This window comes from Nomascus leucogenys, chromosome 20, assembly GCF_006542625.1.
Source record: "Nomascus leucogenys isolate Asia chromosome 20, Asia_NLE_v1, whole genome shotgun sequence".
In the NCBI taxonomy this organism is placed as follows: domain Eukaryota; kingdom Metazoa; phylum Chordata; class Mammalia; order Primates; family Hylobatidae; genus Nomascus; species Nomascus leucogenys.
This window is the reverse complement of record NC_044400.1, coordinates 35019567-35091655: the sequence shown is the minus strand read 5'-3', so window position 1 is coordinate 35091655 and position 72089 is coordinate 35019567.

The window sequence follows — 72089 nt, the reverse complement described above, 5'->3', positions numbered from 1 at the left end:
AAGTGCTGGGATTATAGGCATGAGCCACCGTGCCTGGCCTTCTATTTGTATGATTTTAATTGTTGAGTTGTTTGATTCTTTTATTTTATTTTGTTTATTTATTTATTTTTGAATATTTCTGATCTGTGTCTGGTTGAATTTGTGGATGCAGAACTCTGGGATCCAGAGGGCCAACTGCACACTTCTAGATAGATGGGTAGTTCCCACTGGAACCAAAACATCATTGAGAGAAAGTTTTGAAAGTTGAAAATGTCCCCAAAAAATCACTTGAAGGGACTGGAGAGTGAGAAAAGCAGACTGGTTGTAGAAGAAAGCTGTCGGATGGAAAAACGGAACCACATGGAGCAATTAATTATACTCTTTTCATAGCCTTTAGTCCAAAAGTAAATTGAAATCAATACCATGTTTGGCAGCTAAATCTTTGATTAAAAACAAACAAAACACAAAATTGCCACGGGAAAGAGAAGACAGAGGTCACAACAACCATAATTGCTGGAAAGTGAGGCAGAAACAGAAAAAGAGAGCAAGAGTGAAGGAGACTCAAATTCTGTGCATAAACTCCACCAAATCTCTAGCTCACTCCTGGCTTGTACAGGCACGAGGCAGACAACAACTAAGGATAAAAGAACACCAGTGAAATTTCAGCTACTTTCCAGGAGAAAGCTTGAAGTTCAGGTCAAAACAAGTTAGTTGCCTTAAAAAAAAGAATCCACAATGTATTATTGAAAAAAGTAAATATCAATACTTTCCAAAGCTATTTATAAAAGATGCTTAATAGGGTGCCATCTGGATTTTTTTTTTTTTTAACAAAAACTGACTGTTTCTAATACCGATATAGACTTGAAAAGACACCAGAATAGTCAAACCAATACTGAAAAAATAAAAACAAACTGGGGAAAATTCGCACTTCGCAATTTCAAAACTTACTCTAAAGCCACGGTAATACAGTGTGGTGCTGGCAAAGAAGGAACATGTAGATTGGTACAGGTGCTGGAGAGGGTGTGGAGAAATAGGAACACTTTTACATTGTTGGTGGGACTGTAAACTAGTTCAACCATTGTGGAAGTCAGTGTGGCGATTCCTCAGGGATCTAGAACTAGAAATACCATTTGACCCAGCCATCCCATTACTGGGTATATACCCAAAGGACTATAAATCATGCTGCTATAAAGACACATGCACACGTATGTTTATTGTGGCACTATTCACAATAGCAAAGAGTTGGAACCAACCCAAATGTCCAACAACGATAGACTGGATTAAGAAAATGTGGCACATATACACCATGGAATACTATGCAGCCATAAAAAATGATGAGTTCGTGTCCTTTGTAGGGACATGGATGAAACTGGAAAACATCATTCTCAGTAAACTATCACAAGGACAAAAAACCAAACACCGCATGTTCTCACTCACAGGTGGGAATTGAACAATGAGACCTCATGGACACAGGAAGGGGAATAAAGAGTGTGGAAATAAACTCTTCGTTTATAGTCAATTTTTTAAATAAACGTGCCAACGCAGTTCAATGGGAAAAAATGGTCCGTTCAATAAGTGATGCTCATGTGGTATTGTTTATAAATAAACAGTAAAGAATATTTATTTATTTTTCTTTTCTTTTCTTTTCTTTTTTTTGAGATGGAGTTTTGCTCTTATTGCCCAGGCTGGAGTGCAATGGTGCGATCTCAGCTCACTGCAATCTACGCCTCCCAGGTTCAAGCAATTCTCCTGCCTCAGCCTCCCGAGTAGCTGGGATTACAGGAGTGCGCCACCACACCCAACTAATTTTTTGTATTTTTAGTAGAGACGGGATTTCACCATGTTGGCCAGGCTGGTCTCGAAGTCTTGGCCTGAAGTGATCCACCCGCATTAGACTCTCAAAGTGCTGGGATTACAGGCATGTGCCACCACGCCTGGCCTCAATAAATGATATTTATAATAAACAAATACTGTTTATAAGCAACACAACAATCATAAATAATACAAACAGAAAAACAATACAGTGTAACAACTATTTACACAGCATTTACATTGTATTAGGTATTACAAGTAATCTAGAGATGATTGAAAGTCTACTTGTAGATATATTGCCTAATATCTACATGCAAGATAATTAATTTGTGCCCCTTCCTGATAGCATAAAAAAAAATTAACTCAAAATGGATCATAGACCTAAAGGTGAAAACTAAAGCTATAAATCTCTTAGGAAAAAACATAAGAGTAAGTATTCATGATCTTGAATTAGGCAAAGGAATCCTGGAAGTGACCAAATAAAATAAAATAAAAAAGATAAATTTGAACTTCATAAAAAAACTACACTACAAACGACATCACAAAAAGAGTATAAAGATAGTTCACAGGATGGTAGAATATTTGTAAATGACATATTTGATAAGGGGCTTGTACCCAGAATATATAAATAATTTTTAGAAGTCAGTAAGAAAAATATCTTAAAAAAATTGAAAACCAAAACAGGGTAGTATTTACCTAAGGATAGAGGCAGAGATAAAAGGATTAAACTGAAAGTCTAGAAATAAACTCACAGATACATGGGCAACTGATTTTTGGTGAAGGTACCAAGGCAATTCAAAAGGATAGTCTTTTCAATAAGTGGGGCTGGTCATCTATAAGATTAAACAAACCAGCCAACCCACTGTGACCCTTACCTTACATCATACACAAACAATAACTTGAAATGAATCATGAACCTAAGTGTAAATCCCAAAAACAAAATATTTCTAAAAGAAAGCATAGGAACATATCCCTAGCATTGGTTTGGGCAAATTACTTAATTGCACAAACACATGAACAATAACAAAATTTGGGTGCTATTTGTGTCCCCGTAAAGTTTGCACATTGAAACCTAATTCCCAATGTGATAGTGTTAGTAGGAGAAACCTTTGGGAGGTGATGAAATCCTGTGGGTGAGCCCTCGAGAATGGCACTGCTCTTATGAAAGAGGTCCCAGGAGCCATCTTGCCTCGGGCCACCCTGGGAGGACGCAATGGGAAGGTGCCATCTATGAACCTGAGAGCCCTCACCAGACACCGAATCTGCCGGTGCCTTGGTGTTGGACTGCCCAGCTCTGCAGTTGTGAGCAATACATTTATGTTGTTTATAAGCCATCCTATTTATGGTATTTTTGTTGTAATACTCTAAACAGAACAAGACAATTGCCTTTCACCAAATTAAAAGCTTATTTGAAGGACATATTTTTTTGTTTTTTCTTGTATGCATTTAAGGTATACAAAATAATGTTTTGATATATGTATATATAGTGAAATTATTACTATAGTCAAACAAATTAACACATCCATGATGCTACACAGTTTCTTTTTCGTTTGTATGTGTGGGTAAAGTATGTCAAATGTACTCTCTTAGTAAATTTCTAGTATATAATACAATATTATTAATGATAGTCCCCATGCTGTACATTATTTTTATTATTTTGTTTTATTTTATTTTTTTTTTAGACTGAGTTTCACTCTGTTGCCCTGGCTGGAGTGCAGTGGTGCAATCTTGGCTCAGTACAACCTCCGCCTCGTGGGTTCAAGCGATTCTCCTGCCTCAGCCTCCTGAGTATCTGGGATTACAGGCATGTGCTACCATATCCGGATAATTATCATGCTGTATACTCGATCTCTAGATTTATTTATCATAAGAAACTGAAATTTTGTACGCTTTGACCTCCATCTGCCATGACCTCCCACCTTGACCCCAGATAACCACAGTTTTGCTCTGTTGCTATGTATTTGAGTTTTTCTTTTCTTTTTTTTTTTTTCCTCTCTTTTAGATTTTACGTGTAAGTGAAATCATGCAGTATTTTTCTGTGTCTGGCTTATTTCACCTAGCATAATGTGAAAGGCACTGTTAAGAACATTGAAGATAAGTTAGTTTTATAGAAAATATTTGCAAAAACACATAGCTGATAAAGATTCATGTTCAGAATATATAAAGAACTCTTACAATTCAGGTAAGAAAATCACAATTGTTCAATAAAAATGTTAGCAAAGATTTGAATAGACAGTTAAGGAAAAGATATATAAATAGCAAATAATAACATGAAATGAGTCTCAAAGTTACTATTTGTCAGGGAAATGTAAATTAAAATAGCATATAACACAACATACCACTACACGCCTCCTAGATGACTAAATTTTAAAAGATGTACAATATCAAATGTTACTGAGGATTCATGGAAACTGTAATTCTTATATGTTGCTGATGAGAGTGCAAACAGTATAACTATTTGGAAAACAAATTAGCTTTTTTCTTTCTTTCTTTCTTTTTTTTTTTTCTTTGAGTTCGAGTTTTTGCTCTTGTCCAGGGTGGAGTGCAGTGGTGCCATCTCGGCTCACTGCAACCTCTGCCTCCCGGGTTCAAGCGATTCTCCTGCCTCAGCCTCCCAAAGTGGCTGGGATTACAGGCACATGCCACCACACCCGGCTAATTTTTTTGCATTTTTAGTAGAGATGAGGTTTCGCCATGTTGGTCAGGTTAGTAGTATTGAACTCCTGACTTCAGGTGATCTGCTTGCCTTGGCCTCCCAAAGACCCAAAGATCTGGGATTACAGGCGTGAGCCATCGTGCCTGGGCAAATTTTTTAAAATAAAGTTAAAACTTACACTTATCTATGTTCAAAATATCTCCCTCCCAGATATTTAACCTGGAGACCAAAAAACATGTGTCGATTAAAGACCTCTATGCAAACATTTACTAAGAAGTTTATTCATGGCTGGGTGCAATGGCTCATGCCTGTAATCCCAGCTCTTTGGGAGGCCGAGGCTGGCAGATCATGAGGTCAGGAGATCCAGACCATCCCGGCTAACACGGTGAAACCCCGTCTCTACTAAAAATACAACAAAATTAGCCGGGCGTGGTGGTGCGTGCCGGTGCATGCCTGTAGTTCCAGCTACTCGGGAAGCTGAGGCAGGAGAATGGCATGAACCTGGGAGGTGGAGCTTGCAGTGAGCCGAGATCATGCCACTGCACTCCAGCCTGGGTGACAGAGCAAGACTCCATCTCAAAAAAAAAAAGAAGTTTATTCATAATACCCCAACAGTACAGGTACAGTGAAAACACCATGAATGTACTTCACTTCCTGAATATAGAAACAAATTGTAGTATGTCTATTCATACAATGGAATACCATTCATCAATTAAAAGTACAAACTATTGATATCTGTAACAACATAGATGAATTGCAAGAGTATCCTATTGAGTGCAGGAAGACAGAAAGGAAAGATCACATTCTCTTTGAACACATTTGTCTAAAGTTAAAAAAAAGGCAGAACCATCTTTGGAAACAGAAACCAGACTGGTAGTTGCCTTATAGGAGGTGACTGAGATAGAATGGTAATGGGGTACCATGAGGGAATGTTCTGTGTAATTAAAATAAACTTTTTAAATTACTATTACTATTTTTTTTTTTTTTGAGACGGAGTCTCGCTCTGTCGCCCAGGCTGGAGTACAGTGGTGCAATCTTGGCTCACTGCAAGCTCCGCTTCCTGGGTTCATGCCATTCTCCTGTCTCAGCCTCCCGAGTAGCTGGGACTACAGGCACCCACCACCACACCGGCCTAATTTTTTTGTATTTTTGGTAGAGACGGACTTTCACCATGTTAGCCAGGATGGTCTTGAACTCCTGACCTCGTGATCTGCCCGCCTCGGCCTCCCAAAGTGCTGGGATTACAGGCATCAGTCACAGACCACCGCGCCCAGCCAAACTTTTTAATTATAATAGCTTCATAACAGGTTGTGGATTATAGAGGTATATGCATTTGTCAAAATACATAAAACTATGCACTTTAAATGCTAACGTCTCTCTGTAGCACATAGGCATACCCTATTTTATTATGTTTCACAGACATCATGCTTTTCAAATTAAAGATGTGCAGCAACTTAGCAGAGCAAGGCTGTGGGCACCATTTTTCCAATACCACGAGCTCACTTAGTGTCTCTCAGTGTCACATTTTGGTAATTCTACCAATATTTCTAACATTTTCATTATTATTATATCTGTTATGGTGATCTGTGATCAGTGATCTCTGATGTTACTGCTGTCATTCTTTTGGGGAGCCACAAATCATGCCCATATAAGGTGGTAAACTTAGTTGGTGACTACTTCACCAACCATCCGATCCTCTGTTCCTTTCTCTCTTCTAGGGCTTTCCTATTCCCTGAAGCACAGCCATGTGGCAATTAGGCTTATTAACCTATAACCCTACAATGGCCTCTACATGTTCAAGGCGAAGGAAGTCGCAGGTCTCTCATTTTAAATCAAAAGCTAGAAGTGATTTAGCTCAGTGAGCAGATTGTGTCAAAAGCCGAGATAGACTGAAAGAGAGGCCTCTTATGCCAAAGTTAGCCAAGTTATGAATGTAAAGGAAAAGTTATTGAAGGAAATTAATAGTGCTATTCCAGTGAACACAAGAATGATAAGGAAGTGAAACAACCCTATTGCTGAGAAGAAGAAAGTTTGAGTGGCCTGGATAGAGGACTGACCCAGCCACAACATTCCCTTAAGCCAGAGTCTAATCCACAGCAAGGCCCTCAACATCAAGACATTTTTGAGCAATAAAATACCTTTAGTCAAGCTAGGTGCATTGGTATTTTAGGTATAAGGCTACTGCACATTTAATAGACTACAGCATAGTGTAAATAAAACTTTTATATGCACTAGGAAGCCAATAACTTTATGTGACTTGCTTTAATGTGATATTGGCTTTATTGTGTTGGTCTGGAACACCTGCAATAGCTCCAAGTTAGGCCTGTACCTCCACAAAAAGGAAAATATTCCAAAAAAGAAGACTGATTTTTATCACTCTGTAATTACAAATAAACTTGCATATACTTTAAATAGCACTACATGCTTAGTCTTAAGAAACAATTTTTTTAAGCTAAAAATAAAATCACAGCAGAGTTCGTCCTGGCATTGAACACATTATTTCTTCACAAGTACAAATACTAGATTGCTTGAAGTGCCATTTTGTCTTGCTGGACCACTGGGCCTCCAGCCTGTGTGCGGAGCCTGCTAGAGCTGGTGAACACCCGCGCTGTGGCCTAGCTCCCACTCCCTGGATGAGATGGCTGCATGAGGCAGGACACCTCGAAAGGCCTCCAGAGTGACTCCTTTGGGATGCTAACTGGTGGGAACACCTCGAGGAATTGTTTCACCCCCGCTCGTCTTTCAGACATGCCTGGAGAAAATGATAAAGATCTTTCTGAGGGCCCTAGGAGCCCATAGCTATCTTGGAGGAGCACAGAAGGAAGGGAAGAAAGAATTTCTCAGTTTTCCAGGGAGAACCTTATGTGGGCAGCCGTTGTTAATACAGTGAATTACAAGATATGGAAATGAATTCTCCAGCTAAGGGAGGTGGGAGAGAAGGTCCTTCGGGGAATCCTAACCCTGCACCTGTGGAAGCAGGGACCATGGCTTTTTCATCTGTGTGATGCAAATTGGCCTCCTAAGCAGCAGTGATGGATTGCCTGTAGTGCCTTCAGAGCGGCAGAGAATCAGAGGCCTTTTAATGAATACTCAGAACAGTACCTGACCTGAGGAGTGGCTCAAATCTTGTTTGTGACATGGTGGAAAATGAACAAATAAGTGACTGAACTAATGCACGGCCACCAAAACAAAGCAAAGAAGTTGGTCTGAGCTGACTTCCTGTCTCCTTTCATAGTTATTATTCCGTATTTCAGCCCAGGTGTCACATCCAGCCACCGTTCCATAAACAAGCCATTCATGTCTCTTTGCCCTTGCCCACCCAGTCTTCCACCACCTGTAAAATGGAGCCGCACTTCACCTGGGTTCAGACACATTAAAGATGCTCCTCATGACAGTCACTGAGTTCAGCCGGGTGAAATGGTCAATATCCTACTATTACTGACTTAGAACAATTATGTTGTAGTATTTCACATAATACAATTAGTGTCATGATCATTTTCTACCATGCTTTGCGGGCCTGTGGTTAACAGGAGGCACAGGTAAAGCCCTCAGTCAATGAGGCAGGGATTGTGGTCTGTTTTGCTCACTGATGTAGTTCCAGTGCTGGGCATGCTTAGTAAATAGCAGCTTAGTACAGGAGTGCCCCCTCATCTGCAGGAGATACCTTTCAAGACCCTTGGTGGATGCCAGAAACTACAGATGCTGCTAAATCCTGTATATATATATATATATATATACGTATATATATACACATGTGTATATATATACACACATATATACACATGTGTATATATATACACACATATATACACATGTGTATATATACACACACATATATACACATATATACACATATGTATATATATACACATATATACACATATGTATATATATATACACATATATATACATATGTGTATATATATACACATATATATACATGTATATATATATATACACATATATATACATGTGTATATATATATATATTTTTTTGAGACAGAGTCTCACTGTCACCCAGGCTGGAGTGTGGTGGCGCGATCTCAGCTCACTGCAGGCTCCGCCCCCCGGGGTTCACGCCATTCTCCTGCCTCAGCCTCCCGAGTAGCTGGGACTACAGGCGCCCACCACCACACTGGGCTAATTTTTTGTATTTTTAGTAGAGACGGGGTTTCACCGTGTTAGCCAGGATGGTCTCAATCTCCTGACCTCGTGATCCGCCTGCCTCGGCCTCCCAAAGTGCTGGGATTACAGGCGTGAGCCACCGCGCCCGGCCATATTTTTTCTTTTATAAACATACTTATGATAAAGTTGAATTTATAAATTGGGCATGATAAGAGATTAACAGTAGCTAATGATAAAATAGAACAATTATAACCACATGCCAACATCACTAATTTTGCACATTGGGGCCACTATTAAGTAAAATAAGTGTGACTTGAACACAAGCACCACAGTACCACAATAGTGGATCTGATAACAAAAAGTGCTACTTGGTGGATGACAGGTGGGCAGTGTCTACAGCACAGATAGCCTGACAAAGGGATGAGTCACATTTTGGGCGAATGGAGGGGAACTATTTGATATGTAATTACACTAATCAGAATGGTACACGATTTAAAAATTATGAATTGTTTATTTTTGAAATTTTCCATTGAATATTTTCAGATCATGGTGAACTATGGGTTAACTGAAACCATGGGAAGCAAAACTGCAGAAACCACAGATAAGGGGGATTTATGGCGTCGGTTTTCCCCCCCAAAGCCCCTCAAATCTATTCACAAATTGTTTTAAAAGCTACTTTTAGCCTGACCAACATGGTGAAACCCCATCTCTACTAAAAATACAAAAATTAGCCGGGCGTGGTGGCGCACCTGTAATCCCAGCTACCCAGGAGGCTGAGCCAGGAGAATCGCTTGAACTCAGGAGGTGGAGGTTGCAGTGAGCCGAGATCGTGCCACTGCATTCCAGCCTGGGTGACAGGAGCGAAACTCTGTCAGGAAAAAAAAAAACAAAACCTACTTTTGACAAGTATTAGTTGTTACAGTTTTGTGAAGACCTTGGAGTTATTAACATAAAAACGCAAAAATTCAGACACATTTCCTCTCCCTGAGTAAAGTCTGAGGTCAAATCAAAAATTTCTTTTAAAAAATAATGCCATAAAATAGGATATGAAGTGAATGCAAACCACTAATGGCACCAGATAGCTGATGTGTTTCCCAGGGACATATTGCGGCATAGAGGAGCCTGAGAGCTGTGGCTCATGACTGGTGGAGGCATTCCTAGGTGTGTGCAGGGACCTCATCTCAGAATTTTCTCCTCAAGGTTCTCCTGACAGTAAAGGAAGTGGCAGTTTTATCCTTTTAAAAAGCTACTTATCTGAATTGTGCATTTCACTCCAGTATATATCTCAGATGGTCTTCATATAAAAATAATGCATTTCTCACATTTCTTTGAGTAAGACAGACTCATGAGAGATGAGCATCACACCTCACCTGTGGCTCTGCACCTGTGGGGCACCTCACCTCTCATCTGTGGGAAAGCACAGGCCTAGGGACTAAAGGAGAAGCAATTTTCTTCTCCTCACAATTTTTCTCTTTCTTTCTTTCTTTCTTTCTTTCTTTCTTTCTTTCTTTCTTTCTTTCTTTCTTTCTTTCTTTCTTCTTTCTTTCTTTCTTTCTTTTCTTTCTTTCTTCTTTCTTTCTTTCTTTCTTTCTTCTTTCTTTCTTTCTTCTTTGTTTCTTTCTTTCTTTCTCTTTCTTTCTTTCTTCTTTCTCTCTTTCTTTCTCTTTCTTTTTCTTTCTTTCTCTTCTTCTTCTTTCTTCTTTCTTCTTCTTCTTCCTCTTCCTCTTCTTCTTCCTCTTCTTCTTCTTTTCTTTTCTTCTTCTTCTTTTTTTTTGAGATGGAGTCTCCCTCTGTTGCCCAAGCTGGAGTGCAGTGGTGCAATCTCAGCTCACTGCAACCTCCACCTCTCGGCTTAAAGCGATTCTCCTGCCTCAGCCTCCCAAGTTGCTGCAGTTACAGGCATCATCCACCATGCCCAGCTAATTTTTGTATTTTTAGTAGAGACCAGGTTTCACCATGTTACCCAGGCTAGTCTCGACCTCCTGACTTCAGGTGATCCGCCCACCTTGGCCTCCTGAAGTGCTGAGATTACAGGCATGAGCCACCGCACCCAGCCTCCTCACAGTTTTCAATCAGTCAATCTGATGTCTGGGAATATGCTCCTTCCTCCTTTAACCATGTGTGAAGTGTCTGTTCTGCGTCTGCCGTTCAATTCTGTCGTCTGGGTTGTATGAAGCCAGCACATGCTCCTGCACTTAATGAATCTTACTGCCTTGGTAGGAAGACACAATATAAATATGTAGAGGAAACAGAGAAATCATTTAGTGACAGTAAAATCCAACACAAAGCAAATCTGTCAAATAAATGGGATATATAAATGCTTGAAGGATTTCAGATTAAAAATAGGATGATTGCCTGGTTAGAGAGTACTTGGAAGTAGCTGGATGACAGATTGAAGACTCTCGAAGAAGGCAGGTTGGCAAGGGAAAGGAGAAAGAAGAAGATGGGCTGAAGGAACCACGCCCCACCCGGGGTGGCACAGCCAGGGGAGGGCTCATGGCAGTGGCTTCATTCATCCCCTTCACTCCTGTCTGGTCCCCACAATTCACCATGTGACCAGAGATGGAGACAGTGTCACTGCCCTGAACCCTCATGGCACACAGGACAACTGCTCACACTCCTGAGCCCAGGTATTCCAGTAGCAAACCGAGCCTACACCCCACTCAGCTGCCCTGTGATTTGACAAGGCAGTGTCACTGATCTCACCACAGCTGCCTGTCAGCCAACCGTTAACAAGCCACTCATGTCAACTCCAACCTCCCAGACAGACAGCACAAGTTAGGGATCACAGTCATTCCTGACCTCACGTCTGCATTAGGCACACACCAGACCTTCCTTCTGAAAACTCTCTACCTCTTCATTGTTTAGGAAGTCATGGATCTTTCTAGATTCTGCCCTTGGGCTGAGCAAGGTGCAGGTCACCCTGTGCTTGTTTCCGGCCACTGTGCTAAGGCCCTCAGGGACTGGCCATGGAATAATACCATGTGTTACTATGTGTTCTGACTGCCTATTAGCTTGTGCCTCCACCACTGCATGTAAACTCAGTGAGGCAGTGGCTGGGTCTGATGTCCTTGCACCACCTGGTACCTAACACCTTCCACCACCTGGGACTGACTGGAAAGGCCCCCAGTAGGGCAGCCTAGAGAATGAAAATGCCGTGGGCGGGGATCACTGTCTGTGGTTTGCTGATGTATTCTCAGTGCCAGGGATTGGGCACCTGCTCAGTAAGTGTTTGCTAAATGAATGAATGGCTGCCTGGAGGGAAAAATCAATACGTATTGAGAAAAGGATTAAAAAGAGAAAGAAAGTGAAGCTGAGGGGAGGTTGTGTTCTTCCCATTTAGATCGTTTAAACACATCCTCCTTGAATGCTGCCACTGTCAGGCCCTTCGAACCCTCACTGTTCCGAGCAACCAAACCTCTACCCCACCACGGGCCACTGGAATCACAGCATTTGACGAATTGCCTGAAAAAGCCAATACCCCCTTCACTCTCTTATTTACTGAATCACGTAGCCTATAATTTTTCTTCATCAATACCCCCAATGGATCTAAGGAGAATATTGTGAACTTTATCCAGGGATTTCTAAACTCTGTGTAGCCTGTGCTATGAAATTCCACTTTCATGCTTTAGGAAAGAAGTCAAACAAGAGTAAGTAAATCCAGTGTCTTCAGGCTGCCACCCCATGAGACCTCGGCCCTCAGCAACTCTTGGGCTGGAGAAGATGGCGAGAAACATGCACCAGTCCCAGATGAGGGCCTGGGTGTGGGGCTGGGTTCCCAGGAGCTGGGATAAGAATGTAAATGCTCCAGCTGTGAGGGCAGGAAGGATGAAGGAAGCAAAGTCTGTTGCCAGAGCTCAGGTTCAAGTTCTGGGGTAGCATTCTCACTCCTCAACATCCATGCATGCACCCCACAAGCATTTACTAAGCACCTCCTAAGTACCAGGCCCATGCTGGGCATTTAGTGCATGTGGGCTGCAAATTCTGACAAAGTAAAAGCTGAAATAGAGGTTGAAGTTGGCAGGCAGAATCATGCCCCTCCAGAGTTGCCCATGCTGTAATCCCCAAAACATGTGAATATGCTGCTTTACATGGCAAAAGAGACTTTGCAGATATGATACTGTTATGGACCTTAGGATGGGCAGAGTATCCTGGATTGCCCAGGTGGGCACAGTTTAATCAAATGAGTCCTTGAAAGCTGAGGACCTTTCTTGGCTGTAGCCAGAAACATGGAATATGCCAAAGATTCAACTTTCCCTTGATGGCTTGGAGGATGGAGGAAGGAGCCACAAGCCACAGAACGTGGCGACTTCCAGAAGCTGGAATGGTCCTCAGCTCACAGCCGGCAAGAAAATGCAGCTCAGTTCTATAACCCCAAAGAAATGAATGTGGCCAGCCACCCACATGAGTGGGGACAGGGATCCTCCCCTAGGGCCTCCGGGAAGGAATGCAGCCCTGCTGATATCAGCACGGTAGCCTGGTGAGAACAATGTTGGACTCCTAGCCAACAGAACTGTCAGATAATAAATTTGTGTTGTTTTAAGCCACTACATTTGTGATAATTGGTTATAACAATGATAGAAAACTATCACTGGAACCAAAAATTCAAAAATAAGTATAAACAAAATCAAATCAGCAGCAGTTGACAATTGGTAACCCTTACCCTAACCCTTCTTAAACACTCTCTGGAACTTGACGCTCTCCATCCTGGGTGCTGATGCATGACATAGACACGGGAGCAGAAGAAGACTGGGTGCTGGGTGGACACATATACCTATCAGAAATGTTCATCTTATTCCCAGTCTTTGAGGATCCTGTTCTTTGTTATGATCAGAGTAGAGCAGAGAAGAAAAACATAGTGGAGTTAATGAGAAATAAAGCAAAATGGGTGTAGAATTTGCAAGCAGCCAGGAGAGATCAATTCAAACCAATGATGAGGCAAAACCAGCCCTTCTCCCACAAAAGTGCTGGTTTCTAAGGCAGCAGTTCTTAACACTGGTTGCAAATTATAAATACCTGGGGAGCCCAAGATAAAAAACAAAACAAAACAAAACTGAATATTTTGTTTTATGCCTAAGGGACTGTGATTTAGTTGGCCTGGCCTATCGCTCAGGGATAGGTATTTTTAAAAGTCTCTGGGAATGATGTTTAAATGTAGCCATGGTTGAGGATTATTTTGGGGGTAGGGGATGTGGGTGTCTGGTGTCTGATCCTTGAACTTTAAAAAGATTTTATATAAACTAAAGGTAGATGAAGGTCAATGTAGGAAATCTGGAGAATAAGACATGATTGACTGGAAAGAAACCTTAGCCCAGGGAAGACTAGGTTTGGAGGCCTAGGGCAGGAAAACAGGAGGCAGATGGGAAAAGGGGTCAAGCTGCTGTTTGCCATAGCTGGGTCTGCTCCATGGATGCACACCAACACACCAGGACAATGTACACAGCAGAAACAGGCACCTGCCCTGCATCCTAAAACTATCCCCATGTCCTTCCCTTTCCCAGTTCCACCCCTCCCCTCCTGGGACTCTGGCGTTTTGGCTGCCCCTTGCTCTTGGCCACTCAACAGGTAATCCTGATTTGAGCTTGATCCCTGCCTGACCTTGACCTGCTTCTCACATCCTCCCAGACACAGAAAGTTCAGGGCTCCTCTCTGTGCCTTTCCTGCAGGAGAAAATTGGGCACTGGGCATGGTATCATAACGGTTTTGTGCAAAAAAAATTTATTAAATTCTGTGCTCCTGATAAATGCAAAATATTTAGCAAAACTGTTAAAATGGACCAAGCTCCAAATTCTGTTACCTAGTTGATATGGCTAAAAAAACAAAAAAGCATAGGATCAATTGCTTCTGAGACCCATAGCAATTTATGAGATATAATCACTTTCACTCATTCACTCTCTCACCCCAGAAGTGCCCAAGAAGCTAAAATGGGTGTGAGGTATGTGCCAATGTGCTTATGGACTAGACAAACACGGAACTTGTGCTGGGGAAACTGACCGTGGGATTCCCATGTGCTGTTGTAAGCTTCAAGCCAGGGAAGTACAAAATGCTGTGGAAGATCTCTCCAAAAACACAAGTGTGAGCCAAGTTCAATACTGGAGGGTCAGGCTGAACCTGAGGCTCTTAGATAAGAAGTCTTAATAAATTTCCCAACATCTATTTTACCTATAAGAAAACTCAGGTTCAGAGCAGGAATGTTGCCCAAGCTAACCCAGAAAGTTGAAAAGTCCTGAGCCCATGATGTCCCTACCGTATCACAATATATCTCTTGCAGAGCTGCTGCAGGGAGCATTCGGTTCAGCAGTTCCCCCATACACTGTGCTGCTTTCTGTAGGAGGGACACAGGGTCCGTGACATCAACTCCTTGACCCCACCCAGCTTTCACGGGGCTTTGCAGCCCATGACAGGGATAACCAGACAGATCATGGTATCTGGAATGTTATTTCTACTATTAGAAAAGAAATCTAAGCTTCACTCTGGATGAGGGCGGGTTAACAGAGACTGTGGGAATTTGAAGGGAAGCAGGTGTCAGATCTCTGTGACCTATGAAAGATCTGGGCAGGGACAAGGGTCATGGGGCAGGACTCTGGATACAGCCCGCATGCAAGTTATACTCCCCTGGATCTTGACGCTCTGGCTACAGATCTCATGGATTTTCACCCATCCAGGAGGGCTTAGAACCATGTCACCCAGCTACACACAGAAATTAAGGAAATGGAAGCAAGTGCAGATCACTCTAATTCCTATAGGCCTCCTCTTCCACTAGTCAGGTCATTTCATTCATTTCAACATATTAAGAACTTTATATACATCCCCTAAGAATTTGCAAATTAAAAATGAAATCTGGAGAAGGCACTGCTGAGCCTAAATGTTTGCATCCCTGACTGCCTCTTGAAGCTCCATGCTGCTTGATCATTACTCTTTTAGATGTTTTGTTGTTGTTAATGTCCAAAGACAGTTTCCTAAACATTACCATTTATACACATATAAGCACCACAAGATAATCATCATTCAACACAGACTCCCATAATTATTCATGTGCTGGGGTTACACTATGAAGGATCATTTGGCCTGATTAGCGATTCTCAGCTTCTAGTCAATTAGCTGAGTAATCTTTGCCTGACTTACTCGGTTAGTGCTCTGCACAGAGCGAGGGAAAAGTTCTCCAATAAGGACACTTCAGCTACTTTTGCATTCACACGGCAGCAAGCAATGCTTTGTTAATAAAATTTGCAGCCATTATAAATCCCTTAACCTTTCAAAGTTCATCTACGATAGATTTGTGATATCTATGATCCTGCTCAACTCAAGCCAAGGGAAAGATAGATTTTGCATTTCATTTGTCTAAAAATTAAAACTTCATTATAGGGCGGAAACCTTTTTTTCTATATTCCTGTGGAAAAGGAAAGCATAAGGCAATTAGTGACAGGTCACAAATCTACTGGGGTGAGATAAGCCCTGGATTACAGGCTTTGCAGTGCCCAATGCACTCAATTTCTCACAAACTCCACCAATAAATGATAATGAAATCATTTATGATAAAAAGTTGGATGTTCAAAGTCTCAATCCAACATTATTCCATATCTAAAGAAAATTAAGAAGTATTAACAAATATTCACTGTAGGATTAATTTTACTTTCCATTACCAAACCTACTTGTTGACTTAAGGCAGTATTTCTCAGAGTATGATTGTTAACCTTGTAACTTAGTTATTCCAGCTATAAGATTATGCTATAGAAAATAATGAGAACAGCAACATATATACATGTAGGTGTTAATTGCTGCAAAATTTATAACCACTTAAATACATAAAAATAGAGAAATGCTTGAAAATAGAAGATTAAGGACCTCTGAAAATTTGTACCTCTATTAAAGGAATTTATATATATATATATATTTTTAGTGTCAAAACCAACTTTTTCAGAACTCTGTCAGTCCAACGATGGCTTGCAACAACCCGGGATGTTTTTATTCAACAAAAATATCTGCATGGTGTCGAGGTTTGTGGCATTTTAAACTACTCTAGTCCTATAATAACTTCTTAGTTTCAGTGACAGCCTTGAAAACAATGGCTTTTATTACTAGTACTGGAGGGAAGAGAAAGAAGATAATTCCCAAAGCATTTTTATTATTTTACCTGTCTAGTGGTTTTCTGGAAGACCTGACTAGAAATGCCTGTTTATTGGTCATCCAGTATTGAAAGCAGTTCCCCAATGACAGATGTGTTTGTTGAAATCTTTACTGGTAAATGTTTTAAAGATATGACTAAATGAGGCAATAGATAAAAGGTGGCACAAATAATATAGCAACCAAAACCTTAAAAGGAAAAGCTAAGAAGATGTCTATAAGGGTTTTGAAAGCTCCTACATATTCCTGGAAATATAGCAGGCACACATGTAGGGCTGTTCATATGATCAAGAAAATTCTGGCCAGGTGCGGTGGCTCACACCTGTAATCCCATCACTTTGGGAGGCCGAGGCGGGTGGATCACAAGGTCAGGAGATCAAGACCACCCTGGCTAACACGGTGAAACCCCGTCTCTACTAAAAACACACAAAAAATTAGCCGGGCATGGTGGCGGGCACCTGTAGTCCCAGCTACTCGGGAGGCTGAGGCAGGAGAATGGCATGAACCCAGAAGGCGGAGCTTGCAGTGAGCCGAGATCCTGCCACTGCACTCCAGCCTGGGCAACAGAGCAAGACTCCGTCTCAAAAAAAAAAAAAGAAAAAAGAAAATTCTAAAAATTTCCTAAGCTCTCACCTCTGGCTGACCTTCAGTCCCTGCAAAAGCAGGAAGTAAATGGTAAGGCAGAGTTTTCAACTGCCTGTTTGAGTGTTAAAAGTACACTCCAACATGAACAAAACAACCTCTGGGAAATTTGAGATTTATTGGTTCCAGGCATTTAAGAAAATCTTGGTCCATTATTAGCTGGTCACTAAGATAACCAGGTAGAAACTTCAGCATACACAAAGAAAGACGCATTCTACAAATACTTAGTTCAGAAAAGCCATTACGCAAAAACAAACAACTGCAATGATGGGCAGCAAAAGCAAACTCTGGAAAGAGAGAAGAAGCTTATTTCCAGATTACCACATTATATAATTTTAAATGCCCACATTTAAAAAAAAATTGCAAGACATGAAAAGGAATTTTAAAAGTATAGTCAATACACAGGCAAAGCAATTAATACAAACAGTTCCTGAGGAAGCTCAAGCGTTGGACTTACTAGACAGAGTTTAAATCAACTGTTTTAAATATGTTCAAGGCCCTAAAGGAAAGCATGTCTAAAGAAATTTTTTTTAAAGCATGAGAACAATTTCTCTCTCAGTAGGAAATATCACTAAAGAGAAGTTATATAACTGAAGAATACAATTGTTGAAGTCAAAAAAATCACTACAAAAGCTAAACAACAAACTCAAACAGAAAAGAGAAGCAGCAAATTTGAAGTGAGGTCAATTGAGATAACCCAGGCTGATTAATTTTTTTAAATAAGGACAAATAAAAATAGATTCTTTTTTTTTTTTGAGATGGAGTCTCGCTCTGTCACCCAGGCTGGAGTGCAGTGGCGCGATCTCTGCTCACTGCAAGCTCCGCCTCCCGGGTTCATGCCATTCTCCTGCGTCAGCCTCTCCGAGTACCTGGGACTACAGGCGCCCGCCCCCACGCCTGGCTAATTTTTTGTATTTTTAGTAGAGACAGGGTTTCACCGTGGTCTTGATCTCCTGACCTCGTGATCCGCCCGCCTCGGCCTCCCAAAGTGCTGGGATTACAAGCATGAGCCACCGCGCCCGGCCACAAATAAAAATAGATTCTAAGACACACATGGGACACCATAAAGTATACCAATATATGGGAGAATCCAATATATGGGAGAATCAAGCAACCAGAAGGAGAAAGGAGAGAAACATACAGAAAAACACTTGAAGAAATGATGTCTGAAAATTTTCCAAATTTTCATCAAGAAGCTCAATAAACTCCAAGTATAATAAACTAAAAGAGATTCATACTTAAATATGGTATCATATATAAATATGGTATTATAATCAAAGTGTAGAAAGCCAAAGAAAGAATCTTAAAAGAAGCAAGAGAGAAGCAACTCACATATATGTATCCTTAATAAGAGAATCAGCTGACTTCTCATCTGAAACCATGGAGCCCAACGGTCAGGAGAATAACATAACCACAGTGCTGAAAGAAAAACATGTCACACAAGAATCCCACATCCAAAAAAACTATTCTAAAGAAGAAAATAGAAATGAGACATTCTGAAAAAACAAAACAAAACAAAACAAAAAAACGGTGAGAGTTTGTCACTACCAGACCTGCCCTATAAGAAATACTAAAATGGAAGGAGACTAGAGAGTAACTCAAATCAACACGAAGAAATAAGGACTGGTGAAAAATAAGTGGGTGAAGGGAGCTATACAGGAGCAAACAAAACATAAGTTTATGCTGTATTTTGTATTTCTTATTTTTCGTCTGTAGCACCTTTTTTCTGATTTTAAACAACAACTTCATAAAGTAATAACGATAAATCTATATTGATGCACATAAAATATATAATGCAATTTGTGACAATAGCAGCATAAAGGCAAGGGTAAAGGGTAGAGCAAAGATTTTGTATACAATTGAAATTTAATTGGTGGTAGTCTGAACTAGACTGTTATACATTAATATAATAATTGTAATACTCAGGGCACTCATCAAGAAAATGGCTTAAGATATGTAGTAAAAGAAATGAAAAGGGAATTAAAATGCTATACAAAGAAATATTTATTTAACTCAAAAGAAAGGGGTAATGGAGGAATAGAGGTAAAAAGACACCTAAGACACATAGAAAACAATAGAAAAATGGTAGAACTGAATGCTAACTTATGAGTAACTACATATAGAAAGATCGAAATGGTGAGATGGGGCCAGGCGCAGTGAGATGCTAACTTATGAGTAATTACATACAGAAAGATCTAAATGGTGAGATGGGGCCAGGCATTGTGAGATGCTAACTTATGAGTAACTACATATAGAAAGATTAAAAGATGATTTGGAGCTGGGTGCAGTGGCTCACACCTGTAATCTCAGCATTTGGGAGGCCCAAGGGGGTAGATCACTTGACGTCAAGAGTTCGAGACCAGCCTGGCCAACATGGTGAAACCACGTCTCCACTAAAAATACAAAAATTAGCTGGGCTTGGTGGTGCGCGCCTGTAGTCCCAGCTACTTGGCAAGAGAATCACTTGAACCCAGGAAGGGGAGGCTGCAGTGAGCCGAGATTGCGCCACTGCACTCCAGCCTGGGTGAAAGAGTGAAACTCAGTCTCAAAAAAGAAAAAAAAAGGTGAAATGGGCAGAATAGACCTCTTTTTAAAATCACGATTCAACTATATGCTATCTATCTACAAGAGATTCACTTGATATTTAGAAACAAATTGGTTGAAAGTAAAAGGATCAAGAAAGATATATAAGCAAGCAGCAACAAAAAGAGAGATGGAGTGTTTCTAGTAATGTTAGACAAAACCAACTTTCAGGAAACAATGTGTTAATGTTGACAAAGAAGAACATTTTATAATGACACAGAGGTCAATCTTTCAGAAAGACATACCAAACATAAACAGATATTTATTTAACAACAAAGCCCTAAAATAAATGAAACAAAAGCACACAGAAATGAAGAAAGAAAAATAACTATACAATAATAGAGACTTTAATAACCTTCTTTACAAAAGATCACCACTAAACAAAAGATTACCAGGAAAATAGACAATTTGAACAATATTACTAATCAAGTAGACCTAACAAATATATACAGAACACTCTACTCAACAACAGAGTACTCATTTTTCTGAAGTGTAAATGGAGCATCATTCAGGGTAGACAATACATTAGGCTAAAAAACAAGCCTTATTATATTTAAAATGATTGCAGTCATACAAAATATCTCTCTAAACCACAATCAAAAAATACAAAAAAAGAGAAAAACTAGGAAATGTATAAATACCTGGAAATTAAAGAATGTGCCTTTAAATAATCAATCAATGGGTCAAAGAAAAAAATTAGGAAATACTTCAAGATAAAATGAAAAGATAACATACCAAAATTTATGGGATACAATCAAAGAAGTATTCAGGGATAAATTTATAGCTATAAAAACTTCTAGTATAAAAGAAAAAAGACCTCAAATCAATACTAATTTTCCACTTAAAAAAAGACCAAACTAAACCCAGAACAAGCAGAAAGAAGAAAATAAGAAAGATTAGAGTGAGGATAAACACAGAAAATGAAGAATAGAAAACCAAGAGGGGAAAGTCAGTATGCCAACAGATTTGCAAAGTATCAACAAAATTCACAAAATTTTTGCTAGACCTGCTGAGAAAACAATGCAAGGAGACTCAAATTACTAAAATGAGGAATGAAAGAAGGACGTCATTACTGGTTTTATGTAAGCAAAAAGGATTATGAGGGAATCGTAATTGACATTTACTATGTCAATAAATAATAAATGTCAATAAATAATAAAATGTAGATGAATTATAAAGAGTTCTAGAAAGATACAAACTACCAAAACTGACTCAAAAAGAAGCAAAAAAGTAAAAGTAAAAAAGTAAAAGAAGTAAAGAAGTAAAAAAGAAGTAAAAAAACCTGAAGAGATCTATAACAACTAGAGATACTCAGTGATCAAAAATTTTCCAAGAAAAACCTAGAACCAGATAGTTTCACTGCTAAATTCTATCGAATACTTAAAAATTAAGACAAATCCTTCATTAACTCTTTTGAAGAATAGAAGAGGAGGGAATACTTCCAAATTTATTCTATATAGCTATTTTCCCCAATATCAAAACCAGACAAAGACATCACATGAAAAGTAAACTACAGACTGATGTCACTTATGAATATAGATGTAAAAATCCTTAGAAAAAACTAGCCAACTGAATTCAATAGAAAATGAAAATAAGTGTACCCATTATCAAGTGAGACTTATTCTAGGAATTAAAGGTTGATTTAACATGAAAAAAAATCACTTAATATAAGACTTCAAGTCCTATAAATAGCATAAAGAACAAAAACCACATGATTATCTCAACAGATTAAGACAAAACATTTTACAAATTTCAACACTTTTGTGATAAAGAAAAATTCAACAAACTTGTAATAGAAGGGAATTTCTTCAGCCAAATAACGGCTTTAATGAAAATGCATAACTAACATCATACTTCATGGTGAATGACTAAAAGCTTTCTTCTTAAAATTAGGAAGAAGACAAAGAAACTGCCCTCACCACTTCTATTAGACATTGTGTCAGAGGTTCTAATCAGGACAATTAGTCAAGGAAAATAAATAAAACTCATCTAGATTTAAAAAAGAAGTAAAACAATCTTTGTTTGTAGGTAATGTGATCTTATGTATCAAAAACACTATAGCATCCACAAAACAAACAAACAAACAAAAACAACTATTAGAGTCAGAAGGAGTGTAAAAAACAGGATTAGTGTACAAAACCTAGTTGTACTTCTATGAAGGAACAATGAAAATCTGAAATAAAATCAAGAAAACTATTTGATTTACAATTGCATCAAAAATTCAAGAAGCATAGTAATCCATTTAACCAAAGAAGTGCAAGATTTATACACTGAAAAGAACAAATTATTGATGGAAGAAGTTAAAGAAAATCTATATTAATGGAAAGATATTTTGTTTTTATGAATTAGCAGATTTAATATTAAGATGACAATACTATTCAAACTTATCTATAGATTCAATAAAATCTGTTTCAAAATTTAAATTTTTTGGCAGAAATTGACAAGTTTATCCTAAAGTTAATACAGAAATGGAAGAGACCCAGAATATTCGAAACAATCCTGAAAAAGTAGAACAAAATTGTATGACTTGTACTTCTACATTTTAAAAATTACTACATAATTACAGTAATGAGGATAGAAGAGTATTGGCAGAAGGATAGATGTATTAGTCAATGAAATCTCATTTAGAGTCTAGAAATAAATTTGCATATATATGGTCAATTGATATTGACCAAGACTAATCAATGGGAGAAAGAATAGTCTTTTCAATCAAATAAATCTGGCACAACTGGATACTCACATGCAAAAAGATGAATTTGCATCTCTACCTCATATCATATACAAAGATAACTCAAAATGGATCAAAGACCTTAATGTGAGAACCAAAAGTATAAAACTAAACTCTTAAAAGAAAATATTGATCCAAATTTTCATGACCCTGGACTGGGCAATAATTTCTCTGATATGATATTAAAACACAACAAACAAAGGAAAAAATAGACAAATTTTTACTGTGGAAAACATGTTAGCGGTTCCTCAAAATGTTAAGCAAAGTGTTAACATATGACCCAGGAAGTTCATTCCTATGCATATACCATAAAAACAGTTAGACGAATTAAATTTAACAGAGTTCAACTGAGCAAAGAACAATTCACTACTCAGGCAGGCCCCCAAACCAGAACAGGTTCAAAGCCACTTTGGGATGGCCACATGGTTGGAAAACACTTATGGATAGAGAAAGGAAAATGATGTATAGAAAACAGAAGGGAGGTGCAGAAGCAGCTGGAATGGTTACAGCTCAGTTTGCTTTATTTGACAACATGCTGAACAGTTAGCCACCTGTGACTGGCCAAAAGTCGGCTGCTGTGATTGGCCGAGATTCAGGTACTTGTTATAAGACTACATCACAGTCTATTCACACATCAAGTTAGGTTACAGTTGAAGGAGCACAGGGAACTTCACTCTTAAAATATGGCTCCCATAAAAAAGGATGAGTTCATGTCCTTTGCAGGGACATGGATGAAGTCGGAAACCATAATTCTTAGCAAACTATCACAAGATCAGAAAACCAAACACCGCATGTACTCATTCATATATGGGAGCTGAACAATGAGAACACATGGACACAGGGAGGGGGACATCACACACCACACGGGGGCCTGTCAGGGGGTAGAGGGCTAGGGGAGGGAGAGCATCAGGAGAAATACCTAATGTAGGTGACGGGTTGATGGGTGCAGCAAACCACCATGGCATGTGTATACCTATGTAACAAACCTGCACATTCTGCACATGTAACACAGAACTTAAAGTATAAAAAAAAGTTGTCAAAACTTATCAAACAGAAATATATATATATATCTCCCTGTTATAGTGAGCATTTTAAAATTAAAAGCCCTTAGAGATCAAAGGGACACTTGAAGAGACTTCCCCTCTACATAAAGATGAGTGGAACCACCAAAGAGGAGAACACTTTTTCTTTTTCCTTCCCCTCCTTGTTAGCTCATTATCTATTGCAGAAAAGAAGACCAAGAATGCAACTATGCCCAGACAGACCCTTTCCCAAGATGATGTCTCTCTCTCAGGCTCATTCAAATTCCAAAGAGAACCATTTACAGGTTAATCTCTGTTCCTTGATCCATTTATTCTGCCTAGAAATTATTTATTGGCCTTCAACAGAATTACCTTTATTCCCCCACTCCCCACCCCTCTGAAATGAAGCTATATATGTATCTGGGCCCTGATAGGATATGGCATGATCACTCTGTGGTTCTCCCTCTGTGCACATTAATACATTTGTGTTATTTCTCCTATTAATATGTGTTTTGTCAGTTGATCTTTCAGTGAAACTTCAGTTGACAAAGGGAAATGTTCTCATGTCCCCTATACAATTCACTACCTATGGAGAAATTTTAGGCTGAACTTAAAATGTGTAAGAAGGCAGCTATAGGCCAAATTTAACAATACCCAAAGAGCAAAGAAAACATATATTTTCAGAAGAAGTAATATGCAAATGTCCATAGTATCATTATTCATAATAGCCAAAACATAGAAACAACTGAGGAATGGATAAACAAAAGAGGAGCAGGGAGTGGCCACTAATGAGAGTGAGGCTTCTTTCTGACATGACAGAAATGTTCAAACATTAGATTGTAATAACAGTTGTGCAAGTATGTCAATATACTAAAGAACATTGAACTTTATGCTTTATTTTTAAAATTAATTTATTTGATTTTTTAGTTGGCAGATAAGAATAGTATGTATTTGTTGTGTACAGCATGATGTTTTGAAATATGTATACATTGTGGGATGGCTAAATTGAGCTAATTAACATATGCATTACCTATTTATCATTTTTTTGTGGTGACAGCACTCAAAATCCACTCTCTTAGTGATTTTCGAGAATATAATACACTGCTGTTAACTGTAGTCACCATACTGTACTGAATTATGCCTTTAAATAGGCAGGTTGGATGCTATGCGGATGGTATTTTAATGAAGCGTCTTTAAAAAAAGAAAAAATGTCTGGACATCATAAAGAGAAAATGAAGGCCAGTTCTTGTCAATGTTCTTACCTGGACACCGATACTGGCTGAGCTATAACTGGGTGGTTAGCAAGGTACAAAACCTGGTTAGCAAACTGAAGACAGGTTCAGAGAAGGGAGAGCAATTGTGGGAGGCACCGGTGGGTCCCCCAACTCTGAGGGAGACAGTCTGCACAACTGCAGTCTAGGATTAGGGTCCGCAGAGCCCTGAAGGACAGGGAGGGAAGGAACAGAGCACCTCGAGCTAGAAACACAGAGGAAGCTCTGGGGACAGCGTTGCACTGCAGGACAACTTGTCTTCAAGGCCAAAGCCCATCTGGATACAACAAAATGTCCTCTCTGATCTGAAAGGGGCCATGCCCTGGTCCCATGTCTTATACACTGGGGTAAATTCAGGGTTATGAGCCTTTTTGTTTGGTGCAGGCAACACAGCTGCTAAAGGAGCCCCAGCATCTGGAGACCTGATGGCATTCACAGTCAGGGCAGAATTAACTTCATCCCAACACATGCCAGATGTTACCCATCCTCTTCCTGCCCTCCTTCCACCATAGTCAAATTGACAGCTTCTTGTGTGCCCACGAGGCCCATAGGTTAGACTGTAGCAACACCCTCTACTGCATGTGTTTGCCTGGCCATTTCTCCTTCTCAGCTATTATCTATATAACATGTAAAGGAAGCCAAAAATATTCCACCCCAAAATATACTTCTCTGACATACGCTGCAGACACAAGAACACTCCTGAAAAGCTGTCTTTTGTGGGGGGTATTTGCACCTGCGGAGGAAGTAAAGTGAAGTAAACAGCTGGTGAAAACAGGATTTCTCTTATGCCACCCCACAACCCTCCTTGTCTGCATCTATGAAAGATTAGCTGAGAGCTTGACACCTTTCAAGGTCTGACGGAGAAACATTTTCCACAGAATACCATCTATATTTTTCCTCTTTCAGAGCAGAACTGCTACCTGTGAAGTTTCATCTGTTTAGCAAGACCATCTTTGCCTCATACTTCTTCCCTCTTCTTCTCTCCCCCCCTCCCATAACCTATCCTGCAGCAAAACCTGTTTTGCCATGCTGCAAAATCTGGGAAGAGGTTCAGGGACTTTCGGGTGACCTCAGGCTTCAGGGGTATTAGGCCCATGACCATTAGCAATCCTAAACACCAAAAGGGTAATTCGGTCATTGTTTTATGGCCATAGCCAGCTGTATCACAGTCGCTTTGTGTTAATATGCCTCTTCCTCCCACCCACCCCGTGTCTGTCTTTTTCCCTTTGAATCTCACTTCCCACGTTTCTGGAAAACACCAGAAGTGGAAGCAGTATGGTGAGATAATGTGAGTATAAACTCTGGCATAGGACCACCCACACTGGATTCCTCTCCCCACTTACCGGCTGGATGACCTTGAGCAAGTCATTTTAATTCAATGTGCCTCAATTTCCTTATTCGTAGACGGGGATAATATTATCTACCTCATAGGTTTATTGTGAAGACCAAATGAGCTAATACATATAAAGTGCTTAGAATGATCTCATGTGTATTATCTATTATTATAATTATTTGTAAAATATCTATGATAATAGGATTTCCTTTATAGGGTTGCTATTAAGCTATTGCAGTGCCTTGTCATTTAAGAATATGATAAATATTGGCTCTAATCATTTCTCAACTACTGTCAATGCTACTTATCTGCACAAATCAGGAGAAAAATTAAATTTGCATCTATAAAGAACTTTTATTTCATTCCACTCTGTAAAAGCTAAGTCTAGAAATAGAAATACCGTCCTCACTTTACCCTGAAGGAGACAGGCTGGGCAAATTGTGGCTGCAGCACACCGCACCACTGCCATCATTGATGGACTGCTGTGGAATGAGGAAGAAATCAGTCGGCCACTCACCTAAGCTGTTATCAAGGCAAGAAAAGTAATCCCAGGGTTGTCCCTCTCTTCCACCTTCCACTCCAGGCATTCACAAAAGCAGGAACTGTGGTATTATAAATCACAATTGCAGACCCGGCCCCTAATTATGAGACAGATGCCAAGTGGAAGCCTGCAGGCCCTGGAAGTGTGTGGAAGTGGACACAAATCTGGGGTTTCCTCTTCCTAAGCATGGGACACCAGGCCAATTATTTAAATTCCCTGAGCCTCTATTCTTCTGAAATAGTTACCTCTTGAATTTGTTATATATACTAAAAACAAAACAAAAAACAAACAAAAAAAAAAACAGACGACAAACACGAAGTGCTTCAGACAGTGACTCCTATTAATCAGTGTTTCAAGGATGGTAGCTGCCCTTATTTAATCTACTTAGGTCTTTAAAAGTCAAGATGGAGGACTCTTGGCTTCCTCTACCTCAGTATTGTCCTCTGACTGTTTAGCTGACATAGTCCTGAGATTCTCCAAATTAGACAATTCCAGTATCTTCCACTCCAACTGGAAAATGTGAGGCTGGGAGGAACAGCAGGAGCAATCAGGGGACCTGAAGAGAGATGTTGGGACTAAAAAGGCAAGGCTCACTGCCAGTGCTGGTGTTTTGGGCTCAGTCACCAGGGCGTGGAGGTATCCACCAGGATACTAAGTCATGAAGACACGGCAGCTGTGTGCTTGTCTGTTGGATAAGGTGCCCCACTGGATTCAGTTGGTTCTTCAGGTCTGAAGCTCAGGAAAATGTTCTCTGGGTTGGAGATAAAAACGTGGGTAGTCTCCACCTGGAGAGAGGTTGGGGGTGGTGGGGATAGAAGAAATAAGCACTTGGAAAAAGGCTATCAAACAGAACATTCTCCATAAGGCAGGGCTGAAGACAGGGAAAGTGGAGCCTGTGGAGGATACCAAGAAAAGCCTAGCCATAGATGCCAGAGGCTGAGGATACACAGAGGCCAAGGGGACGTGGTCAGTCCTAGGAAGGAATAGGGTCTCATGGGCAGCAGAAGCATGACTGTGGACACCAAGGAAATGAGGGAAATAATTAGTACGCAGACAGGATTAAAGCTGTCAGACAGGAGAGCTAAGCTGGAGCTGGCAACAATGCTCAGGGATGGTAGGTAAGAAAAGAGGCACAGACAGCAAGACCAAGAAGGCCAGGTGAGGAGAACAGACAGTTGCATTTAGAAAAACAGGGCTTAGGCTGGGCACGGTGGCTCATGCCTGTAATCTCAGCACTTTGGGAGGCTGAAGTGGGCAGATCCCCTGAGGTTGGGAGTTCGAGACCAGCCTGACCAATATGGAGAAACCTCGTCTCTGCTAAAAATACAAAATTAGTCAGGCGTGGCGGCGGATACCTGTAATCCCAGCTACTCAGGAGTCTGAGGCAGGAGAATCACTTGAACCTGGGAGGCAGAGGTTGCAGTGAGCCGAGATTGTGCCATTGCACTCCAGCCTGGGCAACAAGAGCAAAACTCTGTCTCAAAAAAAAAAAAAAAAAAAGAGAGAGAAAAACAGGGCTTAGAACATTGGAAGTGAAATAAGGATAATGGCCTAAAATATACAGTGACATGAGAAATAAGAAATGTACTAAGTATAGGCTATTAAAAATGATCTTTAAACAAAAAAACAAAATAAGATTTCATAAGAGAAGAAATTAAGCTTGCAGAAGAGTTAAGGCTGAAAGAAGAAAGTGAGCACTGTTGGCCACAGCCTCAGGGGAGTTACTTAGCCAGATTGCACCATATGTTGGGCAAGCATGTTTGTACCGAGGTGGGAGGACACAGGCATTTGCTGGGCTTTTTTTTTTTCTTTGCACAAATGAGTCTGTGATTGAGAAAATTTTTCCATGTTTCAGTGGCAAAGAAAAAAATATGTTCTTAGAAATGTCAATTCTTGACACGAATAAGAGGAAATTCTGTTCTGAGGAAAAGAGCAAGAAGTCGTTTGCAGGAGACTTGAAATCTAATTTTCTCTTCTATGCAGTGGGTAGAGAATGGCTGTGTCATTAAGTTATGAAGACTGAATGAGACAGTGATTGCAGACAGTGGAGGACAGTGCTCAGCATGCAGTAGTGGGTTATCAGCAAATGGTGTTGCTCCTTCTCTATCACGTTCTAGTGCCACTGCCTTTCTAGACAAGTTACTTATGTAACATTTGGGGCAATGAAATGGACTAAATGATATGCATTTTTAAAAATTGAAGAGCTTATATGTACTTGTGGCAGAGAAAACTTACATAATATAAAATCAAACCTCTGTCCTTAAAAAAATCATGAAGTAAAAAGACAAACTGGAAGAGTATATCTGTATCACAAAAAATAATGAATATCAAAAGCTAAAGAACTTTTACACATCAATAATAAAAACCAGCAACCCAAAAGAAAAAAGAGCAAAAGATTTGAAGAGGAATTTCACAGAATTTGAAAACCGAACGGTCAATAAACATGAAAAATCACCCAACCATCTCAGTAATCAGAGAAATGCACAGTAAAGCCACAGTGAGATTCCATTTTATACCCATAAGATTTATATAAATTAAAAGTCTGCTAGTATCTGGTGTTGGTGACACATAGAGCAATGGGAGTTTTTATATCCTGCGAATGGAATTGTAAATTGTCTTTTAAAAATCCCATTTACTAAAATAAAACTTGGCATTATCTACTAATGTTGGGGAAGATTTTCTTTTTAGCTGTGACAAGTATCTTGTGTCAATGAAAAGAGTAAAACTCTGTAAAATATTTAAAGCAGTTTATTCTGAGCCAAAGATGAGTGACCAAGGCCTGAGGCACAGTCTCAAGAGGTCCAGGGAACATGTTCCCAAGGTATTTGGGCTACAGCTTGATCTTACACGTTTTAAGGGGACAGAAGTTACAGGCAGGTATCAATCAATACATGTAAGGTGCTTCAATCTGGAAACCAGGACAAGTCAAAATGTGGGTTCCCAGCTTATAAGTGGCTTCAAATGTTTCTGATTGGAAATTGCTTAAAAGAGTTAAGTTACTATCTAAAGACCTGGAATTGTTAGAAGGAGGAGTGTCTGGGTTAAGACAAGGGGTTGTAGGAAGCAAGGATTTTATTATGCAGATGAAGTCTCCAGGCAAGCAGGCTTCAGAGAGAATAGATGGTTAATATCTGATAAGTATCAGACATAAAAAGGTGCCAGACTGTTAGTTAATTCTCTTCTGGATTAAGAAAAGACTTGGAAAGGGAATGGGATTCTCCAAGAATGTAGATTTTCCCTACAAGAGACAGCTTTGCAGGGGCATTTCAAAATATGTCAAAAAATATATATTTGGAGGTAAAACACTTCAATTTCTTTCAGGGCCTGCTATGTGTCATGTGATGCTGTACTAGAGTCAGGTTGGAATTTGGTATCTTATTGTTTGGTATGTTGTGGCTACAATCTGTTTTGTCAGTGTTAAGATCTCTGTTTTAATGCTGGTCAGTTGTGCCTGAATTCCAAAGGGAAGAGGGCATAATGAGGCATGTCCAACCCCTCTGCTCCAGCATGGCCTGAACTAGGTTTTCAGATTTACTTGGGAATGCCCTTGACTGAAACGGAGGTTAATTCAGTTGATTGGGGAGCTTAGAATTTTATTTGGGGTTCACATTTGTTTGGATTAATCTTCATATTAAGAACAACAAGAAAAGCTAAATAATTTTTTAAAAATCTGTTCACGGCAGTGAAGGGTCTTGAAGACACTCAGGGTTTGAATGATCAAAACCTTTGAGATAAGGAAAACACATAAAAGCTTAAAACACATAAAAATTTGCAGTGGCATTTTGCCCTCGAGCATTTGCAAATGCTCATAATGAGGCATAGGACAGTGAACAGAAAATGACATGCCTCCATCTTTCAGCAGGCTTGCTGGGACAGGAGGTGTGAGCTGAAGTTCAGGGCTACCAGCATAGCCAGAATCTCAGGACCCTAGCAAGGTCATCTCAATGATCTCAAAAGATGAGAAGAACAGCCAATTCAACCCAAAAAAGTAGAAGAAAGAAAATAATAAAGATGAGAGCAGAAAATTATAAAAGGAAAAACAAATAACAAACAGAAAAAATTAAAAAAATAAGTTGCTTTTAAAATGACTAATAAAAGCAACAAATCATGAGGGAGTGATAGAGACAGAGATGGAGAGAGAGAGAAAGAGGTAAAAGGGAAGGAGAAAGCATGGGGCCCACATCAGGAATTAACGATGACATCATTAGAGGCTCTGCACATTAGGGGGTATTATAAAAAACTTTATGCCAAAATTTTGAAAATTCAGATGACATAGACAAATTCATTTTTTAAAGAAAGGTTTACCAATTGTGGCCGAGAAGAAATAGAAAATATGAAAAATATGAAAAATAAAAGACGAATCATCTCCAAACTCAAATTCATAAAGCTATCAAAACTAGATATCAGAATTTGACAAAGACATGGGAAAAAATTACAGGCTAATTCTCATTAAACTATCTCATGAACATAGATGTAAAAATCTTAAGCAAAATAATCACAAACTGAATGAATCTAATAAGCTAACTTTTAAAATGTAATTCATAGCAATGAAGTTTGGCTTATTCCAGAAATTGAGTTTAACATTAAGAAACTAATCAATATATCTCGCCACATTTATAGAAAAAGAGAAAAAAACATGTTCATCTCAAAGAACACAGAGGAAGCATTTTATAAAATTCAATGTCCACTTACAATTAAGAGACCTACAACAAAAATTATACTTTTGTATGAAATATTAAAAGGATTTGAGATAGTTTAAAAAACAAAGGTGGTCACTTACATTCAACAACTGTATTGTCCTAGACGGTACAATAAGGGGAAAAGCTAACCTAAAAGTACAAAGATTTGAAAGAAAAAATGAAAAAAGTTATTAATTCAAGATAGTAAAATTCTGCATACAGAGAATACAAAGGATATGCATATAGATTATTTGCATTAATAACTGAATTTAGCAACCATGTAAATTAGACTCATTTAGCCACTATTTGCTACTTCTGCCTACCTCCTAGAAAGGTGTAGACAGACCTGCCTGCCTCACTGATGGTGAATGTGCCTGTGACTGGCTTTGGCCAATGGGCTGTGGGGAGAAGTGAGAGTGCACTTAGGTCTTCAGGGCTTCATGTGTTTCATGTGTTTCTATTCAGCCCTCTGAGAGCTTCCACCTCCTCCTGGAGAAGAACACACAGCAGGTCGTGTCTGCTGACCCAGCTTGTTCCCCAGCATGAGACAATTAGAATGGAGCTATCCCAACCAACCCACAGACTCATTTAGAAGCAGAGCAGCCCTGGCTAATTCCATGTCCCACCACCTCATGCAGAGCTTCACCACCTTAACCACTGCCACTGAACGTTGGGGTTATTTCTATACAGTATGCCTGTGCTCACAGCTGATAATTACAACATGATGCTGGATACAATGTCAATGTGTAACATTCAATTGCAATTTTATGTACTAAAAAAAGCAATTAGAAAAGGACTTTGTAAAACATAATACCATTTGTAATAGCATGGAACTCAAATTCTGAGGAATAAATGTAATGAAAGATGTGTAAGGACTCTATAAGAAAACTGAAATTACTAGAGGAAAATAAAGGCCTGAATAAATAAAGCAATAAGCTACTTTCATGTATTAAAAGCCTCAATATTAAAATGTTTCAATTCTCACCCATATTGATTTACAAATTCAATGCAATTCCAATCAATTTTTCATCTGATTCAAAATTTATATGAAAATACAAAAAATTGCAAGAATAGCAAAGATAGTCTTCCAGAAAAAGTTGGAAGACTTACACTGCAATATACTAAGACTTTTAATAACTTACAGTAATTAAAACAGTATAATATTGGTGAAAGAAGGAAAAAATAGATCAGAACAGACCAACACACACTAAGAGCCCAATAATAGATGCTTTCATGCACAATCACCTCAGCAAAGGCAGAGGTGACAATGTGATGCAGTGTAAAAATTGTGATCTTTTCAAGTAGGCCAATTTGATATTCATGTAGGATACAACAGATGTTGACCTACCTTATACCCAGAACAAAAACCGATTCTTGATGGATCATATAGCTTAATGTGAAAGACACATTCATAAAGCTTCTAGAAAGAAGTGTGGGAGAATATGTAAGTAGTCAAAATGCTTTAGCAGGATATTTATGTCCCTAGCCACAAAGGAAAATGTTGATTCATTAGACATTAAGATTCAGCACTTCTGGCTATTAAAACACTATTGAGAGAGCAAAAAAGCAAACCACAATGGGCTATCTTTCTCAGTATACTTATAAAATTGAGAATTATTTTACAGAAAATAAAAAAATCCTACAAAGTAATAAGTAGGAACCAGACAATCTCATATACAAATTGGAAAAATCTTTGAACAGATACTTCCTAAGTGGTTAATAGGCACATGAGACAGTGCTCACTGTCATTAGTCATCAAGGAAATAGAAAGTAAGAGCCCAATAAGACACAAGCACACACCCAGTAGTATGGCCAAAACATTTTGTGAATGGTAATATCAAATATTGTCAAAGATATGGAAGAAATGGACGTCTCTCTCTGTCTCAGCTAGTAGGGATATATGTGGAACAGTTACTTACTAAGGCTAAATACACACAAATCCTGTGGTCCAGCAATCACTTCCTCCTAGATTGGGGAGAACAAATCCATTTTAGGGAGGAATATATCTTTGCAGGCAGCAGAAACACTATCTGCAGATATCCAAAGGTACGCATACCATTTTTTTACCAAAAGACATGTATGAGAATGTTCACAGCAGTTCTACTGGTAATAGTGAAAAGGGCATCTGGTTATAGCCATGTGGAGTCACTGGTATCAAACTAACTCTTCTGCTCTAAACAACTATAAAAACTGTATTAAATATATAAGGCAACAACCTGTAGACACTGGACAATGATCAAGTGGGAGCTATAATCCTTGAGAGATGGAAAGCACAGGACAAGAGTTCCACATTTGTTACCATGCAAAAGGGGCTTGCCGCCCCATGCACTGGAGCCAATACTATGACACTAGGTTTTTGAGAACAGAAAAATTTTTATTGCTAGTTGACTCAAAAGGAGACAGGACTCCAGCTCAAATTTGTCTTCCTGTGCTGACTTTAAGGCAGCAATATTATGATTAAAGTTTTAGTGGGCAGATTCTGGGACTGGTAGGTGATTGGTGGAAGGAAAGGGGGAGATATGGCAAGTCCTTGGGCATGCACAGTTATGGCTTCGTGCTACCTCATGGGTTACATGTGCAAATTTTGGGAGAGTTAGTAGGAAACGTGGTGGGAATTTGGGCTGTGACGTCCATAAGCTGGTTCTGCTCAGACTCCAGTTGGGCACATTGGTTCCAGCAGATTTCAGCCAGTTCTGTTATCTTACAAGCAGAGGGAATTGTAGTATTTCAGCAAGTCATTTCTATTCTTAACTGCTAACCTCTCAACTCCAGAATTTCTGTTAGTTACTTGCTTTAACTCCCTGGGGGCCTGGTTTCACCTTCACCCTAGCTTTCTCCCTATATGCATTTTCCCAAACCAGAGTATAAGGAAATAGATCGTTTGCAGAGAGCATCTGTCTCATGATATGTTCTATATCAATAACTCCAATATCTGCAGTTTTTGTGGGTTTGAGTTTTCTGTTTGTTGCTTTCATTGACACTTAATCATACTGCTTTATTTCCTTTTGTCTTTGACTTTTTGTAACATAATATTTCTTAAAACATTATTTACATGAATTATTTAGAGCCTTTGTTTAAGTTCTTTTCCTCTAGAAGAATTTTATTTTACTTCTTTTGGGGCCAACATAGAATACAATTGGAATAAATTCTCATAATAAATAAGTTAATTTTGGTCACAAAGATTCTAATTCTATTTTGACACAACAGCTTCTGGTTTAGAATTGTCTGGAAAGGCAATTTTTATTCCTTTAACCCAAAGCTGATGCTGAGGAAGATCAAATTTTCTGACAGTCTCCATTTGTGCAGAAAGCTTTATTTTTTCATAGTTGAGTCACTGCGGCTGCGTCCCTTCGAGGGCCTCGTGTTTATGCAGGAATCTTCCATCCCATTCTCCCCCTTATGAACTCTACAGACTCTGTTTCCCAGCGCACAACAGAAGCACAGCGGGGATAGCTGATTCCCACAGGGAAGCTGCCAGTTTCACTGATTTGCCTCTCTACAGTCACTCTTTCTTGTTTTGTGTGCTTTCTTGTTTTGCAGGTGAGAATAAGTGCCTTGAAAGATTGCCATGTTTTTTGCTAGTCCATATTTAAAAAGACTATTTTAAAACATTTTATATAGCACTTCAATAAAAAGAAATTTGTAAAAAGTACCATAAACAATTCTACCCTTCCATAATGCTCATCCCATTCCAGCACACCATGGACGTGATACTCAGGGGGATTTTGTTATCCAGAGCCATGTGGGAGGTTTTCTCACACCAAAAGCAGATATAGGGAGTTAAACCAGAGATATGCTGCTTCATAAGTAAACACACAGATCTCCAGTACATCAGCTGTGGAGTTCTTCCCAGCCAAAATGGCCAATACAAAATAGATTATTGTTTTCTTCTCTTTTATTCACTAAAATAATATTTAATTACTGCAATAGGAAGTACATCACGTTTCAAAATTTAAAAGTTAAAAAATATACAGTAAATATTCTCCCATTGATTTTCCTGCAAACACTCATTTCTTCTCCGAGCAACCAATATAGTTTCTAACATTTTTTGAAGTATTTAAATATTTTTAAAAAGATAGAATTTTTAACACTTCTCAGTTCTAAAATTGTTTTTTTAGGATGGAACAAAGATTTAGTGAACACCTAGTTTGTGCAAGGATCTTTCTCATTTAACTACCACCAAGCAGGTACAAGGTTAGAAATGGCAACATGAAGTGATAGATGAGAGCTTTTAAATAGTAAATTGAGGTATCACACTCAGGCTTTGTGATTTCAAAGCACCATGCATGGGTGTCTCTCCATCACCACTGGATAAAACAGAATAATTAAAGTCCCTTATTGGAAGCTTCCAGACACTGATTCCACCGCCAGACCTTTAATTTGACAGGAACATCAATGTCCAGTGAAATCCAGAACTGCTTTCCTCCTTCGTTATGTGTTTTCAAGCAGTCTTAAGGAAGTGAGGTGTCTGTCCTATGGCTCTCTCACAAACTGCACCTGCCATCCATCCCGGTGAGACTGTCCTTGGGCTACAGTGCCACTGGTCAGGCTCAAAGCAAGACACTGAATAAAGAAAGATGTTTGGTAAGCTATGTTAGAATGACTGCCTGGCATCATTCAAATGACAATACACTTTGGAAACCAAATATGAATACTGACTTTCCCCTATATTGCCTGTGTGGTCATGTAGGAGGCACCCGATCTTGCTGGGTTTAGTTTCTTCCTGTAACCTGAAGGGCTGGACCAATTGATGTCCACATTTTCCTTTAGGTCTCACTTTTTCACAGCAGCAGGGTAAAGATGTCCATTTAGCCTTGGGAAGAGGAGTGCTGTCCATTCAGAAAAGGCAGAGTCTCCTGACAAGGAAGCTACAAGTCAAGGATGGGACTATCTCCCCTTCACGGAATCAAGCTGACACCAGGGTGTTCACAGTTAGGAGTTCAAGACGGGAGTGCCTCCTTAGGATTTAGCTTGCCTGAAAATAAGTTTCCTGGAGTGGGGAGAAGTGGGGAAGGGATTAAGTCAGGCATCCATTCAATAGCTGGTTTCATCTATTTTTTTTCTGAAGCAAAACCACAGGTGGCGTAGAGAAATTTTTTTTTTTTTTTTTTTTTGAGACAGAGTCTCTCTCTGTCGCCCAGGCTGGAGTGCAGTGGTGTGATCTTGGCTCACTACAAGCTCCGCCTCCCGGGTTCATGCCGTTCTCCTGCCTCAGCCTCCCCAATAATCTGAATCTCCCCAAAAGCTGGGATTACAGGCACCCGCCATCACGCCCGGCTAATTTTTTGTATTTTTAGTAGAGACGGGGTTTCACCGTGTTAGCCAGGATGGTCTCGATCTCCTGACCCTGTGATCTGCCCACCTCGGCCTCCCAAAGTGCTGAGATTACAGGCATGAGCCACCGTGCCCCGTCGAGAAAGATTTAAGAATCAGACATGGGCTGAGTGCGGTGGCTCAGGCCTGTAATCTCAGCACTTTGGGAGGCCAAGGTGGGTGGATTACTTGGGGTCAGGAGTTCAAGACCAACCTGGCCAGCATGGTGAAACCCCATGTCTACTAAAAATACAAAAATTAGCCAGGCGTGGTGGCATACGCCTGTAATCTTAGCTACTCAGGAGGCCGAGGCAGGAGAACTGCTTGAGCCCGGGAGGCGGAGGTTGCAGTGAGCCAAGATCGTGCCACTGCACTCCAGCCTGGCCAACAGAGCAAGACTGTCTCAAAAAAAAAAAAAAAAGATAAAAAAAGAAAAAAAAAGAAATCAGACTTGAGTTCAAGTCCTGACTCCACCCTACTTTTCCCATGTGAATTCTTCCGGCCTCAGCTGAAAATGAGAATTGGGTAAGCCTACTGGGGAAACCTTTGTGCAGTGTGTGCCCACAGCATCTGGGATGTGCTCCTGCCTCTTATGCACACTGGGTTCTCTGCTCCTGTGGACTCTCCTCTGGCGTGTGACATTTGCTCCATGCCCCTGCTTGCGTGCCTCTCAGGCTTTGTTCATACTGCTTCATCTGTACGCCTGCTTGGAATGAAGGACCTCATCTCTCAGGGAAGACAGTGGAGAGCTGCTAATAAGTCCAGATGTCTAGGCTCTGCCTCCAGGGGTTCTAATGTCACTGCCCTAGCACTGGGGTCATGCTGTGAGCTGAATGTTTGTGTGCCCCTCAGAATTCATATGTTGAAGCCCTAATCCTGAATGTGGTGGTGTTTGGATGCAGGGAAGTGATTAGATTTAGATGTAGTCTTGAGGGTGGAGACCCCCGATAGGATTTGTGTCCTTATAAGAAGAGGAAGAGAGACAGAGTTTTCTGTCTGCCATATGAAGACACATCAAGAAGGCAGCTGTCTGCAAGCAAAAAAGCAGGCCCCTGCCAGACACCAAATCTGCCAGCACTTTGATCTTGGATTTCCCAGACTCTAGAACCATGAGAAATACACATTGCTTAAACCTCCCAGTCTGTGATATTTTCTTATGGCAGCCTGAGCTGACAATGACCGGCCCCAGTGATTTGGCCCCAGTGATTCCTTTATGCAGCCACAATGTGGTGGGAACCACAGCGGTAGGGCCTCTAAAGTTTCTCAGAAGGTAGACGCCTGAATCAGTGCAGCTCTGTTCACCTGTGTGATAGCTAGATCCCAGGTGTAAATTAGCCTCATCAATCTTAGCAGTTGAATGCCCTTCTCTGGGAGCCTAGGAGGAACAACAATAAAGAACCACAGTGACGGGTGTTAAAGAGATGGCATACACAGAATTTACCACCCTCCAGGAAAGCTGAGGACAATGGATTCCTCAGGGCTTGGGAAAAGGCACCAGCAACAATTTTACTGCTTTCTCTTGCATTTTAACTCAACAGAAATTCCAGACTACATTGGATTTTCTATTAGGTACATGTACCTATTTATATATACATATATATATATATTTTTTCTCTTTTAATCTTTACAAGTATTAACCTAGGAGGTGAATATTATTATTCCTGCTCAGAAAGATGAATTAAATTGTTGAAGATCATATGGGTAGAAGTTCAGAAGTAAGGATTCAGATACGGGTCTTTCTGGTTTCAAAATAGAAGCCCTTTCTGCCCTGTTACACCATGTTCTGATCACAGAGCAGAAAAAACAAATCGTTAAAACTTGCATGTTATATAAAGAAATAGAAATATTTTCTGCAACCAGTAACATCAGAGGTTTGAATTCTCACATTTCCAATGTTCTCAGTGAGTACAAGGGCACTTATAAAATTTTCAAATTCAAGATTCACATAGTTTTATTTTCCTTCTTAGATAAATATATCACTATAAACTGTTTTTGCATATTCAAACATATGCCCAGAACTCCATTCAGCCTGGATATGGTAGGTTTCAAAGTTCTTTTCATGCCCTACTTTCTGTAGGAGGTCTTTCATGATCCTTCAACCCATTTATAATTGTGTTTCATTATTGCATAGTTTTTAATGATGAGTTGCTGAATATACACATAGACAATGGCCTTATATAGCAGCTGAACTCTGACCCAAAACCTTTGCAACAACCATCCCAGAACAGTGAGGTACTGATTAGCCACTGGCATCTTCCCTAATTGTTGCCCCTGCTTCCAACTCAGGACCAACCAGAGAAACCCACATGTGCTCCCCAAACCGATCATATAGTGTCTTAGTCTGTTCAGGCTGCTGTAACAAAATGCTATAAACTGGCTGGGTTAGAAACCGAAATTCATTTCTTGTGGTTCTAGAAGTTGAAAAGTCCAAGATCAAGGTGCTGGAAGATTTGCTGTCTGGTGAAGATGCACTTCTGATTCATAGCAGGTGCCTTCTTGTGTCCTCACATACTGGAAGGGGTGAACAAGCCCCCTTGAGCCTCTTGTATACAGTCACTACTCCTATTCCCAAGGGCTCATCCTTGATCTAATCATCTCCCCAAAAACCCCACCTCCTAATACCGTCCATTTGGAGGTTAAGATTTCAACATACACATTCGGGAGTATACGAATATTCAGATTATAGTATATAGGATGTCCTGTGACTAGGTAGTCCACCTACAGACTCCTCATGTTGGCAGCCTCCAATCAGAGCACCCCTGAGTCTTCCTTGTTTTCCACTATAAAGGTTCCCATACCCCTGCCTGCCTTTGAGTCTGCCGCATGCAGGTTATGGTGGCTGACTTCCTTGCAAGCTCTGAATAAATACTCTATTCTCATTTCAGTGATCTTCATTTATTTCCATAAAGAACTACAACCGAAGTGTTCATAAAATGAAGGAGATGCTGATACACTTGGGGACTGGAGATTAGACTTTTGTTATTTTATTCTGACCCCCAGCTTTCCCTTACCTGGCCATATGCCTAGCTGGAAAGGGGAAGGGGTAGAATATCACATCCACTGTGCCCAGAAGTCCACTCCGCAACCAAATCTTATTTCATGAGACACCAATAAAAGGGGGGTGAGTTTGAAGCTAGTCAAACCTGTATAGATGCTAGCACTGGTGCTCACTAGCTGGGTGACCTCAGGCACAGGAATGACACCTCTGGGCCCCTATCTCCTGCCCTGTGGAACGGGGATGAGGAACACTTACCCCATAAGGCTGTTGGAAGAAAAGAGTTATCATTCCACATGGTTGCCAGAGCAGAAGCTTAAAGGACATGAGTCCCTCCATATTATCCCTTCTTTAGGTATTTTTATTTAAACAGATCCCCTATAGGAGTTTGCATTGTTATCACTTACCTATTTCAAATGGAAGAATGATTTGTTATCTATGTAAACCCTATGTAAACCTTTAGCATATCTTAATATTTATCAACACAAATTATTCACCCAATTTTTTTTTTACACAAGACAATTGGCTAAGTGCTGAGGGGTCATGACAATACCTAAGGCATGCTTATGATTAGCTCATAATTTAATTGGGGAGAAAAAATTGTATATACAAACAGAAGAAGTAGATAATGTCATACAATATTCCAGACTAGTGACAAAAGCAATGAGTGGTACCAGAGTTTGTAGGAAGGGGTAGGCAGCCTGTGGTGGCCTGAAAATGATGTGTGGCAAGTTGGAGCTACATTTGGGTGTTGAAACACACATAGAATTGGCTCAAAAATGCAAGTATAGTTTTTTTGAAAAGTCATTATAAAAATAATAGTAGTGAATTGTGTATTATTTTCAATATTAAAATTTTTGATTGAAGAATATTTATATTAAACATTTTAATTTTTAATTGAAAATTTAAATTTTAAGAATTTTAATATTAAAATTTTTATTTAAAATGTTTATATTAAAAATTAATATTGAAAAAGTACACAATTTTTAAATATTAAATTACATAACACACAGTATTACATAACACTACACAATATTTTCAATATTGTATTTCAATATTTTGTTACATTGAAATTTTCCAAGACACAAAAAAGTACAAAAAAAAAAGAAATTACCCATCATCCACATTCTAATCACTGGTAATATATTAGTGTGTTTACTCTTAGCCTTCTTTGCAATATATAATCTTAAAATTGTTAAGCAGAGTTGGAATAATTAAATGCATGCATGCATATATACATTGTTAACCTTAAGTAATAAGATTCAGTAAAGAGAAGTAAGTATAGAGCATATTCAAGTGCAGAACTTGAGGATGGCCACCTGAAGGCCACAGTCACTCCAAACTAATGGGGTCAGCGTTCTGAAGTGTATCTTGTTCAGATACACTTAGGGCAGCCCTTTCACTTTACTATCTGCTAATTGATTTCCTTTGCTTCCTGGAGTGTCTGGCTCTAAATGGCCTGGAATCTTAATAATGACTATTTATTTTGGCAATAGTATGGCTTCCGATAATTCTGAAATGAAGTGTCCATTTTTTATGGACTGACTGGAAGAAGTTAAAAATCCCCTTTGTTTCTATAACATTCCAAAGTCATGAGTTAGTCTGAAAGCATATCTGCTATCTATGTAAATATTAGCAGTTATTTCTCTTGCCAATTGACAGGCTGTAATCCATGCCATTAACTCTGCTTGTTCAGTTGAGGTCACTTCTGGAAGATGAGCACTTTCTGTTTCCTCAGTCAAAGCTGCTACAGCATAACCTGCCCTGATATTCCAGATTCATCCTTTAAGTAAGATCCATTTGTAAACCAAATAACATCACTGTTAATAAGGGGAGTTTCTTGCAGGTCCATTCTAGGAGAGAGAAGCTGGTTGTTTAAGAATAAGCAATTATGCATCATTTCATTTGAAGGCAGGGGCAGAAGAGTGGCAGGATTTAGGTTATTTCACCTGGATATTCTAATATGGAGATAAGAAAGAAGAAGAGCTTCATAAGAAAGAAGTCTACTAACTGAATAGCATTGAATGTGGTGCTGGTTTAGTGTTAAACGCACTTCCACAGAATGTGAAATAAAGGAAAGATCCCATCACTATTTCTTCAGTTACTCTTACTAGCAGGACAGTAGTCGTTACTGCCTTCATACAAGGCAGCAATCCTCTAGTCACGGGGTCCAGCTGCTAACCATAGTATCTACAGATCTATCTTCAGGTTGATCTTCATGTTTTTGAGTCAGAATGCCTAAGGCATTTTCCTGATTTTTATGAACAATGAAAATAAAATATTATAATTTGGATGCCCCAATGCTGGGGGTATCTATAAGACTTTTTATAATTTCTTTCAATATTAACTGATTTTCCTCAGTTGATTCCAGAGAGTCTGTCTTACCTTGTTTTGAAAGAGTATATAAAGGTTGAGTTTTTAAGAAGAAGTTTGGGATCCAGTTTCTAAAGTATCCTGCCAACGTCCAAAATCCTGTCAGTTGTTTCTCAGTTTTTTTGGGATAAGAAGGCCAATATTTCTTTTGTTCTATCCAGATTGATTAAAAGCCCTTCCTTTGATATTAGGTGACCTAAATATATTGTTTTTGATGGAATGGAAGCTTTTTCTTTGAACCTTGTGTCCCTTTAAAGCTAATAATTGCAATAAAGAAATTCCCTCTCCTATGCAGGCTTGCCCATCCCTTGAACAGAGAAGTAAATCGCCCAGGTATCATATCAAGGTGGATCTCTAAGGGAATTCAACATCCAATATGTTGGCTTTTAATATCTGTGGAAAATAAGTAGGACACTCAGTGTATCCCTGAGGCATAACTGTCCATGTGTAGCGTCTGTCTTCCCACAAGAAGACAAAGGGATATTGACTCTCTTTATCTACAGGAATGCAAAAGAATGCATTAAAAGGATTTATTACAGTGAAGAGCTCACCTTCTGTTGGGATGGGAGTCAACAACGTATGGGGCTTCGGTGCTACTGGATGTAAGGACGGACTGTAATTGCTCTCACATCCTGTACCAATCTCCATCCTTTATCATTTGGATTCCTTATGGGGAGGATACAGTGTTACACGGGCTTGTAAAAATAATAATCAAGCCTATTTTACATCTTTCAAAATTATGAGTCTTATCCCCTCTGAGTACTCTGATCTTAGAGGATATTGTTTAAGGTTCAGAAAAAAGTTTTGATGGATCTATTTGAATTTTAATAGAGTCAGCCCAGATACTTTTCACAATACCAGTGGAGGTGTTTGACCACAATTAATCAGGTACTATTTTTAATAGCTCTTATAATTCTTCACATCTTCTAATTCTAAATATATTTCCCCCTTTTGGGAGAAAGAGATGTGGGTATTTTATAATTCTAAAAAGCCTCTCCCTAACAAATGGACGGAGGCTGAAGAAACCAAGAAAAAACGTGCATTCCCTGTAGGGGACCTGCCTGCAAAACTATAGGTTGAGATTTATATACTGATATATAAGTATTTGTTTTACCCGCCATTTGTGTTTTTTTCACTTCTTGTAATAAGGTGGAATTTATCGCTGATAATGTAGCTCCAATGTCAGTAGGAGCTTGTGTTTGTTCTTCAATTAAACTAGTTTCAATTTTCCCTAAGGAATTAGTGAGGAGAAAAGAGAAGATGTCTTTTATTTCCTCAGAGCACCCCTGTTCTCCCTCTTCTTTGACCTGATTTTAATTTTATACAATCCTTTTTGAAATATCTAGGCTTTTTCCAGTAATTGCAAAGTGGAGGACTGGGTCAGTTTAGGTAACTTCTTAAGCTGTTTGGGAGCTACAAATTGGTAGGACAATGATTTAGCTGATTTTACTGCTTTTGCTTTCTGTTTAACTTTCCTTTCCTTTTCTCCCTTGGTTAGAGTGTGGGACACTAGATCAGCAAAATTAACAAGATCATGAGTTTGAGAGGTAGCCCAAAGGGGGCATTCATTGTCTCTTTATTATAATTGCCAATTCTTCATCCAATCTGTTTATAAAGTTGAACAAAGGGGATTCAACTTGATTTTGGTATGATTTTGGTAGTTAGTATAACCTTCTTCTGATAGGCCTAAATGTTATTTAAATGCTTTTGTAAACATCTTTTATAGTATGACACTACAGGCTCACTGAAATTTCATCAGCATTGTTGTATTTTGTTCCAATCAACTACTCTTTGGAAAACTAAAGGGATAGTGTCTAGTAAAGCTGTGGCAGTATGTGGGCCCATTCACAATGTGCTTCAGAAAATTTATGGAAGTCTTCTGAAGGATTTCTCCAATTTATCTTCGCTATCCAATCTTTGGCTTTACTTTCTGACACCAACATGTGAACCACTGGCCCAGTAATCACTCAATTAATGAATGAAAGCTATAAAGATAAAGAATTGTAGGCATGTTGAGAAAGTAGAATGAAAATGTTATTTTCACAGGGAGGATTGAAAAACAGCTTGGACAAGTTTGGAATGGACTGTGGGGTGCCTTCGATACAAGAATGAGTGGTAGAATTGTAATCCTTAAACCTAGGAGACCCACAGAGGAATTTTGCAAGGGCATATCACTATGAGATAATTCCCTGGGTAATTGTGAGAAGGTTGGAAAAGGCAGAGTGCAAACAGATAATTCACTGGTGAGTTTGTACCACTCAAGAGTCGCCCTTAGGCTATGCCAATTTTCTACGCGTGAAGTAAGCATATCTGGGATAAGGGTGAGGGTGGGGTGGAAAAGAGACTGGGAAGAAGTGACCTGCAGGATGTGAGAATGACTGGACGTGGACAGAAGGAGTCCAGTGGGCCTTAGTCACCTGTCCTGGAGGACTGGGGTCCTCTGGGTGTAGATGGAGGCCGTGGGAAAGGAGCTGGTTGGAGCTGCATGAGCATGCTTTTTGGTGTATTGATGTTATATGTGCTGCTGGCATCTGGATCTCAGAAACAGACCACAGGACATCTGGAAAGCTCCAAGTGATGAACTTTGCTTAATAATGGATGCAGGAAAGTTGAGGTCTGATTAAATTTGGTGGGCTTTTCAATTTTAGGAATCAAAAGGAAACAAAAAGAAACAAAAAAAAGAAATAAGATGTTTATACAAATAATTATTGCGGCGAACAGTGACTATAGACAAAAAGGTTTTCTTTATTAGTTTTAAGGATTAGGAATAACCACCATAAAATGGACTAAAACTTGAAAAAAAATCTGTGTATTGCTGGAGCATCCCAAGCTTTAAAAAATTTACTCCATTATTATTTTCTAATCAATGCCCACAGCCATTATGCCAAACAGGGCTAGGGGGCTGGAGGACAGGCAGGAAAGCAAGCCAGTTCCAGGAGCTACTAACCATCTGTGCAGCTGAGAAAAATTCATCTAATCGGCAAACAGTCTGGAAATCCACCAGGAAAACAGAGAACAGAGGATGAGAGCATCAAGAAATCAGATGGGTTCAGAGGGAAAAGGTGCATCTGGGTCCTTGTCAGAGGCATTTGGCAAAATGCCAGACTGTTGTAGCAATCAAGCACTTTATGTCCCTACCAAGGGCATCACACCTCGATGACCACAGACACAGATCCTCATGGGGGCATCAAGCAACACCATCCAGACCACCCCAACTATGTCACCAGTGCTGCACACCAGCGTCCATGTGTCCACATTCCAGGCACCACACCCTCACCTTCATAATATGGATCCACACAAGTGGCTGCGGAGGGTTTGCCCAGTTCTCCTTAGAGGCCATCTTAGCATAGGAGAACTGGACCCTAACAGATGCTCTAACACCAGGCGGCTGGTGTGACCTTCAAAATGCTCAGGTCCAACTCATAAAACAGGGTATGTCCTCATGAAGAATTGCAACTACAGAAAGCACCACACAAGCTAAACAATCAGGAGTGCACTCATGGCAGGGAGGGGCCTTGTGGGAGTCTAGGGCAAGTAAAGGCTGGGGCAATAACGGGCCATGGACTGAGATCGCGCTTGCAGCCAGGCTCCGCTGCAGCCACGGCCTGTGTGTCATCTCAACCGATTCTCACAGCTGCCTCCACCCTGCAGACAGGAAACTGAAGCTCAAATACATTAAATAGATGTCCCAGAGCTGGGGGGTCCAGGAGTTCTGAGCATCAACCCTCACTCCATCTTTGGCTAGAGAAGACAAAAGGGGCCAGACCCCTCAGACCCGCTCCGAGGATGCCACACAGTATGCAGAGGACCTGGTCAGCGCTTCCCTCTAGTGACATTCCCATTTCTAATTTAAAGCTAGCCTGATGTCAGGAAACTGGCCCTGAGCCCAGGTGTGGCTGTTTACTAATTCTGTGGCCTTGGGACATTCACTCTGCCGCCCCTCAGGGTAGCAGGAACAGAAGAAAAAAAAAATCTTTGCTGCTGCAAAGGTGCTGGCACCTTAGCACCACCTCCCATTCCTGCACCCGGGGTCTTGAGAGAGAACCTAGCCACCAGGTCTGGTGCTGCCCATGCATGGAATATGAATGCCCACTTTGGGGTCATCTTGGCCCCACACACAGCTCTGCACATCCACAAGTCCCGTCAGAATAAGACTTTGTTTTCCATGACATTCTCTCCAAAACATTCACACACTCTCACCTCTCTGGCCTCAGCCACAGAGCTTCCTGTTGACAGAGGCAGCAGCCTCTGCAGGGCAGCCGCGGAGCCTGGAAGAGATCACGGACTTTCTGACAAGGGTACCAAGGCCCTTTCATGACACCCCACAGTCCAGCGCGCTCTGAGCCTGTTTCCTCATGTGGCAGATGGGCTAATGGTTCCCCTCTAGGCGTGCCGTGAGTGTGCCGGTGAGAGGACGTGAGCAAAAGCCCGGCACACCACAGGCACGCAACATTAAGCAGCTCCCATTCACTCAGCCAACCTCCTGGAGCCCCCCAGGTATCTCAGTTTCCGGGGGAAGTGCTGAGAAGCAAAGACAGTTAGGAAGAGCTTCAACTTCTGAAGAACTCCCAGCCCACAGGGTGGCCAGAGAAGCAGATGGCCCGGGGACAGGTGACCTAAGGAGCACAGGTCAGGAGGCTCCGAATAGAAGATACGCCATGTTGGTGCATAAAGCCTCCCGCAAGGCACGTGCCCGGTGGGGCCCCCAGTGCCTGTGGGTCTCTCTGCTCTCCCCGGCCCCGTCTGTGGGAATCCGAAGAGCCTGCCAGCCTGCTGTGATTGAGACGTGGCTGGAATGCTCACTCCCTAAGCCTTACACTGTCACAACTCAACAAGACTGAGCGGTAAAAATGGATTATTTGGTGAGTCCAGAAATACGAATAAAACTGGTTTTCTCTGGGGAAAGGCCACCTTACACTGTCAGTCATTAGCACCTTAAAGAAAATCAGTTCATTGTGTGTGCCCATTGCCAAGGAAGAGCTTCACAGCTCCAATTTCTCCAGCCCTGAGAAGATTTCACTGACTGTCTCTCCCTGGAAGGTTCCAAAAGTTCATATTTATATCAGGGAGATTCATCATTCTTTTCAAAGAGCAGTCCCAGGTCCCACGCCTCCATTTTTATGACATTTGTCCTCGGAATCACTCATCAAGACAGACACGATAATGGTCATTTCAAACACAGCACAAATGATGCCAGTGGCAGAGGGGGGCCAAGCCTTCAGAGCCTGGAGTTGAAGTAAGAAGCCAGGCTAGGGGCTTGTCACACCCTGGAGGGAAAATAAATAAAGCTGCAAGGTCTCGGCACGTATTCCAGTCTTTGACTGATTTGTAAGCCCTCCACCAGAGGCTTGGCTGGTGTGTGAGTACTCATCTTACCAGCTACATCAATGTCACTAGGTATTGACGGTGATGATTCCCAAAAATAAATTACCTGCAAGAGAAGGAAATAGCAAAAGACTCGCAAATGAAATATCACTCATTTCTTGTCATATATATTAAAATAGATATCTATTCTACTTTAAATTAAAAGTATATCAGTTGAACTATGTCCTCTTTTAAACCATTTTATTTGAAATAAAAATAAATAAAGAATTTGGCATAGCAAGCAATTTTTTTGTGTCTTCAGAGAGGATTTGAGGTTTGCTGCTTTGAGGAATGAGAGTATCATAATTTTTTGGTTTTCTTTTGCCAACTTGACACTTCTGTCGTGGAGACTTTTAAGGGCAGAGAATGAGCCACAGCCCTCCAAGGACAGATCTACAAATGTCTCTCTCATGAATGTCTGGCAGCCTGGCTGACAGCCTGGCTCCCACACCTGCAAGAAGTGGGGACTCAAGATAATCACAGTCAGCCTTCTTGGCTTGGGAGGGGACAGCAATTTGCTCTTGAGAAATGTGTTTTTACATCAAAGTGCTCAACCTTCTTTATTCTGCCTTGTTTTGTTTTTTGAAGCACTGGCAGATACTGAAGAAAGAACCCTAGCCAGAGCTCATGTCAACATCCCTGTTGGCAGGTGCCCTTTGACTTTCAGGTGATGGATCGGACTCCAAAACTACATGTGCACACACACATGCACATACATATACAGACACAACCACACAGAGAGACAGATGCACACACAGACACACATATACATACGCCCACTCACACATATGTACAGACACAGACACACATTCACACAGAGACACACATATACATACATACACCCACTCACACATAGACACACATACATTCACACACATATGTACAGACACACAGACACACGTACACAGGCAGACACATGTATCCAAACATATATATACACCCACTCACATGTAGACACATACAGGTACACACACATCCACATGTACATTTACACCCACTCACAGACACACACTCACACATACGTACACACACAACCACACACGTACAGACACATGCACATACTGGTGCACACACACATACATCCATACATATACACACATACACCCACTCACACGTAGGCACAGATACATTCACACATATGTACAGACACAGCCACACACACAGAGACACACACACAGACACACACACACAGGCACACACATATTCACACATATATACACATACACCCACTCACACATAGACACACACTCACATATATATACAGACACAACCACACACATATACTCCCATTCACACACAGACACACACACTTATACATACGTACACACATAACCACACACACATACAGACACATGCACACCAGTGCACACACGCATACATCCACACATATACACACATACACCCATTCACATACAGACACACATATGCACATACATATGCAGATACACACATACACACATCCCTAACTTCTCGATTTTGGGGTGTAATTTTACTGCTCTTATATTGTACCAAGAGCCTAATAGGAAACCAGCCATATGAGAGGTGCAAAATGAAGATCGAGTTCATTGCCGGGTGCGGTGGCCCACGCCTGTAATCCCAGCACTTTGGGAGGCCGAGGTGGGCGGATCACGAGGTCAGGAGATCGAGACCATCCTGGCTAACATGGTGAAACCCCGTCTCTCCTAAAAATACAAAAAAAATTAGCCGGGGGTGGTAGCGGGTGCCTGTAGTCCCAGCTACTCGGGAGGCTGAGGCAGGAGAATGGCGTGAACCCAGGAGGCGGAGCTTACAGTGAGCCGAGATAGCGCCACTGCACTCCAGCCTGGGAGACAGTGAGACTCCGTCTCACAAAAAAAAAAAAAAAAAAGTTCATTATATTTGATTTCCAAAACAGCCAAGTTTTCCAGGGCAGAGAATCCAGCTCAGTGTCCCACCTCGTGCCCTCACGAGCACCTGGACCAGCCCCAGTGGTGCCTCCTGCCAAGTTTGTTCCACCACGGAGGCTCCCAGGGCCATCTCCAGAAACATCTTCCAACACTTTTCTTTCCAGAGCCTCCCTTAGTTAGAAGCAGAGTCAACAAAAAGATTTCACTGTGTCTCTAGGAGAAAGAGATCACTTCAGTTTTCATTCTCCATGGAGTCTAGGCTGTTTTAAAAATAATTGACCCCATAGTGGGTACATGCCATTATACATTTATTCAAACCCATAGGCTAGAACTAAAATGTGTGTCAGCTGATCTCCACTGTTTATGAAAAAAGAACTGTGTGGAGCTTAGAAATCATTAAAGTAAGACATGGCATAGAGAAGCCAAGCAAAGCCGAGGAGAAAGTTTGCCTTGTGGCATGAGGAAGCAGGGACATGCTGAATTAGAGACGCCATTGCATCTCCTAGAGAACTGCTCTCAGAGGGCTGAGAGAGACAGATACCAGAGCCACAACACTACAAGCAACCTAAAGGCCCATTAGGATTGGAGCACAGTTCAGGACTATGGTTCTACCGCACTGCAGGATACAACTCAACCTTTACAAGGCACCAGATAGATATGGTTTAGAATATTTTCCAACTTCATTGATTGTAAAAGGCAATATGTGGAGACATGAACAATGACCCTATTTATAAAATACACATGTGTGTATATGGACATATATTTTATCATATTCATAATTTATATTATATAACACATGTATATAATTACATATAATGTAATACTAATATATAAGGTGTGTATACATAGATGTATATATAAAATGTGTGTATGTTTATAATGTATTTAATACCAATCTAGATATCTTTCAGGTAAAGGTGTGCTGGAAGTTTGTAGTGAAGAAGGATACTTTTCACATATTGCATTTTGAACTTTTGAAATGACCATGTATTTATATGTTATTTCACTAAATTATTAAAGGTAGAAGTAATTTACTGTAGATAAAAAGTTTGCAAAATTGTAATCAATTTATTTAGTTACCAATTGTAGAGTATCTACTGCATATAAGGGACTGAATGTAAGTTATTACTGATTTTCATACATGACAGGCAAAGGGAATATTGTCATCCCATTTCCCACATGAGGGATCTGAGGCTCCGAGTTAAAGGAATTTGCCCAAGGACACAAAGCCAGGATGGCCACCCAGGGCTGCCCACTCTGTGGCCTGGGCTCTTTCCGTCTTATGCAGCCATGCTTCTACCAGGTGCTCCATGGATGTGCTGATATTTTCAGGAGCATAAACTCAAATGCTCACAGTCTAGCATAAGAGGCTTAAACATGAACACAGGAAGGGCTTCTTGGTGCAAAGTTAGGACGCCATAAAAATTAATCCCAGAGTCTTCCCATTTTTATTTTGGAAGCTCTACTACAATCTTAAACTCTTGGCTCTCCCAGAGTCCTATTTCACACTCCTACCCAGAAGACTGTGTTCTCAATCACTGCCCAAGTTAAAAGGGTCTGATGCAGAGTATGACTTTATTAAGTATTTGTCATATTTCTCATTCCCTCCATTCCACCAATATTTACTAAGTTCTTATATTCAGGGCACTACACTAAGTAGTGGGCCAAATATAAAGAAGATATTATCCTTACCTTTAAAGAGTATAATGTGCATCGAGAAACAATTTAGATTCCATTAAGTCACTAATGGACTCATCTACGTACATGTAAATGCATCTATGTACTAAACAACATGCTAGGAATGGGGCCACATTAAAAGCTTAAGGAGCTTAGGCTAAAACAAAAAGTAATTTGGCCTCTATAACACTTACTATTTTATTATTTAGCCAGCTAGTAATTGAGGAGCACTTATTCTGTGACAGACTCTTTGCTAAATGCCTGGGAAGCTGATATGCCATGCATAGCCCTCATCCTCCCAGCAGACACAGGGCAGGAAGGTCAGCTGACAATGGCAGCCATGGGCTCTTATTTAGAGCCCTATGCTTCAGCTGCTCCTGGAGTAAAATGCATGTGCGGGGCAGTTAGTGCACTCTGTGGGAGAGGCAGGAGTTACCAAAGAACAATATTGTTCAGCCACTTGCCCGTAGGCAGCACTATTTAGAGATGACCTTCATCAGCCCCTTATGTGTGCTAGGCTGTGTCCTAGACATCTGTCCAGTGCTTTGCGGATCCTTCCCACCCGCTCTGATGTGCTCAGGCTTCAAACGACCCACAGGCTTTCCTGGTCCAGGGCTTGACCTCCTCCCAGCTGAGCAGAAGCTAACATTCCCTGGTATGAGCCTAACTACCCTTCCTGATGACAGGGGAGTCTCTTCACCTGTGCTCTCTAGGCTGAATTCACAGAATCATCTGTCTCGCTGATTCCACAATGTATTAGCTTTTCCCAGCCCCACAGCAAGATGTTATCTAATTATTGCCACAGTCAAATTCACTGTAACTTCATCTCCTCATTATTTCCCCTCCAGCTCTTTACCTACCCCTTCCTCTGGATCCCATGTGGCTGCTTGGTCTCCCATCATGGCCGAATGTGAGTCTCTACAGAACTGAGCACCCATCATGGGGAGGCTGCTGTGATGACTCAGGAAATGCTTGCTCCTTCATAATATGGAACCCAGCTTCATGACGTTTAATATGATCACTATCTTGCTCCATAACAGAGTCTTTTCAGCATGGAAAAATGGCTTCGATAACAGCATGAAGTGTCTCAGATAACCAACATGAAGAATGCCACGTAACAAAGGCACCAAATAACAAAATAATCTGTTTTTCCACTCAGATGCCTTCTAATATCGCTCACACTTTTATAAGAGCACAACAACGTCCATCATAAATAATGCAAAGGCTTGGCATGCCCTGAGCTCTTTGTCACCAGCCAGGACTGAATTGCAGAGTAAAAATATTTCATTTGGGGTACTCTGTACACAGCCATATATTTGCCAAGGTTTTATAACTCTTAGGACTCTGTGAATATAATCAGTCCTGCATCCTCTCACTGACTGAGGATATAAAAGTGTATGTAAAAAGGCAGGCCTGACAATGCCTTTATTCTCTTTATTGCGGTAGCAGTGTTTGTGCCACTCTAGTTAAGGGTCTGCGCCACTCTAGTTAAGGGTCTGCCAGCAGTTTTATTGGATACCACTGCTGCAAGAGTTTATAAGTTGGCTCTGAAAAAAAAAAGTTCTTTTAAGATAAAACTTGTCATGCTAGGATACATTTCTTTTAACTGAAATTCTGAAACAATTTGATACGGCCATTTGAAAAGTGACAGCATTTTATGATTCTTAAATCCTACTTGGCTCATTAGATTACACTGTTACAAGAGGTCCTAAACCATCTCACCCTTTATCAAAAATAAGGAATGGAGCAGCAGAAACAACTCATCTCAGCCCCTCCTCCCCACGGAAATGTTCTGAATGGGTCACTCTCAGACAAAGCACTGAATCTTAGGACTGAGATAGAACAGGGATGTTCCTGTCATCCATTTTCCTGCTTACGGTTGGAGAAAAATATTACTTAATTGAGTAACATAAAGAAAATCTAGTTTTAAAGTCATTCAGAGAGAAAAACAGAAAGAAAAAAAAAACCTTTATCCATCTCCTGTTGCCAGTTCCAAATTTTCACACTTAGTCTCAAAAAATATGTTCTTGCATATTTAAACTTTACCCACAGCATGGGCCCCCAAGCTCTGCTTCATCAGCCAGCCCACAGGAGACTCCCAAAAGTGACTCCAAAACACCCGATGCCCATTCATCAGTTCATGTCACTAGGCTTCTACAAGGATGGCTAGGTGGATGGATAGATGGACAACTGAACAGACAAACAGATGGATGGACTGATAGATGGATAGATGGATGGGTGGGTAGATGGGTGGATAAAAGAATGGATGGGGTGGGTGGAAGGGTAAATGGAAGAATGAATGGATGGGTGGGTGGATGGATGGATGGATGGATAATGGACAAGTAGATGAACAAATAGGTGGATGGATAGGTGGATGAATTGGTGGATGGATGGATAGATGGACAGACAGATGGATGACTGCAGAGCTCAGCAACTGAGGCTTTGAAGCTTGACTTCAAGCAAGTCAACTTTTATCTCCATGTGATTAACCTGCCCCCTCCAAGAGACGCATGTGTAATCCCTGCACCACAGACTAGCTGTGATGGTAATGCACACATGAAAAGCACTAACATCGATGCTGACTCAGCTCAGGCACTAGCTCAGGCCTGCTGCCACCGGATCACCATCACTACCAATGTGAGTATGTTACGCTTTGCTCTCCTGTAGCCATCAACATTTCCAGATGTTCAACACTTCTGTACAAAGCATCTTGGTCGTCTTATCAAGTGAAATCATTCTGGTTTCCAGTGATTTTTCTTTCTTTTCTAAGCCTCTCCTCAGACTCTCCTTAACATCCAGGTCCTGCACATTGCTCTTCCCTTGGGTAGATCAGGACTTGTTGAGAGAGAGCTCAAGTCCCCAGGAGGGCTTTCTGGTGGGATGCTGAATCACAGCTCTCTCTCAACATTCATGACTCAGCACTGAATTGGATGTCGAGTTAAACGTATTTTGCCGGGCACAAAGTCAGAGCTTTATTCCAGGCCTTCGGGTCTGTTAAACTTCCCATGACCAGCCCAGGAAACAGGGCTGGAACAAGCTACACTTAGCTTCTGGAAGTCAGATTAATGCACAGACAAGACGTGGCTTTGCCAGACTGGCTGTCCTGGCTGTGGTGTCACACTTGGCTTGGAGCGGTGGCATTACTTTGAAGCACCCCTTGCCTTCTGCCTCCGAGTTCACCTCCTATAGGATGTGGGGCTCTTGCACATTTCAGTCTTCATCTGGAATGTATTTACAGAACAGTTTCAAAATATATCAGAAGGGGACTTTTAAGATATATCTCCACCAGGTCTTTTCTAAATTTGATTACATATGAGCTTCTTCTAAATAATTCAATAGAAAAAGAAAGCTCACAGCTGATTTGGCTTTAAATGCCATCCCAGGGTATAATGCCAGGCACATCATATCTGCTCAAACATTTTGATGAATGAACCAGGGGAAAAAAATAACAAAAATTCTTATCCTTCAGTATAATGAGTTAAATTTCTGGTCCAACATGAATGTATCAGGCCACAAGCCTCCTCTCTGCCTTACCCTATTCCACTTTCAGGCCCCCTAATTCTAGCTCCCTGGAGTTTCTGCAGTCATCTGTTGCTGCCTCTACCACTAAGCCAGGACTCAAAATCCCATTTCCTGGCAAAGCAGATGAAGCAGCAGCCATCACAATGAACATCTTGAACCTAGTCCAAATACATGAGGCCAGCAGGGCAATGGTGTGGGAGCCACGTTCTCATTGTGCCTGTGATCTGCAAGGGCAAGTTAAGATCCTCCCAGGCACCTGGAAGCAGCCCTGCAGCATATGGGAAGGAAGACCTGCCGGTCTTCCCCAATTCCAACCCCTATGAAGTTTAAGCTTCCTTTATAGAGGACAAAGCTTATTTCACTGGTCCCAGAATGCAGGATAATCCCTGTGGCTATGAAGCAGCAGCCTCTGCCTGTCTGTGTAACACACAGCCATTCAGTAATGGGGCGGATAAGTAGATATCATGGAGCCATTGAGGGGAGGTTTGTAGGTTTCATACAGAAGTGAAATGCATTACGCTGCTAGAAGAGACTCTGAGTCATCTTCTCTGTTTAAAAACCAATGCTATATGCATTTGTCAGTTGTCAGAAATGTACTATGGTAATGCAATACAGTCACAGTTGGGGAAACCGGGTGTGGAGTATGTGGGAACACAGTACTGTATTTGCAGGTTTTCTGTAAGTATAAAACTATTCTAGAATTTTAAAAATGTATTTAGAAAATAAGACTGTGGGCCAGGCACGATGGCTCACACCTATAATCCCAGCCCTTTGGGAGGCCGAGGTGGGCAGATCACAAGGTCAAGAGATTGAGACCATCCTGGCCAACATGGTGAAACCCCATCTCTACTAAAAATACAAAAATTAGCCAGGCGTGGTGGTGCACACCTGTAGTCCCAGCTACTTGGGAGGTTAAGGCAGGGGAATTGCTTGAACATGGGAGGCGGAGGTTGCAGTGAGTGAGATCGCACCACTGCACTCCAGCCTGGCAACAGAGTGAGACTCTGTCTCAAAAAAAAAAAAACCAGAAAAGATAAAAAGACTGTGATGGGGGAACACTTGAGGCCAGGAGTTTGAGATTAGTCTGAGCAACATAGTGAGACTCTGTCTCTAAAAACCTAAACTAAAGTAGCCAGTCATGGTGGCGTGTGCCCTGTGCTCCCAGCTACTTAGGAGGCTGAGGCAGAAAGATTGGTTGAGCCCAGGACTTCAGAGTTACAGGGAGCTATGATCATACCACCGTACTCCAGCCTGGGTGACAGAGCAAGACTCTGTCTCTAAAGAAAAATAACAAATAAATAATAACAGTCAATCTATTTTCTCCCAGAGGGTTATTTTTTGCATAGCTTTGTAACGTTTTTCAAAGTTTGAATAATGTTGTATATACAGTTTTGAGTACTACCTTTTAACCTTGTACATGAAAGTCAGTTATTATCGTAAACTATTTGAAAACATTATTTTCGATGGCCTGATCATGATCATTAAACAGATGTTTAATAGTTTAATTACACATGTCTTTATGTTGAACCCTTTACAAAAACAATGCTTCATGTGAGAGCTTTGTTTCTATGGAGAGCCGCACTATGCCAGAATATATTTCCTTCTATGTCTAATGCACTGAAGGGTATGGCCTCACCAGACTGGGTTGCTCATGGTAAAGCTGGCCTGGGTTTTACTATCTGGGTTAATTTCTTCATAATGTTGGATGACTCTGTGACCTGGCTGCCCTCTGCCAATGGCACCCAGAAGTTTGTCTGTCTCTTAAGCCAGAGGAGGTAAAATAACTACCCAAAGGGCATGTTTCACAGCTGGAGTGCTGTGTCCAGCAAGCCCAGACACCATTCCAGATGCTGTATTCGTACCAGGCTCCCAGCACAGGAGGCTGGAGGCAGGAGTCCACCTTTCGCAGGCAGCTGAGAAAGGGGAATCAGACAGCAAGGCCTGCTAAGTATGGCACTAAGATGCCGCTGCCTACACTGTGATCTTCTAGTGGGGAGAGCAGCCCTGGGGTGGAAGTTAGGAGGCCTGAGTTCTCACTCCCTCATTCTTTCACTGTATTCAACAAGTTAGTGAGAAACTGCTCCACGCCATGCCATGTGATAGACAGGAATGCAGACAAGAAGACAGTCTTGGCTTCCAAAAATGTCTAGGCTGATTTTGTCTTCATTTTTCTTACCACCAATCTTGTATATTTTCACTGAGGTACAGGTGAGGAAATCTCGAACTCTTTGGCCTTGACCCCAAAGACCCCAGCGTGTCTATCTGCATGCCTTTCATTGGTGGCTCTCGCATGCAAAGCTGCCACTCAGTGTGGCACTGGGTCCTTCTTACCACTCTGTCCCTGGCAAACCAGGCGGGAAAATGAGGAAAACAGCCACAGGCTGGACTTAGGCCCCAGGCTGCTGCCACTGAACTTTGCTGGGCATCAGGGGAGGCTATGGCATATCAGAGAGGATGGGGCTGCCACGTATCAGCTGGCACAAAGGAAGTCCAAGAGAGCAATAGAGCCCGAATCGCTCTCCTGCTGAGACCTCTCCACGAGACCATTTGGTCTGGGTAGCAGGATTGTTTGCCTACTTTATACACCCTCTTCCCTCTTCCAAGGTAAATATTGTCCTGGCTATTTAAAATTGCCAGTGACAATGTTGCTTTTGTAACAGGCCTGACAGGTTCTGTATCCCAGTCTTTGCTACAATTTTTGAGAGATAAAAATTGAACTGCAGTCCTCAGAAGGGCCTATTTTGTGCCCTGATGGCAAATGAATTAATGGAGTGATGTGACTTGCCTCCTCCCTTAGCCCACCCCCCAGTTCATCCCTAACGTCCGCCCTCTCAAAAACATTCATGGGTATAGGACCAGTGAGCTGTATTTCTTGATGCTCGTTTTTTTTCCTGGCCATTCCAAGTTTGTGTGGGGCAGAGATTGTTCCTCATGCTGAGTTATAGTCTACTGGAACTGTTACCTGACAAGAGTCTTTTAAGTGGAATTGCACTTGTTACTGCTATAATAAAATCCACCGAGAAGATGAACAGCCAGCCATTACAGGCTCATCTCCTCTTCTTTTCAGGTGAAAGTCTCACACGTGGAAAGTTTTACAGCACATTCACATTTTTAATGTTATCCCAGGTTTGCAGTTTTAATAGCCAGGAGAGCTCTTGAAAGCCTGGTGGAAAGCCCTGAGGCAGAAGCAGATCGGCGCCCCACAAGGCTAGTCCTCAAGGCAAGCAGCAGTGTTGTGGCCTGTGGAATCTTCCTCCTTCAGTGCTTCACGGGCCAGCCTGTGAGGGGCTGGCACAAGAAGCCCTGTCTCCAGGAGTCCTGGGCCAGCAGGGGGGGCAACTGACGGTGGGGCAGGGCAAGTCTGTCAAATAAGGATGGGGCTGGGGAGCTCTTGGACAAGGATGTCATATAAACTTCACCGTGTAAGTAACTGGTTTGAAGCCACTGACTCTAGCACAGTGTTAAGAAGGATTCTGTGAGGCCGGGAGCAGTGCCTCATGCCTGTAATCCCAGCACTTTGGAAGGCCAAGGCAGGTGGATTGCTTGAGATCAGGAGTTTGAGACCAGCCCGGCCAACATGTCGAAACCCCATCTCTACTAAAATATAAAAATTAGCTGGGTGTGGTGGCAGGCACCTGTAATCCCAGCTACTAGGGAGGCTGAGGCAGGAGAAATTGCTTAAACCCAGGAGGCAGAGGTTGCAGTGAGCCGAGATGGCACCACTGCACTCCAGCCTGGGCCACAGAGTGATACTCTGTCTCAAAAAAAAAAAGAGAAGAATTCTGTGATTCGTCTGTGCTCAGCAGAAAACAGGGCCCCTGTACTGCGGGTGCAGGAGTGAGGGAGTCTAGGTGCACACACCTCTCCGCCCTGAACTTGCCATCCATACCCAAGAAAGCAGACTGGATGCTTCCTACTCTCCATCCACATAAAGACAGAGAAACTCAGCACTTGCGGAACCAGGGGACCTCTCTATTCTGGAGGACCCACTCCAGGCCTCAACTGTGCCTAAAGGGTGGATTGTCTCATGAGGCACCATGATGCCCTGGGCTACACCATGGTCTTCCAGCGGCGAGAGCAGCCCTGGGATGGAAGTTAGGAGGCCTGAGCTCTCACTCCCTCATTCTTTCATTTTAACCAATAACAAGTTAGTGAGAAACTGCTCCATGCCGTGCCATGTGCTAGACATGAAAGCAGACAGGAAGAGAGTCTTGGCTTCTAAAAGTGTCTGGGCTGGTCTTCATTCCTCTTGCCACTAACCTTGTGCACTTTCGCTGAGGTGCCTCAGGAGGAAATCTCGACGTCTTCCACTCAACACGAATGTATAGAGGATAAGGGTGGGTCAGGCACCAGGCAGGAGTGGGAGACCTGGGGCACATCTTGACCTTCAGAGGCTTAGAGCAGGAAAGCAGGTAGGTATGTAAGGCACAGAGATGCTCTGTAGGAATCTGTAGAGAGAGCTAGGAAGAGAGGAGGGGCACTACCTGGGGACAGGGTGGACATGGTGCTCAAGGAAGGCTTTGCAGGTGCCCTTGAGCTGAGCCTTGAAAGGTGGAATCAGCACTCTTCATACAGGAATCGGGCAACGTCAGCAGGAAGAGAAATTTCAGCAAAGTTCCAAAGGTGTGGAAATGAATCAGGCCTGTGAAGCCTCACAAATGTTTTTGTACAGCTGGATGGAAGCAGCAGCAGCATCTGAGAGGAGCGGCAGAGGGGCAGGGGCGGGTCCAGGAGCCCTTGCCACAAGGTCAAAGTGTGTGACTTTGTCTTGAAGGGCAGAGGACAGTCTGCAGTCCCATGTTGTCTTAGAAAGCATCCTTACTGACAGCCTGTGAGACAGAGGGCTGAAGGGTGCAGGGCAGGAAGGCCCAAGAGTCTGGCTGTGGCTGCAGTCCAGGAGGGAGAAGACTATGACTGCATTGCCACATCTGGCACAGGGCTGGGCACATAGCCATGCCTGACAAAGACTTGCTGAGTGGATGGGTTAACAGAGAAGAAGTGGATCTGTGAGATGACCCTGGCAGTGGAAATGGGGGAGGACACATTGGTGCTCCCTAGGGAATCAGTGGGCCCTGTACTTCACCTGGGCATGAGAATTGCTGACTGGGTGCCTGTCCTCTGTGCGGAGGCAGCCATGGGGCCTGTGCCTGCTCAGGGGCCCTGGGCATAAATCCCCAGTGTCTAGTCGAGTTCATTGTGCATGGTTTGACTCATCTCCTCCCACCTGGTAACCTGGAACATGGAGTTTTACCTGGGGCAACGCCTCTGATCCATCCACCTACATGCTGTTCTACAGGGATGGGGCAAGACAAACCCTGAGTCACACACACGTCCAGACAGGGTTGGGGTCTGACCCAGGTCTCTCCATACCCCAGCCTCTTTCTAATTCACCATGGAGGCTGCATTCTCTGTAAAAAGTGGAAAATCATTGACCAAATCCCTCTTGACAACTGTAATATCTTTGTTGTGGTTTTTAAGAAACATTACTTTTTTTCTCCTCTTTTGACTTTTAGCTCACTTTTATAAATGAATTAGTTGTTAAGAAAAAATAAACACTGCACAATATAAGCTGCAAAACAACACCATGGTTTAAGAGAAGAATCATTCTGAGCAGCTCTGGCTTCCTCAAGAAACATCTGCCTGGCAATGCCGGTGAGGGGGGACATGAGGGTCACAGGCCACTGACTCCTGCCTGCAAGCTGGTTCCCAGGGGTGTGAGGGAGGCAGTGTCTTGGACTGAGCATCTGCCACTTGCCCATTGTTATCTGCTTCGCGGCAACCTGCTGCTGAGAATGTGTGTCATTTACGGATAATGGCTCAGAGAAGGTCAAGGACTTCCCAAGGTCACCTGGAGAGTAAGCCTAGGCCCAGAAGCTCATGTGTTCTTAGCAAAGTTGAAGGCCAGTGATGAACAGGACTGCCAGAAGGGCTTGCATTTTGCACCCTGAGTGTCCTCCAAACCCTGCATAGGTTTGGTCATGGCTGAGCAAAGACACTGGAATGAGAGACACAGGACTGCTTGAGTCAAAAATATCAGCCACTAGCAGGCTTGAGACTCCAAGCTGCCTGGACATTTCTGAAACAGGCCTTAAAGAGGAGAGAGATGGGGACACAGATGAAGCCCCACATTGCTATAAAAGTCAATGTTTTGAACTGAGTTGGAATCCACATCAACATGCCCTTCCCATCCTCAGAAGGAAGCAGAGAACGTGCTGTCAGGGCTCTAGACTGGGAAGGAAATACTTGCAACTTCGAGATGGTTTCTCTGTAATATCTGAGAAGGGATCATCCTCCAGGTCGGGAAGATGAGCTGGATTCATCCCATGTTGCAGGAAGCAGATGTGCTGGCTCACTCAGCCCTCATAGGCCAGTCCTGCTCTCCTGCAAATGATCCTAGCTGGGAGTCCTCACATCAATTGACCACGCACACTTCCATTGGGAAAAACTGGAAGGCACCAAAGGACAGGCTGAATAGTTCAGACAGGATGGGAGGAAGGAGGTGGTGCTGAGGGTCAGCAAAGACCAGAGAGGAAGGAAGGCCCAGGAAAGAGACCACATCCCATGCCCCCCACTGTCCAGGATGGCCTTGGACAGGAGGGGTGAAAGTATTTCAAAGCTACAAGGCACTGCAAGTATAGGTGATGATGTTTTCAGTTGTTTCATAACCAGAATATTTTTTAAATAAATAATACTTCAGAAACATTCAAAAGCCATTTGGTAGCATGCTTAAGATGGAAAGGTTTGTAACTGAATATCTAAATGAGACCATTGCCCCGAAGGTATTCTCTAATTGCTCCCAAAAGACAGCTGAAAACTGCTTTAAAGGTGTCTCTTTAGCAAGCCTCTGTGTCTGCACTATAAATAATCCTGTATATAAAGTAAAAACAGAAAAGGGCACAATGATGCAATAATAAAGTCACCCAATTAAAATAAACCAAAAGAGGATCTAAGAAAGTTAGAATTTCTGAGTAACATAACCTCACTCAATTTTCCTTTGCAAAATTGACTGAAATAGATAGTAGTTAAATCACAAAATTAACATGTCTTTTCCAATATCAAACATGTTTCATTATCAGAAAAATCATCCTGCCTCATCCTACCATTTGTGTACTTAAATTTATAACTTCATCAGTAAAGGTCCATATTTCTCACTCAAGGATTTGTTAAAATTTAATAAACATCTTTGTTGATAAATATGAGTGAAAACTAAGTAGTGACCAAAATGTGAGTGGCAGGGGTTTGCCAGGCAGGTAGAGGAGATGCAAAGTGAGGCACTTCAGGGAGTTGGGAGTCCGCTAAGGGCTGCCTCTGGGCAGCGGCAGCTTTGGTAAGTGGCTTGGCAGGTGCTTCCTGAAATAAAATGCCGCCTGATGGCTGTGCTTCACAGGAAGGGCATCCCGTGATTTTTCTTACATATTCTTTCACTGAGGTGGTCAGAAAGCAGAAAAGAATGATTACTGAATGTCAACTAGAAGACTTAAAGATTGGCATGGGAGGCCACTGCCTGGAAAGCCGGATCTCAGGGCTCTGCCCATCTTCCCCTGAGTCCACCATTCTTTTTTTGTGTGTGCTATTAACAGCTTTAATGAGATATAATTTATATACAATAAAACTCACCTAAAGTATATGAGCCAATAGTTTTTAGCATATCCACAAAGTTGTGCTTCCATGGCACAAGTGTGGAATCCATAGATTCCAAAGATTCCATACAATCCATAGATTCCGAAGATCACAATCTATTTTAGAGCATTTTGATCATCCTCAAAAGACACCCAACATTAGCAGTCACTTCCCACCCTGCGCCCCCACTTCCCTGACATACACATATTCCCCAACCCTAGCCAAACACTAATCTCCATTCTGTCTCTCTGGATTTGCTCATTATGGACATTTCACAGAAATGGAATCATAGAAGGTGTGCTCTTTTGTGACTGCCTCCTTTCACTTAGCATCATGATTTTAAGGTTCATCCATGTTATAGCACATGCCAGTACATCATTTCTTTTTAAGGCTGAATATTTTTTCATTGTATGGATATATCAAATTGTATTTATCCATTAATCAGTTCATGGACATTGGGTTGTTTCCGCTTTCTGGTTATTATAAGTAATGCCAATGCAAAAATTCATGAGCAAAGGTTTTTGATGGACAAATGTTCTCATTTCCCTTGGGTATCTACCTAGCAGGGGAATTTCTGTGTCATCTAGAGCTGTATGTTGAACTTTTTGAGAAATTACCAAAGTGTTTTCCTCAGTGGCTGCACCATTTTACATTCCCACTGAAAATTTATGAGGATTTCTCTTTCTCCACATTTCTGCAAGCACTTTTTTTTTTTTTGAGAATTACAGCCATCCTTGTGTGTGAGAAGTGATATTTCACTGTGGTTTTGATTTGCATTTCCTTAATGGCCAATGATGTTGAACATTTTTTATATGCTTGCTTGCCACTTGTGTATCTTCTTTGAAGAAATGTCTATTCAATTCATTTTCCAATTTTTTAATTGAGTAGTTTGTCTTTTTGTTGTTGAGTTGTAAGAATTCTTTATACATTCTCAATATTAAACCTTTATCAGATGTATGAAATGAAAATATTTTCTCACATTTTGTATGTTTTTTCCCTTTCTTGATAATGTTCTTTCATGCACAAAAGTTAACTTTGGTGAAGTCTTTAGAGTTTCATATTAATTTTAGAATCAGCTTATCAGTTGATATAAAAAACCCACCTGGGATTTCATTAAGGGCTGAATTGATTTCATAGATCAATTTAAGGAGCATTTCCATCTAAACAATAGTAAAGGCCTTTGACAAAATTCAAAAACCCTTCATGCTAAAAACTCTCAATAAATTAGGTATTGATGGGATGCATCTCAAAATAATAAGAGCTATCTATGACAAACCCACAGCCAATATCATACTGAATGGGCAAAAACTGGAAGCATTCCCTTTGAAAAGTGGCATGAGACAGGGATGCCCTCTCTCACCACTCCTATTCAACATAGTGTTGGAAGTTCTGGCCAGGGCAATCAGGCAGGAGAAGGAAATAAAGGGTATTCAATTAGGAAAAGAGGAAGTCAAATTGTCCCTGTTTGCAGATGACATGATTGTATATCTAGAAAACCCCATCATCTCAGCCCAAAATCTCCTTAAGCTGATAAGCAACTTCAGCAAAGTCTCAGGATACAAATTCAATGTGCAAAAATCACAAGCATTCTTATACACCAATAACAGACAGAGAGCCAAATCATGAGTGAACTCCCATTCACAATTGCTTCAAAGAGAATAAAATACCTAGGAATCCAACTTACAAGGGATGAGAAGGACCTCTTCAAGGAGAACTACAAACCACTGCTCAATGAAATAAAAGAGGATACAAACAAATGGAAGAATATTCCATGCTCATGGATAGGAAGAATCAATATCATGAAAATGGCCATACTGCCCAAGGTAATTTAAAGACTCAATGTTATCCCCATCAAGCTACCAATGACTTTCTTCATAGAATTGGAAAAAACTACTTAAAGTTCATATGGAACCAAAAAAGAGCCCGCATCGCCAAGACAATCTTAAGCCAAAAGAACAAAGCTGGAGGCATCACACTACCTGACTTCAAACTATACTACAAGTCTACAGTAAACAAAACAGCATGGTACTGGTACCAAAACAGAGATATAGATCAATGGAACAGAACAGAGCCCTCAGAAATAATGCTGCATATCTACAACCACCTGATCTTTGACAAACCTGAAAACAACAAGCAATGGGGAAAGGATTCCCTATTTAGTAAATGGTGCTGGGAAAACTGGCTAGCCATAGGTAGAAAGCTGAAACTGGATCCCTTCCTTACACCTTATACAAAAATTAATTCAAGATGGATTAAAGACTTACATGTTAGACCCAAAACCATAAAAACCCTAGAAGAAAACCTAGGCAATACCATTCAGAACATAGGCATGGGCAAGGACTTCATGTCTAAAACACCAAAAGCAATGACAACAAAAGCCAAAATTGACAAATGGGATCTAATTAAACTAAAGAGCTTCTGCAGAGCAAAAGAAACTGCCATCAGAGTGAACAGGCAACCTACAAAATGGGAGAAAATTTTCACAACCTAATCATCTGACAAAGGGCTAATATCCAGAATCTACAATGAACTCAAACAAATTTACAAGAAAAAAACAAACAATCCCATCAAAAAGTGGGTGAGGAATATGAACAGACACTTCTCAAAAGAAGACATTTATGCAGCCAAAAGACACATGAAAAAATGCTCATCATCACTGGCCATCAGAGAAATGCAAATCAAAACCACGATGAGATACCATCTCACACCAGTTAGAACGGCAATCCTTAAAAAGTCAGGAAACAACAGGTGCTGGAGAGGATGTGGAGAAATAGGAACACTTTTACACTGTTGGTGGGACTGTAAACTAGTTCAACCATTGTGGAAGTCAGTGTGGCGATTCCTCAGGGATCTAGAACTAGAAATATCATTTGACCCAGCCATCCCATTACTGAGTAGATACCCAAAGGATTATAAATCATGCTGCTATAAAGACACAAGCACACGTATGTTTATTGTGGCACAATTCACAATAGCAAAGACTTGGAACCAACCCAAATGTCCAACAACGCTAGACTGGATTAAGAAAATGTGGCACATATACACCATGGAATACTATGCAGCCATAAAAAATGATGAGTTCATGTCCTTTGTGGGGACATGGATGAAACTGGAAACCATCATTCTCAGCAAACTGTCACAAGGACAAAAAACCAAACACCACATGTTCTCACTCATACGTGGGAATTGAACAATGAGAACACATGGACACAGGAAGGGGAACATCACACTCCGGGAACTGTTGTGGGGTGGGGGAAGGTGGCAGGGATAGCATTAGGAGATATACCTAATGTAAATGACGAGTTAATGGGTGCAGCACACCAACACGGCACATGTATACATATGTAACAAACCTGCGCATTGTGCACATGTACCCTAAAACTTAAAGTATAATAAAAAAAACAGCATGTGTTCTGATCTAAGAGCACGGTATGTCTTTTCACTCATTTAGGTCTTCTTTTATTTCTTTCAAAAGTGTACTTTTCTATGTACAAGCCTTGCATTGATTTTATGTAATTTATTTCTCAGTATTTTATTCTCTTTGTTGATGTGGTAAATTAAATTGCATTCTTAGTTGCAGTTTTGGATAATTCATTACTAGTGTGTAGGAACACAATGGATTGTTTTTCAATTTCTGATCATGGCAAAACACACATAACATAAAATGTACCATTATAACAATTTTAAGTGTGCCTTTCAGTGGTATTAAGTGCATTCACGTTGTGCATCCATCACCATCAAGTATCTCCATATATTTTTTCATCTTGTAAAACAAACTCTATACCCATTAAACAATAACTCCCTATTTCACCCTCTCCTCAACCCTTGTCAACCACCATTCTATTTTCTAAGGTTGAATGGTATTCCGTAGGATTCCATTGTGTGTGTATGTGTGTGCGTGTGTGTGTGTGTGTGCATGTATATGTGTGTGATATTTTGTTTATTCATCCACTGATGGACATCTGGGTTGCTTCCACATTTTGACAATTGTGAATGATGCTGCTATGAACATGGGTATATGAATATCTCCTTAAGACTCCATTTTCAATCCTTTTGGATATATACCCCACAATAGTATTGCTGGATTATGTAGTTCTATGTTTAATTTTTTGAGGAACCACCATAATGCTTTCCATAGCAGCTGTACCATTGTATATTCTCATAAAACCAAGGGTTCCAATTTCTCCACATGCTTACCAATACCTGTTATTTTCTGCTTTTTTAAATGGTAGTCATTCCAAGAGATGTGAGGTGGTATGTCAAACATATCCACATGCATGAGAATGAAGTTGGACCCTTACAGAACATCACATACAAAATGAACTCAAATTGGATCAAAGGCTGGGCACAGTGGCTCACATCTGTTATACCAGCATTTTGGGAGGCCAAAGTGAGCAGATTACCTGAGGTCAGGAGTTCGAGACCAATCTGGCCATTATGGTGAATCCCCATCTCTATTAAAATACAAAAATTAGCCAGGCGTTGTGATGCATGTCTATAATCCCAGCTCTTTGGGAGGCTGAGGCAGGAGAATTGCTTGTACCTTGGGGGCAGAGGTTGCAGTGAGACAAGATCGTACCAATGCACTCCAGCCTGAGTGACAGAGCAAGACCCTGTCTCAAAACAAAAAAACAAAACAAGACAAAACAAAACAAGAAAAAGAAGTGGGTCAAAGAGCTAAATGTAAGATCTAAAACTATAAAACTCTTAGAAGAAAATGTAGGACAAAAGCTTCACAATATTGTATTTGTTGGATATGACATGAAAGGCACACTCAACAAAAGAAAAACATACAAAAATTGGACTTCATAAAATGTTGTGCATGAAAAAACAACATCAACAGAGTAAAAAGGCAGCCAACAGAGTGAGAAAAAATATTTTCAAATCATATATCTGACAATTAATATTCAGAATATATAAAGAACTCTTAAAACTCAACAATAGTTTTTAAGCTGGCAAGATGGCTGAATAGGAACAGCTCTGGTCTGCAGCTGTCAGCGAGATCAAGGCAGAAAGCCAGTGATTCCTGTATTTCCAAGTGAGGTACAAGGTTCATCTCATTGGGACTGGTTGGACAGTGGGTGCAGCCCACAGAAGGTGAGCCAAAGCAGGGTGAGATGGCCCTCACCCAGGAAGTGCAATGGGTCGGGGGATTTCCTTTTCCTAGCCAAGGGAAGCCATAAGAGACTATACCAGAATGAACAGTGCATTTTGGCCAATATTGGTTTTCCCATGGTCTTTGCAACCAGTAGACCAAGAGATTTTCTCTGATGCCTGGATCAGTAGGTTCCACCCCCATGGAGCCCAGCAAGCTAAGATCCACTGGCTTAAAATTCTTGCTACTAGCACAGCAGTCTGAGGTCAGCCTGGGATGATGGAGCTTGGTTGGGGGAGGGCATCTGCCATTGCTGAGGCTTGAGTGGGCAGTTTTACCCACACAGTGTAAACAAAGCCACAGGAAGATCAAACTGGGCGGAGCCTACCTCAGCTCCATGGGAAAGAGCACCTGGGGGAAGGCGCAGCTGTGGGCACAGCTTCAGCAGACTTAAATGTCCCTGCTTGACAACTCTGAAGTGAGCAGCCGTTCTCCAACCACAGCATTTGAGCTCTAATAAAGGACAGACTGTCTCCTCAGGTGGGTCCCTGACTCTCATATATCCAGACTGGAGACACCTCCCAGTAGGGTCCGACAGACACCTCATACAGGAGAGCTCTGTCTGGCATCTGGTGGATGCCCCTCTGGGATGAAGCTTCCAGAGGTAAGAACAGGCAGCAATCTTTGTTGTTCTGCAGCCTCCACTGGTGATACCCAGGCAAACAGGGTCTGAAATGGACCTCCAGCAAACTCCAGCTGACCTTCAGAAGAGGGGCCTGAGTGTTAGAAAGAAAACTAAAAAACAGAAAGGAATAGTATAAACATCACCAACATCAGAGACCAAAGGTAGATAAATCCACAAAGATGTAGAGAAACCAGTGCAAAAAGGCTGAAAATTCCAAAATCCAGAACACCTCTTCGCCTCCAAAGGATCACAACTCCTCCCCAGCAAGGGAACAAAACTGGATGGAGAAGGAGTTTGACAAATTGACAGAAGTAGGCTTCAGAAGGTGGAAAATAACAAACTCCTCTGAGCTGAAGGAGGATAATCTAACCCAATGCAAGGAAGCTAAGAACCTTGAAAAAAGGTTAGATGAATTGCTAACTAGAATAACCAGCTTAGAGAAGAACATAAATGATCTGATGGAGCTGAAAAACAGCATGAGAACTTTGTGAAGCACACACAAGTATCAATACCCGAATCAATCGAGTGGAAGAAAGATATCAGAGACTGAAGATCAACTCAATGAAATAAAGTGAGAAGACAAGACTAGAGAAAAAAGAGTGAAAAGAAATGAGCAAAGCCTCCAAGAAATTGGGACTATGTGAAAAGAGCAAATCTACATTTGATTGGTTAACTTGAAAGTGACAGGGAGAATGGAACCAAGTTGGAAGACTCTCTTCAGGATATTATCCAGGAGAACTTCCCCAACCTAGCAAGACAGGCAACATTCAAATTCAGGAAATACAGAGAACATCACAATGATACTCCTCGAGAAGAGCAACCCCAAGACACATAATCATCAGAGTCACCAAGGTTGAAATGAAAAAAAGAAAAAAAAATTAAGGGCCACCAGAGGGAAAGGTGGGGTTATCCACAAAGGGAAGCCCATCAGACTAAGAGCATATCTCTCAGCAGAAACCCTACAAGCCAGAAGAGAGTGGGGGCCAATATTCAACATTCTTAAAGAAAAGAATTTTGAATCCAGAATTTCATATCCAGCCAAACTAAGCTTCATAAGCGAAGGAGAAATAAAATCCTTTACAGACAAGCAAATGCTGAGAGATTTTGTTACCCCCAAAGCCTGCTTCACGAGAGCTCCTGAAGAAAGGAATAAACATGGCAAGAAACAACCAATACATCACTGCAAAAACATACCAAATTGTAAAGACCATTGACGCCATGAAGAAACTGCATAACTAAAGGGCAAAATAACCAGCTAGCATCATAACGACAGGATCAAATTCACAAATAACAATATTAACCTTAAATGTACATGGGCTAAATGCCCCAATTAAAAGACAGACTGGCAAATTGGGTAAAGATTCAAGACCCATTGGTGTGCTGTATTCAGGAGACCCATCTCACATGCAAAGACACACATAGGCTCAAAATAAAGGGATGGAGGAAGATTTACCAAGGAAATGGAAAGAAAAAAAAAAGCAGGGGTTGCAATCCTAGTCTCTGATAAAACAGACTTTAAATGAACAAAGATCAAGAGACAAAGAAGGGCATAACATAATGGAAAGCGATCGATGCAACAAGAAGAGCTAACTATTCTAAATATAGATGCACCCAAAACAGGAGCACCCAGATTCATAAAGCAAATTCTTAAAGACCTACATGAGACTTGGACTCCCACACAATAATAGTGGGAGAATTTAACACCCTACTGTCAATATTAGACAGATGAATGAGAGAGAAAATTAACAAGGATATCCAGGACTTGAACTCAGTGGACCTAATAGACCTCTACAGAACTCTCCACCCCAAATCAACAGAATATACATTCTTCTCAGCACCACATCACACTTATTCTAAAATTGACCACATAATTGAAAGTAAAGCACTCCTCAGCGGATTCAAAAGAACAAAAATCATAATAAACATTCCTCAGACCACAATGCAATCAAATTAGAAGTTAGGATTAAGAAACTCACTCAAAACCACACAACTACATGGAAACTGAATAAGCAGCTCCTGAATGACTACTGGGTAAATAACAAAATGAAGGCAGAAATAAAGATGTTCTTTGAAACCAATGAGAACAAAGACACAACATACGAGAATTTCTGGGACACATTTAAAGCAGTGTATAGGGGGAAATTTATAGCACTAAATGTCCACAAGAGAAAGCAGGAAAGATCTAAAATCAACACCCTAGCATCACAATTAAAAGAACTAGAGAAGCAACAGTAAACAAATTCAAAAGCTAGCAGAAGACAAGAAATAACTAAGGTCAGAGCAGAACTGAAGGAGATAGAAACATGAAAAACCCTTCAAAAATCAATGAATCCAGGAGCTGGTTTTTTTAAAAGATCAACAAAATAGATAGACCACTAGCCAGACTAATAAAGAAGAAAAGAGAGAAGAATCAAATAGATGCAATAAAAAATGATAAAGGGGATTTCATAACTGATTTCACAGAAATACAAACTATCATCAGAGAATACTATAAACACCTCTATGCAAATAAAACAGAAAATATAGAAGAAATGTATAAATTCCTGGACACAAACACCCTCCCAAGACTAAACCAGGAAGAAGTCAAATCCCTGAATAGACCAATAACAAGTTCTGAAATTGAGGCAATAATTAATATCCTACCAATGAAAAAAAGTCCAGGACCAGATGGATTCACAGCTGAATTCCACCAGAGGTACAAAGAGGAGCTGGTACCATTCCTTCCGAAACTATTCCAAACAATAGAAAAAGAGGAAATCCTTCCTAACTCATTTTATGAGGCCAGCATCGTCCTGATACCAAAACCTGGCAGAGACACAACAACAACAACAACAACAAAATTTTAGGCCAATATCCCTGATGAACATTGATGCAAAAATCCTCAGTAAAATATTGGCAAAGTGAATCCAGCAGCACATCAAAAAGCTCATCCACCACGAACAAGTCAGCTTCATCCCTAGGATGCAAGGCTGGTTCAACATATGCAAGTCAATAAGTGTAATCCATAACATAAACAAAACCAATGACAAAAATCACATGATTATCTCAATAGATGCAGAAAAAGCCTTTGACAAAATTCAGCAGTCCTTTGTGCTAAAAACTCTCAATAAACTAGGCATTGATGGAACATATCTCAAAATAAGAGCTATTTATGACAAACCCACAGCCAATATCATACCGAATGGACAAAAACTGGAAGCATTCCCTTTGAAAACTGGCACAAGACAGGATGCTCTCTCTCACCACTCCTATTCAACATAGTATTAGAAGTTCTGGCGAGGGCAGACAAGAGAAAGAAATAAAGTGTATTCAATTAGGAAAAGAGGAAGTCACATTGTCTCTGTTTGCAGATTGACGTGATTGCATATTTAGAAAACCACATTGTCTCAACCTCAAATCTCCTTAAGCCGATAAGCAACTTCAGCAAAGTCTCAGGATACAAAATCAATGTGCAAAAATCACAAGCATTCCTATACGCAAATAACAAACACAAAGCCAAATCATAAGTGAACTCTAATTCACAATTGTTACAAAGAGAATAAAATAAAGAGGAATACAACTTAAAAGGGATGTGAAGGACCTCTTCAAGGATGACCATCAACCACTGCTCAAGGAAATAAGAGAGGACACAAACAAATGGAAAAAATTCCATGTTCATGAATAGGAAGAATCAATATCGTGAAAATGGCCTTACTGTCCAAAGTAATTTAAAGATTCAATGCTATCCTCATCAAACTACCATTGACTTTCTTCACAGAAATGAAAAAAACTACTTTAAATTTCATATGGAACCAAAACAAAAACCAAACCCTATGGAAACATTGTCTTGCCCCGCATCACCAAGACAATGCTAAACAAAAAGAACAACGTTGGAGGCGTCACACTACTTGACTTTAAACTATACTAAAAGGCTACATTAACCAAAACAGCATGGTACTGGTACCAAAACAGGTATATAGATGAATGGAACAGAATAGAGGCCTCAGAAATAACACCACACATCTAGAACCATCTGATCTTTGACAAACTTGACAAAAACAAGCAATAGGGAAAGGATTCTCTAT